We start from the raw sequence: 72,089 nt of genomic DNA, 5'->3' as shown, positions 1-72,089 counted from the left end.
CTAATATTATAATTTTTTTGTGACAATAATACAAATACGTGTAAAAAGTATCTTAATTTCACTCTTTTGTTCGTACTTTTTAGGTAAGAAATGCAGCTTAGATCCACTTGATGTTGCAGTCCACATTAATCATTGCCCGTGCATGGAAGGCTTGACATGTGTAGCAGAAGGCACTGATGTAAGGGTTTTAATTTCTAAAAGATAATTTATTGAAAGTTCTTCATATGTTTTTTCAATTTCACTTTTCTCAGTTAATAGTTGCTGCCATGGGCGTAACCAGGATTCCCGTTAGGGAGGGGAGGGGGCAACAAGACAATGTTTTTATTCCCCCTCCCCCTCCCAGTACGGGCCTCGGAAATTGAATTGCTTGGATTTATACTCCTCCTTTCCCCGTAAAAAAGACATTCTGTGCTATTTTCTGTCAGAAGAGGGCAGAAAAAGCGGTTACGTGGTTCTCTCTCAGAAATTTTTCGAAATTAAAATCCTAAAATTGAAATTTTAAATAACTTTGGTAAAATTTGGAATGGGCGTGAAAGTCGAAGGTTTTCCTCTAGGGAGGGGCAACTGCCCCTCCTTGCCCCCTCTCCTTCTGGCTACGTCAATGGTTGCTGCACTCTTTCAAATTTATGAATGGATGTTATGGTTCCTCATGAAACATTCTTCGGAGACTGTTGTAAAATATTAAATGATTTTAATACTATACTGCCACCTCGTTATTGTTTCAACTGGAGGACTTTGTGACCACGACATATTTAACGTACCCCACACTGTAAAAAAAATGTGTAAGCTTACCAGTATTGATCGCTGCAACGTTACACGAATTCCGAAATGTGTAGTATCATTGTTTTAAAAACTCAAGTTGTTGGAGGGACCTTGCACTCTGATTTCAGAAGAATTCAAAGCGCATGCGTGGAAGATCAGAATCGGCGTAGAGCAGGTAGGTAAACTCTTTTAGCGAAAGGAAGACCGGCTTTGGTGGCGGAGCGTCAAAACGCTCTTGCTTTGCGCCCTGTCTCGTCTGTGATATTCGCGTTGTGGGTTCGGACACAGGTTATTTCCTCTCTAAGTGCAATTACAATGTCTTGTTTGAAACTTTAAGGAAAAAAATGGTGTATATTGGAGGTGAAAAAGCCTGAACATGATAAATATTGAATAAGCAAATAAGTGAAAGCAAGATCTGTAAAAATAGGATTTTTTAAATACTGTTATAACGAAGTTTCAAGTGTATTGTTACCTACTAAATTATTTTCGCACTTTTAATTTAAAACGTACAGAAATAAATTATTACTTGATCATTTAATGTATCTACATTATTTAAATAATTGGATAGTTAACTTGAAGTATAAGTCTATTTAAAATTTAAAATGAGTATCCGCTCAAGAAAGTCAGGTGAAAGCTAAATTTTTGCTAATGTGTACCTTTGAAGCAATTTCTCTGCAAGCATACAGAAAATTCTGGGGTAACCTTACGCAGAAATGAGTGATGCGTTACGCTATAGTTACATTGCCATGGTGTAACCTTCCACTAGCGATGTTTAACTTCACATCAGTTATATGAGTAAGTTACTCCAGAGTACTGGAGGCAGCTCAGCTGCCCACCGATTTTATGTTTTACTAGTGGTGCCCGCACGGCTTTGCCCGTAGCAGAAAAATTAAAAGGTCATTTGGTTCGCTTGTATATTTACAAATAATGGATGACGAATTTCTCGCCAATTTGCTGTGTTCATTTGCTCGCCAATGTTACGGTTCCACGTTATGATAATTTCGCAATTTACTCCTCCACGATGTGATAATTTGCTCGGTAAAATTTTCTTAAAATTGGAAGGGAAAAATAACAAAATCGAATTTTCGAAAAATCGCTTCGAGGTGCACACCCCCATGCTATACAAACTAACTTTGTACCAAGTTTTATGAAAATCGGCTGAACGGTCTAGGCGCTATACGCGTCACAGACATCCAGACAGAGATCCAGATATACAGACATTCAGCTTTATTATTAGTAAAGAAGGTTACACAAAAATTTGTACATTTGCAGTCACCATTAATGACTCCGCAAAGTACCGAAGTGTCACGCCGAAGGTGGTGTACTTCTGGCAAATAGAGTTATGCACTAACTTTTTATTTTTTATTTTACAGGGAGTGTGTAAAAAAGTAAAAGTATAGTTATGGATCCTGGTGCGCTTCAACAAGAAGAACACTTCTATTGTAGCATACAAGAACATGGAGAAATAAATGTTGTTGAATCATGAAAAAGTTTCAATTTCCCTCAAATACACGGACAACAAATAGTAAAAGAAATCAATGTGAATAACATAAAACTTTCTTTTAATAAACACTGCGACTTAATAACTATCAATCACCGTTACATCAACTTAGAAGAAAATCTCTTCAACGTAAAAAAAATATCAGTTTTTTTTTTTTTTTTCCGGATTTTAAGTTTATATCAAACTTAACTTGAGTATAGGGGCACAATAATTTTTTTTAACTTTCCGACCGCACGGAAAATCAAATAAAGAATGAATGTATGATGTTTGTTTTTTTTTTTAATGGAAAGCTAAATAAATTGTCAAGTTGCTCATTCCATGTGTTTTGCAGTTCCCCTTTTGAATATATTTAAGTTCTCTAAGAAATTACAGTAGAACCTTTCAATATGGGACACTAAGGAGTCCTAAAGGGGAGTATAATTTCATAATAATAGTAAATTAATAACATTTAAGTGAATTAACAGCATTTAATATTAAATATTTGAAAATGTCTTATATACTGTAAACGCGGGCTACTTTTGGCCCACATTTTGGAACTTTTCTCTTTTTTTTTTCAATAGTTTTGTAACTATTCATATTTCCAAGTTGTGAAAACTTGTATTACACATCTAGAGTTATCTTAATTTAATTTTTTGAATAGTGATGACTTTATTTCCAAGTATTTTTACCCTTTATTACCTATTGTTTTTTATTTGGGGCCAATGTTACCCTTGCGTTTGGGTTAATTTGGCCCAAAGTGGTTTTGCCTATTTAAAACCATTGTAGAACTAACTAGAGTCAAAGAAAGGCGTATATTCATACGAAAAACCATTTATTTGAAATCTTTTCATTAGTTTTAGAGGTTGAATAACTTTACTAACCGAACACCATTCGCAAAACAAAGGATCCTAAATCGTCGGTCACTTCCAAAATTTGTTGTTGCGTTCCATACAATCAACGTTAGCTTCTTCTCGCACACCAACAGCTATCCCTGAAAAACCGAGACCATTCATTTTACAACAAAATTCCGTTAACTTTCCAACAAATTTAACAAAATTTGTAAGAAATAGATGCAACTAGGTCAACTTTTTCTAAACCTGCTACAACTTTCAGTTCTTTTTTTTTTTTTTTTATAATGAAATCCATGTAACTGACCCCTGATAAATTGAATATGCAAGCTCTCTCTTTATCCGTTGCCGAGAATTCCAGGTTTTTTTCTTGTGTTTTTTCCCGTTTAGAGTCTTACTTTTAGTTATTCTTTACTTTTTCAAATCTATCGGACGGATTTTTTTCAAGTTTTATTACTGGGCCAAAGTACGTCGTAATTTTTAAGTTAAGAGATATGTTGTCATTTTCGCATTTTAAAATAAAAACCTGAACACAAATGAGAAGTACAACTATACTACGACATAGGGTATTCAATAGTTCTCATACAGGGTGTCCTGAAAAAGACTGACTGTTTTCAAAAATTTATAACAGGAAAACGGTAAATGATAAAAAAAAAATTCTTGAAGAAAATTCATAAGATGGGCCGTAAGTTTTTTTTTTTATCCCTGAGCTCCAAATTTTTGTTGAAAATATTTCCAATAGATTGCGCTGCAGATAGTAAGCCCGTAATTTTTTTTAAAAGATAGAAAAATACTTCATATTTTTTCGAAAATAATGAACAAAATATTTTAAAACAATCGTCGGCTGAAATCCCATTTCGCAATCGGTAGAAAAATTGGTGGATTGCAATTTTTTTTTACTTACAGGATTACTATGTGCAGCGCCATCTATTGAAACATTTTTGAACTAAAATTTGGAACTCTGAGGGAAAAATTTAGCGCCCACCACATGAATTTTCTGCAAGAAATTGTTTTTTATCATTAACCGTTCTCCTGTTATAAATTTTTGAAAACAGTCAGTCTTTTTCAAGACACCCCGTAAATAGGTACTTAAAAAAACTCTTAGTAGACGTAGAAGTGCTTTCTGCATGGAAAAGTTTAAGAGGTTATTACGACACATTCTAGCACAAAGAACGAAGAACCACTATGTTGCTTCTTGAACAGAGCAATGGAACTGTTTGGTACACATTAAAGAGTGCTTGGGGAAGCTCTCTAGCTGTTTCGGTCAAAATATTTTGAAAAATTGCTTCCTGAAGTTTGAGAGAAAGTTGTATCTTTTTCTCCATTTGGGCCAAAGTAGCCCACGTTTACAGTATACTAAAACAAAAAATTCAGAATAAGAGGGAAAACGTCATATATCATCTCCCCTACACTTTTTGGCCTCTGAGTAGCACATGTTACGATCACTTAATCTAAAAAAAAAGTGAGCATTTACCACCAACTAAGCCTACACATTGTATTTAAGCTTAAATACATGAAAAGATTTGTTTTCTGTTTAAAAATGGAGGTTTTTTTTTAACTGCATTTTTACCAGAACTTTTGCTAGCAACTCCTATTGTAGAAGATAAGTCAGATTTGCTCAAAACAGCTTCATGTTTGTTACTGTGTCTTGGCTATAGCGTCTATTCTTAGCTCTACTATTCTTATTTAGATGGCTACTGGCTACAGCGAATTCTTAACATTTCTCAGTGAAGCATATTAAATCTACTACATTGAAACCCCGAGTGTTTCTAAATGTGTATGAATGTATTTCACTTGAACTTCTCGAGAACGCCAGAGAATTGGGGATCAAACTAGGTATTGATAGATTTGTCATTTTTCAGGCATCAATTTTAGGCAGGTTTCGTTTTCTTACACCTTAAATTAGCGGAGATGTTAATTAAAACGTTAATTTTCAACGACGTTTCTACCGTTCGGAGCAAAGTGGAAGTTGGCAGCCTCTCACCTTTGCATTAAAAATAAATGCAAAATTAAATTATCTTTTCCCCGTTGCTTAATTCAAGTTAAAGGTCAAGGCGCGCTTTTTTATACAATGATTATTTCATCTTTTCCTTTTAAAGAATTTAATATACGTTCCAAAACCATCAATCAAAATTCTTTTGCAAACTTAAGCTGACTGAAGCGGCAAGTACAGGGTAAGGGGAAGCCCCCGAAGTACACTATTGAAAGTGTATACCAATCCGCCGTACGTGACTATTCTAGCCATCTGGTGGCTAGTACACATATAATAACTCAACTAAAAGTTAGTATTCTCGTATAACTGAAGAAACCGTCCCTGTTTTCCAAGAAAAATAGATTTTAAAAATAATTTTTGTGAACTGTACGAATAATGGTCACACTACTTTTAATATATACTTTAATTCACATGTATATGAAAAGGGCTATAAAGCCCTGCTAAGAGCAAAAGTCGTATCTGCAGCTAAGTTCAAAATGAGAAATTGCCGTTTAAAGTTTTGCGGCTCCATGTATTTGATTCAGATGCAACTTTTTCAGATTTTTTAATAAAATATTTCTCATTAACAAACGATCATACAACATTGTATTTAGGTGAAATATGTCACAGAGAATCATTTGGTGATCTTAATTCAATTTTGATGAAAAGTGCAGATACCACTTTTGAGCCTAGCACAGCAGTATAAATACTAATGAGCTATCAATGCATCTATGTATGATGTATATAAAATCGATAAAAAGCTGAAATTCATAATATCTTTATTATTCCATGAAAAACTGGATGTATAGCCAAAGCTGGATCTTGCACCAATAGAAAATGATATCACTGGCCATAGAACACATATGTTAGTAAAAAGTACATTACAGAAAGCTTAATAATATTAAACACATTTTATATTTTAACATAAAATAGCAGCCAGAGTATGTATAAAATAGAATCCAATTGCTAAAATTGTTCTTAAGCATAACTTTTCGTTGTAATGATGAAAAGATTCGAAATATAGATGAACTTGATATGAACATGGTTACTATAAGATTACATGAGTAATACAAGCACACTTCTGCAGTTTACATATTTGTAGCAGACATTCTACATGCTTCATTGTGCTTGAACAAAATGCTCAATAAATACGAAAAAAGCAACTAACTCACTGGGAATAGATAAACACTTGTAGAATGTACAAAATTAGATCTCTCTGAGCTTTTTTTTTTTTTTTCCAACACTCAAGATTATAAATATTCAATAAGAAAACTTGTTAGAACAAGCAGGATATAATTTCATCATGTACCATAAACTGGGGTAACTTTGGACCTTTTTCCAGGTCAAGTCAATTAGTACTACCAGTAATGATTAAGTCAAGTCAGTGCTGCCTTGACTAGGTCCTTGAAACGAAGAAGTGATATTCACACTCATTTGTCAAATGCTATCAAATATAAACAATTGATTTTTGTTTGTGGGACCAATGTTACCAGAAAAGGATAAAGTTACCACAGTTGGTGGCACTATTTTGCAAGTGGTAAAAAGTTGGAAAAAAAAATGTAAGTATAACTCCCTAACAGAATTTGTGAAGGATTAATAATATAAAGAATATGTCTCATTGAATAACATACTCAAAACATACTCAAAGATAAACTTAGCAACCACTTTAAGCAATTACTGCAAGCATAGAACACTACTATACAATGCACCAAAACAATACAACATTTCATTCACTCTCTCTTTTTTTGATTTTTGAAGTCCCAGCCATTTAGTTTGACTACATACTTTTTTTCTTTTTTTTTTAAATCAATCAAGACTACATATAAGTATCAAGGAAAATATATATATACTAGAGGACCAACCAGATGTTGTTCTGTTCAAACTTCGAATATTGAAAAGTTAAAAAACTTCAAAAAAATATCAAGTGTTTGAACCATTAGGTTGAAAAAAATAAGTAAAAAGAAAATGTTTGAAGCTGCTTGGTGTCAGAATGCATACATTTATTACAACTTGATTTTTCTAAAGCCCACTGGACAGTTGTTTTATTAACTACTAGTGGTACCCACATGGCTTTGCCCGTAATAGAAAAATTAAAAGGTCTTTTGGTTCGCTTGTATATTTACAAATAATGTATGGTGAATTTTCTCGCCAATTGGCTTGTGCCCATGTTACGGTTCAATGCATTGATTATTTCATAATTTACTCGTCCATCTTATGATAATTTTGTTCTTAAAATTGGAATAAAAAAAAGAACCACATTGAATTTTCGAAAAATCGCCTCGAGATGCACAACCCCACGCTACAAACTAACTTTGTGCTAAATTTCATGAAAATCAGAACAGTCTAGGCGCTATGCGCGTCACAGAGATCCTGACAGACAGAGAGACTTTTAGCTTTATTATTAGTAAAGATTTTTTCTCCCGTACTTGATGGTTTGTTCCTTCAGCCATACTCAAAGGATAAGAAGCGTCCTCAGATATTAAGTGTAAAAAAACTAACTACTCATCTAGGAAAATCCTGCTGCAACATTCCCGTATGAAAAAGAGTAAAACAATCAAAAGGATATCGTTTAAAAAAAAGATAAAGGTAAAAACATTTCTCTGAATAAGCGAAAATCACTCCCTCCTCCCCCCCCCCCCCCGTGATGTAAAATATACACATTCTTTAATCAAAGTGATGAAACACTCTTTAAAAACGAAAAACAATTCTTTGCAATTCAAAATATTTCACTAAATAAATAAAAAATACAATAAATTATATTAACAGTAGCTTTAAAATGTAAACAAATGATCACGCAACTCTATTGTTTAAAGCCAAAGTCGTCAAGTCACCATGTTACTGTAATCCAGCGGATCAGTGAGCGAAGCTAACTCCGACCGATTAGTGGTCCGATCTTTCGAACAAAAACTTTTAAAACTTCAAATATTGCCTCATTTGTTCTTTCCACCAAAGATAAAGATCTTCCACTGCACTGATCTTTTGTGTACAGAACTACCCTGTTGTAATTTATCTGGACGAAAATAAAATTTGTTTCGTCTTTAAATTCCATCATCTTTTCCTTTAAGGATTATCAAACTAATCAGTTTATTATTAAAGAATTCTTGACATTGGTGCCAAAACTCAGATGGATTTGAGCCCAGAAACAAATGTTGCTGGGGACGGTACTTTCTGTTTAATTGGTTAGGAAAACCTAAAGCACTGATCCAGTCACATGGTTCAACTACGACAGACAGAACACACGTTTTGCATGAACTTTATTATGCCAGTACTCTACTTTAAAATATAACTCGGGACCTAAAATTGTTGCTTTTAAGAAATGAAGACTTCACTCTCTCTACGCTTTATCTATTCTCAACTGACATATCACAGTACGAAATTTCATTAAGAATGTTTCATTTCCCCCCCCCCCTTTTTTCATGACAGTACTAAATTTGTAACAACGCAGAAATTTTCTTGCACAGGTAAAGATAAATTTTAAAACTCGAACGCATTGGAACTTCTTAAATTTTGAAAATCTTCTCATATTTTTACATGCAACACACACGCACAGAGGGGGATACAAGGGGAGGGTCATAATCCCTGCCTAAACCATCAACAATATTGTCCGTCGAAAGTTCAAACAGTTTGTGAATAAAATGTAAACGATTTCAGTAATCTTTTCAATTCATTCATCATTTTAAAAGTAAATGTTACTTTTTATTGCTTATGAAATAAATTAATAACGTTTATGCTCTACTAATTGCGTTATTTCTGCCCGATTTGGTGCTTTTTAGTGACCCAAGCAGTTTCAGAAATTTTTCGCACCCAAAATCGTAGGATTACATGGAAGAGATGGGGGTTCATTCTTCAGCATGACCCCTGCTAAAATAGTAGTTTGTATCCACCCCTGCACACATATATATACAGCGAGCTCTTTCTATCTGAACACTCCCTAATGTGAATACCCAATATTCCGAACACATTTTGATGTTCCTGACGAAACTAAATAGACTTAACCCATATGTATATATATAGGCAGACCTCTCTCTACTCGGAACATCCTATAATATGAACACCCCAGTATTGTGAACTCTATTTTTAACCCTGTTTATTTATTACCTCTCTATATACTGAACATGTTCACAATCAGCAAACGGGAATTCCTATGAATCAAATTCTAAAACCTGAAATACCTTCTCAATTTTATCACAATTATTGAAGAACATTTAGAAGGTGAAGAAAGATTATTTTCACTGATATTGCTCCATTTCATAAAACCATTCAGCTGAACAATATGAGCTTGAAGTTTCTGCCACTGAACTACATATTTAAGAATCCAACCATTCAAGACCTTTAAAGTACGATTACCTACAAGCAATATGCAGTTGAGAATTACCCAGACACTTTTTCCCTTTAACAATCAGATGATAACATGTACCTTGCATGAGAATACACAACGCAAAACATATTAAACCTATTTCTTTTTTAGAGGTATTGTACTGATAACTGTAATGCAATATTTTATAGCTGTTTGTAACTTAAAACATTTTTAATTGAGATGGAAAAAAGGAAAGAAATGCAAGTTTACATCCTACTGAGTTTAATCAGACATTGTGCTAGCCACGAATCCAAAATTCAGCACCTTTATCTCAATAACTGGTATAACTATTTTGGCAAAGTGCTGAACATAGTCCATTAATGCAAGGGAATACACATGCATGCATTTCCAGTCTCCCTATATAATGAACCCCACATAATCTGAACAATTTTGTTCAGTCCCATGAGTGTTCAGAATAGAGAGAGTCAACTGTATAAACACAAATAGAGAGGGGGAAAGAGATGGAAAGTTTGTTTCATGGTGTAAATTTAAAAATGAATAGTGAAGTACGAAAACTGCTGAAGCATAGCTGACTATTTTTGATTTGTAACATAAAAATAATATTTATGTGTCTATTTCTGAAATTTAATGAAGGTTCAGATAAATTAGAAGAACAAGATAGTCAATTGAATGTATTTAGATACTCCCTGGTATTTCTCTGAAAGCTTTCCACACAGAGTGAATTTTTAGTACTTATTAAAAAAATAAGTAAGACATACTATACAACTTTGGATTTCATAAAAATGGATCTTTACCTTCACTTACATCTGTTATGTAGAAAAGGATATTTTGAAAATTTCAAAACTTGGTGGATTTACACAGTTTGAGGTGTGCTGAATGCATTTTGACTATTTTTAGAAACCTGTTGGTCTGTGTGTAAACGATTTTTTAATGACCATTTTAGATCAAAAAGTATTACATGAAATCAAACAAATTTCATACAAATATGTACTTCCATGTGAATTGGTGCCGAGTGTTGGGCACATATTAAGCACATTAAAAAGAAAAAAAAGACAGAAACATTTTACAAAGGAAAGAAGTAATTTTGAAATTAAAAAAAAAACAATCTATAGAAATACACCAAACAGCAAAAGAATTATCTTGACCAGTCTTTAAAAGACAATGGTTATATCTTTTTGTTTTTATAAACATTGACTTTTTGAACAATTTATTTTGTTAAAAAATATTTTCAGTTTGTAGGAACTACGAAATCTGTATGACATAATTGTCATACATCACAGTTGGAGCTAAAAAATAAAGGAGCATTATGAACCAGACATAATTGATTAATAAATAAAAGAAAAAATAGGATTGCTTCATAGAGAAAGTGATCCCTTAGCAAAAAGAAACAATTTTGCAAATTTAGGTGAATGTAGGCAGTGAGGATGGCAAGAAATTCTGGAAAATAGTTCATATTAGCACAGACAAGAGTACTTCTTGAGTTTAAAATAAAAAGTTAGGTATAAAGTGAATAATATTTAAATAAAAAGCATTCATTTACATTTCATTTTGTAGCAGTTTTTCGTCCGATGTATTTTTCTGCAAGGCGAATGTGATGAGGCACTACTAGAAGATTGAATGTTCCTTCTTGATCCAATCCCCCCCCCCCCCCACACACACACCCTATGCCTCTAAAATCAATTTGATGAATATGTTATGCATCTCAATACAATACACGCAACTTAAAAATTAAACTGATTATTTACATTACTTTAATTTTATTATTCACATAATAGCACTCTTTAAAATATTTGCATAAACAGTTTTTCGAATACAGGAAGACAATTAATGATTACAAATACAAATTTTACACATAAAATTGTCACTGAATATTTATTAATGTTATGTAATATTTTAAGGGTTTTGCATAAATACAACTCTATAGTAAGTATGGTCCCATAGCGATTTTATGCTACTAAATACAATAATTGTTAAATGATCAAGTCTGTTTCATCAGACAATCTGCAATGGTGACAGAATAATAAAGATATATAAAATATATTTCTGAAAAAACTACTTATGTTTTATTATACTTAGATCATGATTAAGTAATGGTAAGAAATGAAACAATTAGATAAACAAAATAATGGGGAATGAAATTTTAGAACATACCTTTATCACACATGGCTTAATTTTCTTAATAAGATCCAAACTCTTCATGAATTGCATTAAAACCGAAGATTTTTAATTCCAAACCAATATCTTACGAGTATTTCTGACTTTGCAAATGACAAACTTCACACTGTTCATAATTTATCATTCAAATGAATTTAATCTGAGAGTTGAATTAAATACTATAAAAAATTCTCAATTTAAAAAAACCACATTATCAAGTATTAATATAGATGAGTGGCATACCTATGGGGTCTAACGCCCCAGGCGAAGTTTGGGGATTGCCTCCCCCCCCCCCTTTCTGGCACCATTTCTTAGAAATTCAATAAAATTAGTAACATTACCAATTCATTGTGAAACATAAATAATCTACGTTCTTGCACTAAAGGCAGGGTACATTTTTCAGTCTTATTAATAAGAATGCAGTTCTGTTTTTTGTTCAAAAGAGCATTAATTTTCAAATTATTGTTTAAAAACACTAGAAGAATATGTACAACAAACATAATTTACACATTTTTCTAAAATAAAGAAAAAAGAACAAAACTTTAAAATAAAACTTAAAATATTACAAAGAATCTATTATAATTAAAAAACTGAAACAAGTACAAAAAGTAAAATTTTTGTCGATGCCCATTCTAGGAAGTATTTTACTCAAAAATCATAATATTTGTTCAGAATAATCTTGACCAATTGCTGCCCCATTGCTGTTTCATACCAAGCAAGAATCACTACCGCCAATCCCTAAGTACACCACTGGTAGAGATCAATTTGAATAAACATTTTTAAAACATATATACAACATAAAACACAAAAGCATTTCACTTTTAAGACACTAGCATAACAATAATAAGTTAATTATACTAAAAAAAACATCACCATTCATTGAAAAATATATTGCTGAACGATATGTATACAAAAAATAATACTTAAGTAAATATAAGATGAAGTTTAATCTTTAGTTTGCTAGGTGAATGTGGAATAAAATATATTTTCTATCATAACATATCAATTTTTTGCTTATTCATTAATTCACCATTAAAAAAATAGAAATTTAACAAAACAAAGGAATTTGTTATACAACCTGCAAGATATTAAAAGGCAAATAATTCACTTTAAGTTAATAAATTCACTTTATTCATTCATTTGTTTATTGAAAAGTCAATACAATAACAAATAATTTTACAAAAATACAGCAATTAAATAAACAAAAGATTATTATGATTAATTTGAAAAAAGTACATCTGACTATTATTGAACCATTACAAAATCTTTTAGTTATGTAAAATGCACTATAAATAATTAAACTTTAAAATAAATATCATTATACATTATTTTTAAAAAAGAACAAAAAAAAATAGTTCTTTTCTTAAGCTTCAGATTCTTTTTATAGTTAGCAAAACTATTAATTTTTACCAATTTCAAAACAAACTAAAAATTAGTATTTGTTATGATTTGCATTAAAGCATATTACTCTATGTACAATCACAGCTCTTTATTTGAATCACTTGTTAATTTGATCATATGCTTGTTTCAGATCAAAACACATAAAACAGTATAAATTGGATTTTTTACTTGAAATTTTTAAGTGGATCATACTATTAGAACTAATGCACTTAGATTCAACAGTAAATCTCCAGGTCCTTCCATTGAAGTATTACAGTTTAGCTTCCCTAAAACATGCATATGAAGAAAAAAATAAGGATAATGATTAATTGATATTTTTTTTTTTTTTTTTGCTCATTGAAGTTATAACAGGAATACATTTTATAAATTAACAATGTTCATATAATCATTTTATCAATAGCTAATACTATATTTTTGTATCTTACAGAAAATAAACCATGCTCTGGTTAAAAAATACTTTAAAATGATATCTTAACCCTTTTTTCTTTACTATAAATAAAATCATCTCTTATAAATTAAAATTTTAAAGAGAAAAATATTCAAGAGTTCATTGAGTTAAATCAGTATGACCCTGCATTGATAAAGAAAAAGTTATTCCTCTCATAGGCAAAACGTCATGACCATCTCACCAAAATATGGACTCTCTGAATAATTAAGCACATAAAAACATGAGTATGTCAAGAATTTCCTCAATTTAAAAAACATTTTATGCATAAAGGCAGTGCAGGGCACTTAGCTGCAAAAGTGCGGATGGTGCTAGTGAAGCTACCAGCCTATCACAGACTTGATTCTACTGAAACTACCATTGTGCAAACCCTTTTCTTCCATGTAGCTGGCAGATGATGACTAGAGCTCAAAATATGCATAATGAGAAGGCTATTTTTTCTTGATATTCTTGCATACCCAATCTAATCCTTCCTGCAGAATCAAGTTTTATAATTAAATATTATTCACTTTTCCATTTCAGCAATATTCTTTAAATAAATCAAATGAAGATTTTGAGACATATTTTTACAAAATGCAAATGCAACCTCACCTTTAAGGCTTCTCCAGTTAATGCAGAACAAGCCTGAATTTGCCACGAACGGTCTCTGATTGCTGGTAAATTTAGACCATCAGCTAATTCACTTGCAGGTGCAGCATTAAATAAATCTTGTTTGTTAGCAAATACTAACAATGGTACACCAGCTAATTTTTCTTCAGCTAATAATTCGGCCAGTTCCTAAAAGATCCTCATAACATTACTGATCAGGAATGTACAATTGCAAACTATTGAACACAATAAAAATCCTTATCAATTGATAATTTATTCACACTTTTATCACACTTTATGGTAGTGCTATCACTACCATACACCTCTACATCAGCTGTTTTGTTAGAAAAATACAAAAGGGACCATGTCAGAATATGCCTGTTAAAAATACTTGAATTTTCTAGCCCAGCATGACATAAAAAATGAGGCTTAGCATGTGCCAATCCTAAGCCATAGTTCAAGGTAAAGAAAAGAAAGAGTGAAATTTTTTACCAAAGTGGATACAAACAGTGCAAGATGTATTGCTAGGTGAAGAATACAGCTTTTCAATTGAAACGGGTCATACAGCTTCCACTAAATTTGGAGTTAATGGGAAAATTATACCTTGCTCATCTTCCCAGTATTTAAGCAGAATTTTTTCACTAACTACCGTAAAATTGCCTCAATTTAGCAACATAAAGCCACCATTTCAAAATGGAAAAAAAATCAAAACTTGCTTCAAAGAAACTATTTTAGTCTTTACGTTAGGCTAATAGTAGCATCATATCGCAAACATGACTTTTAAATAGAATTATTGGAACATCTCTCCCCCCCCCCCCCCATTTACACTTAAAAAAAATGCTTATACTGGGTTTTTTATAGCACACATTTTAGAAACTATGCTAATTAGAAATTGATAATTTGGCCTAAAATTTTTCAACTCAATATTGGTAAACAGTGGAGAGTATACACCAGATTATATAGGTAGGTTATGCTGTTATAGGTATGATGTTACAGGTAGAAAAGTTGTAAAAAATTTTAATGAAACGTGTGCAGTTGAAACTACTTTTTAAGTAAAACATTTTGAGTTTTCCCAAATCAACGTTATAAGATCTTTGAACAATACAGTCGAATCCCGACTTACGCGAGGGATGCGTTCCAAGATTCCTCGCGTAAGTAGGAATTTTGCATTGTGCAAAAGGGTATGTGTAATTTTTTTTATAAACATACCTAATTATTTTAGACACTTGTTAACACCACCTCAAACTGTTTTAAACCATTCCTTAACTATACATTACTGTTTCTTACATAAAAAGCTGAATTTTTATTTGGGTTTTTAAAAAGCTGTCTTAATCAACATAAAACACTGTTAGGATGCACAAAATCATTGATCAGCGGGAAAGCGAGACATAAAATAAACCAGTACAGTACGTAAAGTATGTAGTAATAATAAAATGATGTTCTATAATAGTACTGTGCAGTAGATCTAGTAATGATATTTGTAACTTTTAAAAAAATAAGATGTTGATGGATATATGCTGCGTAATCAAATCGTTAATCTAATACATTTTTAAATACAATTGCTTCGCTAGTTCTTTAATTACGTTTCCATTTATGGCACCATATCTCTTCCTGGTTTCTTTAATTCCTCAATACAAGAGCAGCTTTTATTTTCATATTTTTTGCATTTTGCTTAGACACTGCTCAGCGAACTTATACGGATTTCCTTTTCTAGACTTTTAATTGCACATATGGAAGACTCACTCATACCTAATTGTCGTGTTACGGTCGACGCATTTTTTTAGTTCTTCAAGCACATCGAGAACTTTTAGCGTACCTTAAATTGTCAGAAACTTGATCTTCTTCTTCTTCTTTCTGTCCTCAGAAACTTTAGATGGAACATTGCTCATTGGTATCATTATATTTCATGAACATTCGCATTTAGAATGAAAAAAAGTATAGTTAATGAGTAGTTATTTGTATATACACAAATAAAGCTATGTTCAGACTATTACAGTGTGGAATTTTCACTGCCAGTGATGCTAAAGGGATGAACATCCATTCACGGAAAAAATATTTTTAGTAGCCAATAACAAAGCCGATACTTTCCCACCGCGAATCCCTTCTGAAAATTGTCGTGTTGTGGACGAGGAATTCGCGTTAGGTCTAAAATTATTTACTGGTGAAAAAAATCACGTTATAGCCATTTCGCGTAAGTCGAATCGCGTTGTAGCGGGAGTCAACTGTATTAAGATTAGTAGAATGTTTTTTATTGTCAGTAATGTGAAAATTTAACAAATTTCTCACAGACCGTGTATTTTTTGCATGCCAGGAAACAATCACAGGAAGTGCTTTTAATCACTCTAAGTTTTATAGGCACGTCAGCTGATGCAAAGGAACATAGCAATGCAATAAAAGTTGTAAAACACAAGATCAAAAATTACATTGTTTAAACTAGAAAATGCAGCATTCTAGTACAGTTAGCAGAATACTTAATGCTAAGCAATCCACATCAAATCAAATAAATTGAAAATATGATGGCATTGCGCTCACTCCACTGTGCTTATTAAAGTAGAACAATTTCATCATACCAACAGAATAACGGAATATATAATTTAAAATAAGTTAATTTTTGCACTTAGGACTGGTGTAAATAAATAAAATACAAAAACCGTCTTGATTTTAACAAATGATATATTTGTATGTCACTTTATAATGGTTCTTAAACCACTTTGGAAAATGGAAAAGAAAAATAGGTTGGGGATCATGGCAGTTAATTAGTATAAATAGAATGAAATCTTCAAATTTAAAATCAAGTTTATAAATTGATTAAAGAAAACATATTGGTAGTTTTTCAAAAATAATTATCAATGTAAGCTAAAAAACATACAATTCATTTTCCATATTTATTTGTTTTCTTTCTTAACAAGAAATAGGATCATTTTGAAGTGAATTACCTGCATCAAATGGATCAGTTGAATATGCAATAAATTACGTAGTAAACTTTCTGAAAACATCACATAATACTTCTGCAGCATTTAAAACTCAATAAAACTAGATGTCTAGTATAATAAAACTTGAAACTTACAACACCTGTTTCTTCAAATCGTTTCCTATCGGCACTATCAATTACATATATCTAGAAAATAAAATTCAGGTATTAAAGAAGTGTAAAGTACTGCAGTATATAGGCATTATGTCTCCATTATAAAAAAAAAGAAGAAAATGTACGGCAACATGCATGGATTCCACATTTGTTACCAGGCTCTTTTGTCTAGCCATTCTACAAGATCGCTGCCAGTTTTGTCAAATCAGAAATAAAAATTAGTTTTAATCACTCTCTTTTCATACCCTCGCTCGAGTCCCATTGTAGTGTATCTTCGAGCTTCCTCGAGTGATACCCATGGCAACTCATTCTATAGGCCATGTTTACATATTGTGCCAGGGTCTTCTCTCTTTTCAGAAATTTGAATTTTACTTTTGTATCAAGGGTGGATCTAGCTACTCTATTGGGATACGGTTTTTATTGAAAAATGGGCACAAATTAGAAAGGAGAGGGAATCACAAATACAATATCTGGCACAAACAGAAGGTCTGGGACCTGTCCTGTGTAATCTTTAGAAACTGAAGTCTAAATGTAGTTTTTGGCTATCTTTGGTTTTATCAAGGGGAGACGCCACGCTCCACATCCAATACCTGGATCCAAAGGTGCCAATATGGGGGGCAAGGGGGGGACTCGAGCCCCCCGCTTTGCAACTAGAACTTCCTTGCTTTTAGTACTTTTTTCTTTGCAAAAATATAAAAACATTTCTTCTCCAGCAATTAATGAATAAGTTATTAAAAATGTCAAATTTTAATAACTGTAATCTGTATTGAAATCGGTTTCTATGGGGAAAATATCCTGCCAAACATTGGGAAAATATCTGAGAGCCTGATAAAAAAGCCTATCCATTCGTCAACAAAACATTAAAAATATAAAAAACATGTCCGGAAAACAGTCCAAAGACGTACCAGGTCGCCTGTTTCGCACGTGTAAAACTTATCCACTACAGTGATTCATAAAAAAAATGGTTTGTCACGGTTGTATCATACATTTACACAGTTAAACAGTTTCAAAAGAAGCGAAATGTTCATCGAAGGCTATACTTAAACAGATGTTTTCAACTAGATTTTTAGGGAAGTTGTGAAAAAGTAAGTTTTTGAGTATTGAAATTTCTTGCTTAAATGCAGAAATGATGTTGCAAATTCTTTTAATTCTGATAGCTTGCGAAACAATAATGCCAATAAAAACCTTTTTACTTAGGCAGGAGGAGAAATCTTGTAAACTGTTAATTGTGAAATTGAATTCACGTCTTTTATCATAGATTGTAGTGGAACAATTTGAGTCAATTTGTATGTTGATATCCAAGAAATTAAAGCTATTATGATTAGAATTGGTCTTTTTGAGCGTTAATGAACGATGATAAATAGTTTTGCTGAGTTCAGAAAAATTAGGAAAATTTATACACAAAAGGTCATCAATGTATCTGCAACAAAGAGGTGTAGAGGAAGGATTGTCAATTAAATATTTTCGTTCATAATATAAAAGAAAAAGGTTGGCTAATGTAGAGCTAAAATTAGCTCCCATTGCTATGCCATTAATTTGAAGAAAACATGAATTACCATTTTTGAAAAAATTATTAGAAATACAAAATTTAAAAAGACCAAGAAAAAACAATTCATTAAAATCAAGGGAATCCTTGACTGAATTAAAAAGTTCTGAATCAGAGGAAAAAAGTTCAACGAGTGGGATATTGGTGAAGAGGTTTTCAAAATCAAAAGTTTCTAAGTGGTTTATATCAAGCATATTAAGTAAATTGATGACTTCAACACTATTATTAACTATCCAGAACCAATTCATTTGTTGAAGTTTAAGTTGTTCAAGAATTTTTTTGAGAAATTGTTCAAGCTTTACACTCAGATTTTTTCCAATGGTGTTGGTGGCAGAGCAAATAAATCGAAATCCAACAGGTGTTTTATGAAATTTTGGAATTGCATATAAGTAAGGTAAGTTAACAGAATCGGGACGTGGCAATTTAAAAAGTTTGTAAGCAGCAGCAAATTTTTTGATGATGGAGGATTCATTAAGTTTGGAGGAAACATAAGTGGTGGTTTTTTCTAGTTCATTTTTCAAAATATTAGCATATAATTTTTTGCAGCAGATAGAGTAATTAGAACTTGCTGTTTAACTGTGTAAATGTATGAATAGCCTTCGATGAACATTTCGCTTCTTTTGAAACTGTTTAACTGTGTAAATGTATGATACAACCATGACAAACCATTTTTTTATGAATCACTGTAGTGGATAAGTTTTACACGTGCGAAACAGGCGACCTGGTACGTCTTTGGACTGTTTTCCGGACATGTTTTTTATATTTTTAATGTTTTGTTGACGAATGGATAGGCTTTTTTATCAGGCTGAACAACGGACAGGATATGGTTACGCGGGTTTCAAGGTAAGACAATTTTGTTATTGGCAGGTACTGTCCCGTGGAAGACTAATTATCGGAACTTGTTTTCCTAATTAGTCGAGGTGAAACCCCCTGCTTTTAGTTTTAGGTTTGAGCTCTAGTTTATTGTTTTTAGCTTAGCAAGTGGTGCGTTTGCCCATTGTTACTCTATATTACATGTACTGGAGCTTAAGCATTCTCTTCTAGTTTATAGTTAATATTTTGGTCTTTTGACCATAATTAATGAATCCTCCACGGCTGATGAGCTCTGGATTCACTCTTTTTCTATTCCTACTTAATAGCTGTTTGCATTTTTCCTTTTTATCATCATTTGGTATTTATAATTTGTTTAATATTTGTAATTCTGTTTGCTTAATTTTATATTTACTTGGCTTTTTAGTTTTGCTGCGTTGCGCATCTATGGGCTCTTGGTGTGGTCTTGTCAATATTTTTCACTTTTATTATTATTTTATATATATATATATATATATATATATATATATATATATATATATATATATATATATATATATATATATATATAAAGATAGATAGATAGATAAAAATGTTTAAAAACTTATGGTGGAAATGAATAACAGGTAATGGTTTTATTCTATTGCATAATTGTAAACTAGTGAAATTATGAGAATTTGTAAATAATGTCAAAGTAATAATTATTTTCCGATCAGACAAAAACACTAAAACAAATAGCATTTGATGCATAAGTTATTAGGTTTAACTACATTGCTTGGTAGGGTAACACCCCCAGTAATTGGCAGGTCACCAGTGATTGGCACTTCCAACAAAAATGTCCTAAAATAAGATTCATATCCAATCTTTTAAAAGTGGAAAGCTATGTACCAACTGAATGTACATTTACTTAAACATTATAACTTCCAATTCATGTTACTAAATGGTAGCAGTGCATAGGAAAGAAAAAATTGTGGCTTGTTTCAAATCAGCCATTTTTGTTGCAAAAGCTTCTTCTCTGGCTTAAGGGAAACATGCACATCAATCCATTAAAATCTGACTTAAAATATGTTTTAAATTTTGGGTGTTAAAAGTTTTGTTTAGTTGAAAGATGTTACTTTGAGTGGGTAGAAGTAAATTTTTGTCTCTTTTCGGGTTTTTGAAAAAATGATGGATGCCATTTAGTGGTGCTTCAGTTTTGCTAGTCCCCAGTAATTGGCACATGCCTTTATAGTCCCTAATGTGTTGTGCAATGTGTCACTACTTTGATTTCTGATACTTTTGCAGCAACAATATTATATGGGTTCGACTATTGATTTGAATCCTGCAGAATCTAATGTTAAAATTTTTTAAAGAAACAATAAAAATTACATATGTTTGGTCATCACAGTCAGATACAGCATCTGTAGAGAACTAGCTGTTCCATGTGAAAACAGCTATAATACATGAAATTAAAACTGCATGCCGACTGATGAAACATATGATCTTGATACCTTTTTCCATGTAACATTCCAAATTTTTATTCCTCCAAAATACGCTTTTAATGCCAATATGTGTGATTTAACATTAATTTATGTAAAATTACCTACTTTAAATTAACATTATTTATGTTTCTTATAATGGTGAAATTCGTATGTAATCTAAAAATAAAAAATAAAGTGATTTTCCAGTTCTATTAACGTGTGCCAATCACTGGACCCCAAGGTGTCATACATTGGGGTATCAGGTGCCAATTACTGGTGATTTTGGTAACTTTTTATGCATATATTTTGATAAAAATATCTAATCAAATATTTTTGCTTTTAGTGAACTAAATAGTTGTGCACTCTTCGATACAAAAATATTTACAAGTAAATTTCTTTTTTAAGAAATGAAAACAGAGGTAAGTTTAAGGACAAATTCTTAAAGTGCCAATTACTGGGGTTGTTACCCTATACAGTCAGAATGCAACTTGAAATAAAATTTAAAGCATGACATACACATAATTCACATCTAGAGATGCTGTTGACAGTATTATGATCCTTTTAAAATAGGAAATCTTAAAATCTTTTACACAAATTAAATGAAAAACAAACTTTAAAGTTCATTTAAAAACTCATTATTAATGCTATGTAACCTGTTTAAAACATAAGTACAGTTGTATTCGGTTAATACAAAATGTCAAAAATCCACGAATTTGTTTGTATTAGCCATTATTCATAACAACAACGAATATGAAAAATGGGGAAGAAAAAATGCATATCCATAATTTACTATGTATTTATTTGTTATATAACATAGGGGAAGGTTGCTGTCAATGAACCGGTTCCATGACTGGAGTTCTAAGATATTTTCCCCACCAGAGTTTTTTCAGGCATGAAATCAGTTTTAGTGTCTTCTTTTGTCTCAAAACAGTCCAAGGCAGAATCATCAAGGAGCTTGAATCAAAACATCATATTGTTAAACATCCAAATAAGATTTCTACTGTTCACTTACTAATGCTTGAAATTTACATTTTGTTTTTATATGCTTTGAATATTACTGAACAACTAAATGAGAACATTGACTTGAAAGAGTGCATTTTCAAGTACAATTCCCCATATTTCAAGTTTCATCAAGAATCGTCACAGCAGTGACAACTATGAGAACATTCAAAATGACACAGTTGTTATTATTGAACCGCTAGGTGTTTCTATGAATGAATCAGCTAACAAAGTGGTTCATTCAAGGAATTTTATAAATATTATTTAAGTTTCAGCTCAATTATCTTTAATAGTTGATCAATCTTTTTACATAAGCATGATAATGAAGAAAAAATATTTTTAAAATAAGTTTTGGAAACTCCCCTCAGTTATTATATTTTCAATTAAAAACTTGTGTAGTCGATTTAGTATTTGATGTAGTAAATTTTAATACAATTTAAAGTTCATTTTTTTGAAAAATACCAAAATAAGTGAAATAAAACCAGTGGATAACTGAGGGCATGCAACGTGCTATAGCAAAATCCTTGTCATCAAGTAAAATCTTGGTGGATCAAAATTTTTGAACTTGGATGAAACAGGACTGCCATTTGTTTAAAAGAGGCCCCATGAAATTTTAGCTAAGAAGAGCAAGTCATCTGTTAGAAAATATCAAGTGGTGAGCGTGGTGTGGTGAAAACAGCTGCGTTGTGTGAGTCCTGAGGGATTTTTATGCTTCTACAGTGATAAAAAATAATTTTTTTTAAAAAATTCTCTTTTCGAATTATTTACTATTATTTGTAGTGTCTATCTCCTGTGATAATTTTTACATTTTACGGTTTGATTTTTTTATTTAGAATGTGGTCCATCGATGGAAACTCAATGGTCCATCCATAGCAGCTGAATCCCATGAATGAACCAGATGCTGAAATATTTATTTTTAACTCTTACTCTTTGTTGAATACAGTTAACATAAAAGCGAAAAATCTTTATTAAAGGAGAAATATACTGAGTAATTATTCCTATCGTCAATATAAAGTTTGAGTCTGAACTACTTCCTAAAAAAGGTCAAAAGTGTTAAGTGGTTCATTGACGGCAACCTTCCCTAATGCATTGCTAGTCATTTATGTGTCTAATGTTTCATAAGCTAATAGTGCTTTTCTTTTTATGCCACCTACTATTGCTTTGTAAAGGATTACCAGAAAAAGCTGCATTTAATCAATAAGAAACATAGATTGTCAGGATAAATACTACAAATTTTTTTCTTATATGGACCAGGAAAAATAAGCTAAGTTACAACATAAAATAACCTGCCTCATTGATGTTCAAGCGCAGGCATGCACAACCTTTTAGAGACAGTGGGACACTAAATCGAGAACTGGGTAAGCTAGGGCCACTGGGGGGGGGAGGAGATCAGATCATAATTCAAGTCATAAAAATGCACACTGAATTTTTCTATGTATTTGTAGCTTGATATAACTTTACAATATCTTAGTTATCTTCTGCTCTCGTGTAGAGATAATGTAAGAAAGTAAGTCTTTAAGATTTGGCACACAAATATGCCTAATGTGAGACAGTTTAGATTGCATCTTTTGAAACTTATTTTTTTCATTTTGGATTTGTAAACAGTAGTAGCAAGGAGGAAAAATGGAATAAAAGTTTCCATCCTTTCTTTCTAGTTTTGGACTTCAAACTAATGCAGAAAAAGTTAGTTTGCAGGTGCATTGTAGTGCCAAATACAGCTGGCACAAGCAACTATTTAAAGAGGCTTATTTTCAGCCAACATGTATGTAGAAGGGCCAGTCCAGTCTCTCACTGCCTATTTCTGTGAAATTCAATCTCAGCATTTGAATTTGAAAGTGTTTACTAATATATTATTTTTGTGAAAATAATCAACATTCTAGTTGGAAAAGCAAATATCTAAAGTAATTGATTATTTCAGAAAGGGGGTAAGTCCTATGGAAATCCATTGGACTTACTACCTTTCTAAAATAAACGATTTAAGTATGTTCTTAGTTATATGGATAAGGTTAAAAAAAAAAAAAAAACTTATAAATAGAAAGATGGAAAAAAAATAATAGTAATAATAATCAGCAAAGGAACAAAGAAATGTTCTATGGCAGAAAATTTCATTGACAAATTTCAAGCATAGCTATAGATCTCAATTTCAAACTTGGTTTTTTTTCTGGGGGGGGGGCGCTAAGAAACCATAAGAAGCAAAAATATATCCCAGTATTCTAGCTCAGTAAGTTTTATACTCTGTACATTTTAGGAAATAATCAGAAAATTAATGAACCAAGCATATGTTGAAAGATCACACAAAAGATCTGTACAATCACTTTGAATGCACCAAACTTATTTAAGCTTATTTTCCACATGCAAACAAGTAAATAAATGTCATATTCATACAATGTTTGTATTAATCGGTACAGCATTCTACTTTATAAGTGAATTTTGTTTTAAGCTGAGCAATAATTTCCATATTTGTGAAGGTACAATTTTTATTACATTATTTTTGTGAATCTACCAATTTTGCTTGTTCAACTTTTTGGGGAGGTGATACCATAAAATCGGCCAGTAGATAAACTTAAAAATTGAATGATAAATAGAAAATATTGCATAAATTAGTTTTAAAAAATCTCCCCACCCCCCTTTTTTTGAAGAGTTTGCCAGGGTCGATTCAACAAGGGTCCGTGTTCCACAGGTTGTGCATCCCTGTTCTAACGGAAGAAAAAATGTGGGACAGGCTTTTTTATTGTGTTAAATTGTATTAGCCATAACTGAAGAACTTATTCCAAGAAGGAGTGGAGTGGGGGAAAGGGACAGGTGGTAATACCCAAATGAAAAGATAGACTATTTTATTCTTAAGTAGACAGCAACAGTATAAGTTTCAACCCTTTGATTCTCAGAACAGCAATAGGGGGAGAAATGCCTTGGTTCCAACAATAGCCCAGCCCAATGCAGTCCATAGCACCTCCCACCCCCTTGATAGCTAACAAGCTTGAACTCTCGACAACGAGAAAGGAATACGTAAGGGTGCTTGCTGCATAGACTGCAGTCATTGCCAGTTACAATTTTCAGTGCCATGTGGAAAAGGTAGAATAGCTGTCACCATTTGATAACTAAAAGATTAGGACTCAAAGGATGAGTGGGCTTTCTGTAATGACACAAAGCATCAGAAAAAAAAACGTATTCAATCAGTAAATTTTCCTTTAAAAGGGTTGTCGTAACCGAAACTTTGTGTTTGTTCTACGTAATATCCGTGACATTTTTGATGCAGTTCAATAGTAAATCAAACTTAGTTAACAAAACGTTCGTTTTAGCTGTGATTTTGTGTTAACTGTGGCCGTATTAACAGAGTTCAACTGCATTTAAGATAATTTGATATGGTAAACAGCCAAAATCAAAGCTTAGTAAACCAATACAGCATATTTGTACCACTAAGAGCATAAGAGTACATGACCAAGTCCACACATAAATTAGCTAGTTACATTAAAATTATCAAACAAAGTAGAAATGAATATACAAAAACTAATATTACCAAGACATCTGTATTTTCAAAGTAATTACGCCAATATGGACGGATTTTTCGTTGGCCACCAATATCCCACACATTTAATTTGAAGCCTTCAGACTGGACACTTTTTATATTAAAGCCCTAAAGAAATGAAAGTTGTAAAACAAATCAACACAGATGGCATTTACTTCATACTTGTAATGGTCAACACCTATGGTCAATAGAACTGAACAATTTACATAATTATTTAATTAAAGAAGTTATTTTACCTTTACACATAATGTTAGAGGAACCGAAATTTCTGCTATTTAAAATATAATAATTTTCGTTGAACATTTCGAAAATTAAAGCTTATTTTAGGCTTTTGTACACAGTTCTGAACCCCTGTAGAAAAGATGTTAAAATGAAATAAACAACGCCTTACTGTAAAACCAAACTCTTCATTTTTATTTTCTGCCGACAACACATACAATACCAGATGTTAAGTTTATTCATATACATTTTCAAACTGTGTGTACATTCACTAGTTACATATAAGTTGAATATGATATCCTCCATACTTTATTTAAAGTGCTTATGTTTTAAAATCAAATAGGAAGCTGAAATATGTAGAAAATAAATGAAATAATTGCAAAAAAAACCCAGAAAAATCGATCATTTTTGATGATTTTGTTGCAATTTAAAGCGGCAAATTATCACCAACACCCCCCACCCCCAATCTACCTCCTGGTTACAATGTTCACGTTTTAGTACTTTTCACTTCTTTAGACCATCGAAAGAAATAAAATTTAAAGGCTGGATAATCATTTTTCATCAATCCAATTCCTAAAAATATAATCGAAAAGTGATAAAAATAGGTGGGGGAATTCTCCCGGAAATGGTGGGTAATGGGAAAAAACGGAGTCATATTCGGATTCAGGAGGTCATTTTACATAAGAATCAGGAGGAATCATGTCAGGGCTGATTTTCATGCAGACAGTGCCATTAGTTCTTGTAAAAGAAAATTAAAAGCATGCTCATGTAATTTAAAAACCAAATATTTAATAAAATATTTTATCAAATGAAAAAGCCAGCAAATTAAAACATTTTTCTATAAATTTATTAGGTAAAATGTTTTTTTTTTTTTTTTTAATATTCTATTTCATACTAAAAATTACAATTTTAAGTTCAAAACTCAAAGACATGTATAAATTCCACAGTTAAATTGTTGCAGGGGGAGCACAGCCGTAGCCATGAAAAATATGTTTCAGCTTCCAAATCCCTGATTTTGAGCTTTCCAAATCTCGAGACGAACTTGAATTACTACTTCAACAGGGTCATAGATACTTTGAAAGCAACTGTTACTTGTACTAGGGTGAAAAGTTCTGAGAAGGCCTTCATAAGTGATTGATACATTGAATAGGACCTGTCTATATGGGCCTACAGGAGGGCAATTCCATCACAACAGACTAATGGTCACAGAAGGGCAGTGTTGCAATGGGGGGGGGAGGAGTTTGGGGGAACTCACCTTGAGGTTTTGGGTGATTTCTCAAGAGGGAAAAGGGGTTTGTAATCAATTTCCATCATGTTTGCTTATTTTTTACAATAAAAAACAAAATATATCAGAAGGCAGCATTACCTCCATCTACATCACTGCAGGTGGGAAAATGCTTTGAAAAAGCTTTAAATATTCATTTAAATAGAAATTATTCATTGCATTTGATGGCCAAAATGAGGCAAAGGAAGTGTTTTTCTGAAAAATATTTAATACGATTAATTCTAAGCTACAAAACCTTACCGTAACTGATTAAGACAAATTAACATTGTTTTAACATACCTTTTAATTTATGCCTGTATACAAAATAACTGATATATCTTTTTGAAAATAATGTATTTCATGCTAAAGACAGAAATAATTCTCCTTTAAAATTTGTCAGAGATATAAAGTTAAATCCTGCTAAAATAAAATTTGTGATCCCTTAGTTCTAGTTTGCACTGTCGCTAAAAAAACAAAATGCTTGAGTTGCAGACTAACATTTATTCCATAACAGACAAGTAATAAATTATTAGCTTAGTTGAAATATTTCTTTTTTTTTAAGTTCAAGTCACTATGACAAAATAAAACAGACATAGCTTATGTACTATGAAGCAGCACTCCCCTCCGGGGACGGGGAGGCAGGGAGTCAATAGCTCTCCCCACCCAGCTACTAGGGCTTTGAATACTAATGTTTTTACATATAAGTGAATGTGTTTTTTGCTTTGCAAAATACCGATGCTTCCAATGTATTTTTTTTCTCAATTTTTTTTTTTAAGTGAACATTGTTTCGGACATAGGGTTCATATAGGAGTGGGTCCTACACTCTTGATTTATGCTGTAATAAGTTAAAGCATTGTAAAACAAGTCCTAAGAAGCAGAGATCGGTTTTGTTGATTTTTAAAATATTTAAGGGGGGAAGACCCCCTACGAGTCTCGCAACCTTATCCAAATGTTTATGCTTTTGAGCTTTGCACCTCTCTAGCCCTTCAGAAGAGTGTTAATGGATAATATAATGCTCCTTTTCAAATCAAATAAAAATAATGGCTATGAAACGGTCAAAAACTAAAAAAATGGGGGGGGGGGCCATTTCCAAAAAAGAAGGACATATAGAGGGAAAACTGCAGTCATATTTGCATTCAAGAGGTTTTTTTACATTCAAATCAGCAAGAATTATGTCAGAAGCATTTTGATTTTTTTTTGCCGAGCAGTGTTGTTAAAGTTTAAAAAAATGGGAAGGGGGCAAGCTTAACGGCAAAAATTAAAAAGGGAACAACACCATCCATTCTTGACTATACTACTGTCTAAAACTAATTTAAAGCAAATTTATAGAATTTACTTGATTAAAATTATAATTTCTTCAATTTCATTTCATTCTTCCCCGGAAATGACGGTTACGGAGGGGGTGGTCACCCCCACCGCCCGCCTAGTAAATCCGCCACTGGGCATAGATATAAAATGTTTGGAAACCACTGTTTTACAGTCCATTGACAATCCTTTATGGTTCTCAAAAGTGAACATTTGTACTTTATGCACAGGTCCGGATTAGTGTACTCGTAGACCCCACTGTGCAACATGGGGAAAAGAGCCTCATGTCTTAAAGGGACCCAAGGGCCCAAGAAATTGACAGAAAAAATTGAAAAAACTAGACTTATGAATGTTGCAAATATACACTGCTGGCTTCTGGGAAGGGGCCCAACAGGGTATCTGCTACATTTTGAGTTTTGAAATCCATGACTTTCCCTGACTTCTCCGATTGTAACCTTCCATGACTCAGGGGATGCAATTTTCCCAGAAGAAACATTGATTTTTCACAAGAGTATCTAAATTTTCACTTTGTGAAAATCAAATTACAAACATCTGATCTTTGCTTTGGACATATGTTTATAAAAAATTCAAATTAAAGTAAATTGTAACTAGCTAAGCTACTATTATAGCTAAAAAACAATTTATGCAATAATGTCTAGTGATACATATGAAATAATTGAGTTTCAACTTAATCATTTTGCTACCAAGGACACATTTATAAATCTATAATTTCTGGAAATATTTTTTGGATTTCAATAAATCATACAAAATTTTTATATAGGTAAGAATTTAGATGAAAACAAATTTATTACTTTTTTTTTTCCTCAGAAAAATCTGATGCGACACACAATAATTTTTCAATCACTAAAAATACCGAAAAAAGTTTTAGTTGTAAAATGATTTTTCAAAATGAAAAAAGCTTCAAATATGCAGATTCTTTTTTCTTTCACATTTTTAAAATAAATATTTTTATTTTATAAACAAATAATGAATTTAAAACTTATTATTTTTTAAAGCCAGTAGTTTTCTTAAAAAATCTGTGACTAGCAATAATTTAGTAAATATTAAAATTATGCTTTACAAGAAATAAAATAAACAAATAACCAGAAAAAATTAAAAATATAAAATTAAATTTCTTAATAAGTAACTTATCAGACATTACCATAAAACTACCGCCAAACTTTTAGGATAGGCTACAAATCAGAGTTGGGTTTAGGACAGGACAGGACAGGTGGTTTTTACCGTCCAAAACTAAAAGTGTCCGAAACAGTCTTAAACTGTCCAAAACTATGCTGAAGCTAAAGTGCTGTAATCTAATCAATTCGTATATACTGCAATGTTTGTAATGCATAAATACTGACATTATTGAGGCTTAATTATATATATATATATATATATATATATATATATATATATATATATATATATATATATATATATATATATATATAAAAATGAGTATTTGGTAATATTTTTCTCCAGTATTTGTTATTAAAAAAATATTTTATTTAAAAAATTGGCAATAACTATTACTAAAAACTTCCTTATATGTAACAGTTGGTAGAATTATGAGACACTTATATTATACACTTATATTATTATTATTAAACACTTATATTATAAAACTTGCGCTATTCTTGTTTTAGTTCATATTTTTAATATAGATACAAAATGAAATGTTTTATGAAGAATTTAATTTCTACGTAACTAGATTAAAATCTGCTGCATAAATAATTATACTTGATATATATATTTATGATATGCTGCATAAATAATTATACTTGATATATATATATATTTATATATATATTTATACTTGAATGTTCACATTAAATAAATATTAAATAGTCAAAAAATAATAATTTTTACACATTTTGTTCTATTTTTGATTGTTTTCTACAAAATATGGTTTCTCAAAAAATAGTTTTGGACACTTTCGGACTTAAGGGTTTTGAACAGAATGGTAAAAAACCTTGCCAACTCTGCTTTCATTTGCACACATGCATAAACATAGGGAAATTTGGTTTTTATTATCAAAATAATAATAATAATAATAATACTAAACTAATGCATACAAATTGAAATTTTAATCAAGAATTCAACTTTTATGTGACTAGATTAAAATCAGCTGAATAAAAAAATTGAATGTTCTCCATTGAATAAATGTTCAATATAAAACATTACTTTGATACATTTTATTTTGTTTTTTGATGTTTTCTCACAGAATACAATTTTTCTAAAAATACTGTTTCGGACAGGACGGTAAAAACCAGGGTTTTTACTGTAGTGTCCAAAACCTTGCCAACCCTGCTACAAATATTGAAAAAAATCCCAATTGAAAACTCCCTGATTTCTGTATTTTATCAAAGTCCTAAATGTCCTTAATTCTTTAGAACAATTTTACTTTCTAAAATGTTCATTAAGACACAGCTGAAAATTAATGATAATTTTTATGAGTCTCTTGAATCGACTTGGATGCAAATGACTTAAAATTTTTGAGTCGAATGAGAGCGGAAAAATTAGAAATATACTCCCAAAATAAGTCGCCAATTACACAGTTAGACAAAAAATAAGGAGCTTAAAAATAATGCTAAGGACAAAATTATAAACGTCCAAATGGTAAAATAACATCATAAAGAAAAACAGCGAGTATTATAGCAGCGGATTTCGAAATGTGAGAAAAATTGGGACTGACGGATAAAAGCGTAAAAAATGGCTAAGATGCGTAAATTTTGCACCTAATTTGTAGAATTTTATAAATATGTATGTTCTTGAACCCAAAATCCATGACCAGATGTCAATTTCCACACCTTTAAGCATTTTTTAATGAAAATTATGACCTTCCATGATCATTTTCTATCATAGTCGAAATCCATGACTTTCCCCGACTTTCCATATGTGCGGAGACCGTGGCCCTACAGATTTTGTTGCAGGGGGGTCCAAATCTGGAAGCAAAATAAAGCAATTTTCCGTGTATAAAACCGATAATTTTTGGAGCCTTTTTTTGAAGTCAAATTAGAGGGTTCAGCTTATACAAAATCTGCTAATTTTGCAAAGAAAAAAAATCTGCAGTTTTGTGATGCTCCTGAAAGCGAGAATAAATAATTGCTGCTGACAAATAAATGTAATGCTTGTTGTTTGTTTCTTGGAAAGAAATTCGCAGCTGAAAATAAGTTTGGTTTTAAATAATTTTGTTTGTTTTATCACAGCTAATTAGCAGCGGTGTTTTGTAAACTTTTCTGAAAAGGCGTTGGTAAGCACTTTTCTCCCCCCCCTCCTCATGATTTAATAAACAACAATAATAATAATAATATATATCAGAGAAATGAACTTAGAACTGCAAATAGCCAGTAAGGTTGGGGAAAAAATATGATCGCTTCAGATAGGGTACCAGCTTGTCAATATTTGCGTTTTTACAGTGCTGTGTTTAACTGTTATTTTGGAAGAAAGTTATATGGGTTTGATTTTTTGATGCAAAAAGGATGATTAACTTTAAATAAAGGCTTTTACTTACGGTATTTTTTTTTCTTTAGAATCTACATTTTGAAAAATGCAATCTTTTAATATCTGATATGAGAATCATATTTTCTTCTTTCTTTCAAGCTAACTTCGCTTTATTAGGATGCAAATAAATGTAAAGTCTCTTCATTTTTGTTAGAACGCTCATTTCAAGTTTTTAAAGTAAAATTCCATTTTTTTATGAGGCAAAAATTAAAATGCCGAATCGATGTTTTTTTTTTTTTTTTTGCTTCAATTGTGTCCACATATATTAATGATATGTCTATCATAGGAGTCTAAAATGCAATTTTATAATTAATTTTTAAAAAATATTTCTTTTACAAGCCGTTTTTATACTTTTGATGCCTTCACTTTGAGAATTGGGATCTCTTTGCATCCGCTATGGGAATCCGATTTTTCGAATTTTTGATGCTTAGTATGCTTTATTAAGAGGTAAACAAATAAAATCTCTTTTTATTTTTTGTTAAAATCACAGAATTTATAAGTTTTAAATGAAACTCTGCTTTTGAAGAGTGTCTTGGGTCAAAAAGTTAAATGCTGAACCCTTGTCTGATTTTTTTTTTTTTCCAATTATTTTAAATGCTGTACAGAAATATTTCTAGTATAATTTAACCTAATGTAGAATGGTAGATAAATATTGATACTTGAGAGAGCGATGCCGCCCCCTCCCCTCCAAATACTAGAAAAACACCCCAGAATGATATTCTCAACATAGAAGAGGAAAACACTCAACTTTAAGTTTAAATGATGCAGTTTGTGCTATCTCTAATGTCTATTTTATTTATTTATTTTGCGAAATCATTCGACTTCTCACAAAATTAATTCATTTTTTCACAAAATTATTTGATTTTTCACAAAAAACGGATCCTGAGAAAAATCCTGGACAGACCCCTATATAGATAATTAAATTAGCATGTATTCTAATTATGCACACAAGATGTGTTGTCTGAAGAAAATTAACTATAGTTTGTGACAATAAATTAAGCTTCACACACACACAATAATCCTTACTCAATTATTTTTTTAAAATTCAGATCCAAAAGACTGCAATAAATTAACGAACCTGAGTTGGCGTAATGTGCGTGACATCCTCAGATGCTAATTTTTTTAGAATAGTAGTTTTTCCAGCATTATCAAGCCCCAATAATAAAATTCTCAGCTCACGATCTGGGGCAGATTTTAATTTCCTCAGGAGTGAAAGTAGACCCTATAAAAAAGATTCACGAAGTAACTAGAAAATATTCACTTTACTCTTAAATCCAAAACAAAAATGCTGCAAACATTTTCACTTATTTTACAAAGGTCATAACGAAAGAAATCGGAATATAGTATGCTTTAATAAATGATTATTAAATCTGATGTTTCAAGATTAGTAACTGACAGAAAAGGAATAAATTCCATAAAAAATTGTTAGGAAAATATAGCTAAGGATTACCATCGCTTTTTATCGAAAGCTGAAACTGCAAAAGAGGAAAATCAGAAAAAAAGGACTTTCGTGCGATTATACAGTTGTTTACAACAACCAAACGATTGTCCGTGATCGTGCAGAGAGACAATCTGCTTTGACAATGCGTCTAGCTCACCTACTGCTCTTAACATCTACTTTTTCTAACGACTACTGCGCATGTTGCTGCGCATTCCATGAACTTAATTTATGTGACGTCATTATGAGTATTTCAGCAGGTTAACATTCACGTAGAAGAGGAGTTCTGATTTTTTTTTAACGCCTATTAACCGACGTTTTTTTGCTGCTTGTAAAAGAATTCTTTTCATTTATTAAAGGCATACTTTTTAACTTTTTTCCTTAGAATTACTACGGTGCCACATCCAAAAAGTTTTGGAAAAACATGATTCTTTTCACTTGTCGCTTGTCTCAGTTCTTATACAATCGTAAAATTTGCATAAAACCTACACATGTTCAGATCGTATACATTTGTCAGCGCCGGATCTTGTTGTTTTCTTTGAGGGGAGGGGGGAGCATAGACAAGTTTTGCACTTGGTTCTCCAGGGGCGCCCCTCCCCCTAAATTTTGCGAAGACACCCAAAAGCAAGAGCCCCCGTCTAAAAATAAGAAAAATACCCCTCAACCCCCCTCCTAAAAATTACAATGGCGCAACCTGCGCCATGCCCCCCCCCCCCCGCCCCCAAGGTTTTTTTTTTTTTTTTTTTTTTGAGATGTTAGCTTAAGAAGAGTTTCAGGCGTTCGGGAGCCCATCTCTGGAAAGTTTTTTGAAATTAAGGTCTTAAATACAATCTGGTAATAATCTTTTGTTACATTATAGGAAGGACTGCAACTCAATGGTTCTCCTCCAGTACAGGGGCGGATACAGAAAAATCTTTTGGAGTGGGCACGGAAAATTGAATAGCCCCGCCCCCACACACACATTCGATGTTTCATAACCTAGTTTTCATGACTTTATTTATTTATTTATTTCATTTATTTATTTATTATTTTTTTTTAAGGATTCCTTTAGGTCAATGAATCTATTTCTAAGTACATGAATATTATGCTGCCTTAATTCGGAACTCCAGCGCTCGAATACGCTACCTTGCGGTGATTTACAAAACTGTCTATGAAACTAAAATATTGCCACGTTGCGTTCCACGTGTGCTTGTTCGGTCTAGGAAGATTGGGCGCCGACTATTGGGCGCCGGGAACTTTGGGCGCCGAGCATTTTGGGCGCCGGGAGCTTTGGGCGCCGAGCATTTTGGGCGCCGGGAACTTTGACCGCCGAGCATTTTGGGCGCCAGGAACTTTGGCCGCCGAGCATTTTTGGCGCCGGGAACTTTGGGCGCCGAGCATTTTGGGCGCCAGGAACTTTGGCCGCCGAGCATTTTTGGCGCCGGGAACTTTGGGCGCCGAGCACTTTGGGCGCCGGGAACTTTGGCCGCCGAGCATTTTGGGCGCCGGGAACTTTGGGCGCCGAGCACTTTGGGCGCCGAGCATATTGTGCCCAGTATTCCCGGGGCCTAAAATGCTCGGCGCCCAATGTTTCCAGCGTCCAAAATGCTCGGCGCCCAATGTTCCCGGCGGCGAATTTTGAAACGCTCTCCATGCTTACGTTACGGTAGCTACCGGTTAGTTAACCACGTGACAGCTAATGATCACGTGCTCCAATCAACTGCTTAGAATGGTAATCGGTTGATCATTGAACGCTGGGGTTAGTAACCGGTCGACCGGTGAGGTTCGTCGAACGCAAGGAATGCTTGCATTCGCCGAGCTCAACTGGTAGCTACCGGTTAATCGATCACGTGACATCTAATGATCACGTGCTTCATATTAATACGGTAACCGGTTGATGATAGAACGCAGCGGTTAGCACACGGTTATTCAGTGGTCGACCGGTTAGGATCGCCGAACAAAACCAATTACAGTACATTGGCGAAATGAGAAATAAAAACGAGCGCGTTCTATTAAGCAACATGGTAACCTGGATACATTAAAGCAACCCCGAGTAAAATGTAAACAGAGCCGCCCCTTTAAATTGTGAGGTAGAAATTGCAATGCGAAATATTGCTGTTTAAAGTTTTAGTTCGTTTTAATTTCACGATTTACTGTTTTTTGTGTTGTGAAATATTTCCGTTTTCGTAGGGTTTCTTCTGAATCTTAATTTACGTCTGTATTGTTGTTATGTTTGGAAAATTCTACTTGCTGTAAACATTCGCAATAAACTCACATTGAATGAGACGCAGAACAGATTTTAACATGGTAGATAATACATGCTGTTTCAAAATGAGTTTCTTTGACTGTTGATTTTTTTTTATATACTTGAGAATAGTAACTGAAATACAATCTGAGTGCGCTTCTCTTATGTTGTTGATGTTTTAATTTATTGGTTTTCTCTGAACAATATGTTGAAGATTTTGGTTATTTCATAAAGTTTTTTAACAATAAAAATGTCGTGAGAAAATTTGTAAAAAATACTACCATTTAATGATCTAAGAAATACATTTTATCTCAGGAAAGAATATAATCCTTTTCATTTAATTTAATTTCACCTTCATCTGTCTCAGTTTTTAGTTTTATAAAAAAAAAAAGGGGGGGGGGGAAAGGATGGGTGGGAAGATGTTGAGTCACTGCTCCTATGCTCTGTGGGGCTCGTGAGAATTTGAGCGACCAGTGTCAGCCTTTGCACACTCCCCCCCCCCCCATTTCTTAGAAAAAATTAAAATTACACGTTTGGCTACCACCAACTACTCGCAATCACTAGTCATTGGCCCCAGGAACTGTAAGCTTTTCCATTTCGATTGTTTTATGCTCCGAGCTTGTGTCACTCCTTAACTGTACTAAATCATAATAGTCTAATAGGTGTGAGTTCATTTGTATGCTAAAGATAATAATATATTCAGAGCTCTAAAAATTTTTTTTTTTTTTTTTTTTTTTTTTGAACTTGTTAATTTTGCCTGAATGAACTGATAATTGATAACAATTTGTAGATTGCACCAAAATCTTAATTATATTAAAATGTTCCCTATCAAAGACGTTTACAGCAAATATTGTATAATTGACTTTGAATTCATAGCACCTGTGATAGTTAAGTTAGAGGGGGGAGGGGAGCCAAAGTGAGTGCCCTTGGCTAGTGCATTCTTATTCTTGCACCCTTTGAACTTGTTCGCTTCCGTTTTTTTCCCTTACATTCATGGCATGCAAAAAATCCGGAAAACTTGCAGAAGGGGTTGCTATTCATATTGTATTGTAATTAACTCTGAATTCGGAGCACTTGAGAAGTGATTGGTAGTTTGGGGAAAGGGTTCCAAACATAACAACAATACAGACGTAAATTAAGATTCAGAAGAAACCCTACGAAAACGGAAATATTTCACAACACAAAAAACAGTAAATCGTGAAATTTAAACGAACTAAAACTTTAAACAGCAATATTTCGCATTGCAATTTCTACCTCACAATTTAAAGGGGCGGCTCTGTTTACATTTTACTCGGGGTTGCTTTAATGTATCCATGTCACCATGCTGTTTAATAGAACGCGCTCGTTTTTATTTCTCATTTCGCCAATGTACTGTAATTGGTTTTGTTCGGCGATCCTAACCGGTCGACCACTGAGTAACCGGTTGCTAACCGCTGCGTGATCATTAGATGTCACGCGATCGATTAACCGGTAGCTACCAGTTGAGCTCGGCGAACGCAAGCATTCCTTGCGTTCGACGAACCTCACCCGTCGACCAGTTACTAACCCCAGCGTTCTATGATCAACCGGTTACCGTTCAAAGCAGTTGATTGGAGCACGTGATCATTAGCTGTCACGTGGTTAACTAACCGGTAGCTATCGTAACGCAAGCATTGAGAGCGTTTCAAAATTTGCCGCCGGGAACATTGGGCGCCGAGCATTTTAGGCCCCGGGAATACTGGGCACAATATGCTCGGCGCCCAAAGTTCCCGGCGCCCAAAGTTCCCGGCGCCCAAAATGCTCGGCGCCCAAAGTTCCCGGCGCCCAAAATGCTCGGCGCCCAAAGTTCCCGGCGCCCAATATGCGGCGCCCAATCTTCCCATTTCGGTGTTCGGTCACGAAACACAGGCAGTTTGTTCTGAGTATTTATTAACGCAATCGATGAGTCTTAGTTTGCTTTCAGCTACAGAAATTAATTCGTCCCTTAGTAGTATTCTCGAGCTTCTCAAAATAATGTTAGTTTTCCTTATTTCCTTCTAAAATATGAGTTGATTGAAAATGGTGAAAGCGAAAACTGGATTAACAAACTTGGATAACGTTATACAAGGTAAAAAATTTTATTGTTTTGTATGAATTTGTAAGAATATGAGTTTTTTTTTTTTAATCTTAAATTAATTTAACTAACCATCTTTTAGAGCAGCATTTAGTTGAAATGGACGGTATGCGAAATATTTTCTTGAATATATTATCGTAGAACAAAATGAAAAATGTTTCACCGAGAAAGAATTTACTTTATTCCTTTTATTCTCAGCTGAAAGGTTTCGCCAAATTTGTTTACGGTTATAGTTTTAGTATTGTGCGAGCAAAGTAGCCTTGGCGAGATTTCGCGTTTTTAGTTAAACCATTTTTAATTTTTTTCATGAGTGGAATAAAATGGTAGTAAGATTACAGAATTCGATAAGTAAAAAGAAATAATGGTCAATCAACTGAAAAGAAAACTACCACCATATATCCGTAAGAATTCTGCAGATGATTTGCATAACTTGACATAATTAAATCGTAACTCAGAAATTAGAAAAATCGAAACAGAAAAATTTTAAATTAACCGATTCGGGAATTCGAGAGAAATAACTCAGCAACAAATGCAAACAATAAGCGCTAGCCAAGCAAGGCAAAGAAGTATCATCTTCTTTCGATAATAATTTGTAATGTCATATATTGAATTTTCTAGCATTAATTGTTGTTCTTGTCAGGCCACAATTATTATTTAGTTTTATCAAGAATTGATAAATATCGAATTCAACATCGTGAGAATAGCTGCTTAGAACTACGAACTACGTAGTTTGCATTAATCTTTGACGTTTAGTAATGCTTCTTGAATTCTCATTTCTTTCTACGTGGGCCAGAATATCCACAAGACTTTGAAAATTAATTTAAAAAGAATAAAGCGAAAAATATCATACATACGAACAAAAATCACAACACTTTTAGCATTTTCTTCGTTACCACATGCGTTTGTTTTAGTTTTTAAGTCGGCCATTAGACAGTGACTGCAGTGCCCCCTATAGTTCGTTGGAGTTGCGAATACACATTGAATGCGGATGCAAATGTTTATAACACGAGGGTAAGGTTTTATCAAACTCATACCTCATTTGAGTTTTTATAAATTAATTTATATTTTAACTATACAATATTATTTGATTATTAAAATCATAACTTCATACCATATTACTTTTATTGAAGAATTCAGAAACTATTTATGTGTGAATTTCAAAGCAGTTGCTGATTTGTTTTTAAAGCCATGGTACACTTGAGATAACATGTTGATACTCCATGCCGTTTCTATTAACCCATAACGGGGAAGGTGAGAAAGTAGGACGTTAGAGGGGGCGTGAGAAACCGCTCTATTTAGATTTTTTCAAAAATCGTGTAATTAAAATACATTGCTGTAATTTCCCTTAGATGTTCTTTGAACTTTTATTAGCATGGGGGAAAAATATTTTTGAATTTTGAATCGAAATACCTTTTCCGAGGAAATTTTGCTAGTCTTAGTCTTAAGATTTTTCGAGAAAATCATATGCTGCAGTAAAGAACTATCTAATCGTAATAAAAACGAATTTATTATTTGTTAATGATTTCATTTTAGTTCTTTAATATATACAGAACCTTTTAAACCAGAATTTGGTTATATCACGTTACGGGAAATTTTTGACAGCCCTTTAATTGTTAGTATTTCGCATCGTTTTTCGAGGAATAATTCAGCTTTCATCGTCCCTAGAACATCATTGCGTAAAGTTTGTAAACATTTCAAACAACATACCACATTCTCAACCTCATCTAGAATATTTTGCATATCTGTTCCACAGAACGCGGATAAGATTAAATGAAACTATATCCGCAGTTTCTTAAGAGTCATGTCTACTACGGCCGAAAATTGTAACACTGAAGGGCAGGTGCAGTCTCATAGACCGCATCTAAGAATGCAATGAAATTTAAACCAAACGCACTTGCCCCTAAAGATACTGATAAGCAAGGGGGGGGGGGCGGGGGGGGGGGGGGTGTTCAAGGTCACAAAACAAAAAGCCATTGGGAAAAAACCATTCAATCGGATTTAAAATGAAATAAGGGTGATCGGATGAATTTTTGAGCAGTCTATGCGACAGCACCTCCCCTGTTAAGGGTTAATAATCATGGTTTTTCCAAGACACTACCATATTATTTCTTTCATTTTGCATTTTTGATAAGCTATGAAAGAAATCTACTATTTCGCAAATGGTTTCTGGATCAAAATGACTCTTTTAAGTGCGCCTATACATTTTTTGAAAAAATTTTGATTATTGATTCCATCAAAGAAGAATTAGTAAACAAATCGCAACAATACGTCCCCTTGAATTCGAAACCAGCGAGTTAAATGTATTCTGCCACTCTAGGCTTCTGACTCCAGTATTACTTCGTTAGTAAACAAAAATGCTTTTATTCAAAATATGCTGTGTGTGTTTTATGTTCTTTTTAATTAACTACAAAAATATAAAAAATACAAATGAAAAGTCAATTAAAAAATAATAAATAAAATGGTTAAATTAATTCTTCCTTTTTGGAGGCACGCCATCTCCCCCCCCCCCCCAAAAAAAAAAATCTGCTAATGTCCAGTAAAATTTCTAACTTGCATCTCTAAAAACGCTCCTTTAGATGATCTTTTGTTACGAAAAAGGTTTGGGGGCCTTCCTCTGAAATGTGTCGAAATTGAAGTTTTAAAAGTGCGATTGTATAAGTTATCTTGGTGATGAAAAACGAGGAAGGTGGCTCAGGTTCTTTTCCCCTGCTGTTTTTCGGAATTTCAGTTTTAAAAACCCAATTTTCAACAATCTTTGGTAATGTTAGGGACAATGAAATTTTTGAGACTCTCCCTCAAAATAATTGACATTAAACCGATTATATACATCTAAAACAAAGCTATGATTTTTGAGTCATACTAGAAGCGATTTTTTTTAAATTTAAAACAAAACTGAAGAGAAATTTTTAGGAACTGCATTTTTTATCACATTGCGGACCGATAAGGGAGACATCCCAGTTTTAGAAACAATCAGTACACGAACCCATTGGGGATACGAGTATTTTCCCAATCGGTATGCAGAAATCTCAGTTGAAAATGCGCGGCGGCTTGCACTCAAATGCAGTTTAGTTGGTCGACAAAGTGTTAACATGTCATGTGAATTCCTCAATAAAGAAAACAAAGTGTGTCTTTGTCCTCATGATAAGAATTATCAAAAAGCGAGTTGTAATTGTGAAAACAACGTGAAATTTAAACAATTTGAGGTTTGCAGTGGGAAAAATCATCTTTAGACATAAAGAAAAAAGTTAAGTTTCTCGTTTCTGGCACAAGAGAAAAGGAAACTGAGAATATTGTAATTTATGTAAGAGGGAGTGAAAATGGGCAGATTCCCCGATTTTATTTATATATCATGATACTTGAGACGTTTTTTTTCCCCCCTCAAAGGGGAAATCTTCTCTGATAAATTTAAGAAAAGGACTCATGCCAAAAAAATCTGTTATTTACATGTTATTTCGGCATGTAGTATTTGTATTGCAATAAACTGATTGTCTTACATAAAATATCATTATGTTTGATGTGGTAATTTTTAAGGCTAATCTTGAAAAATATTTACTAAAAATTTTTAATAAAAAAAGGTTTGTACCAATAATCACAAAAAGCTGAAAAATGACACTTTGAAACAAAGTAAAAATCATCTGTTTATTTTATTGTCAAATAAGAATGGTATAGATGGATACAGATTTAGTACAATACTTAAACTACACCTAAATTAAAAGTAAATGCATTAGTAGATACAAGGAGCACTGGTTTGGTTATAAATAATATATTTTAAAAAAAATATATGTCTAAACATTTATTACTGAGGCGAGGCTAATAATTTTAAACCGCAATAGAACTTATCATATATGCTCAAATTTGCAAATGAATCCAACATTTGATTCTGAAATAGTATGAATGACAAATATTAAAGAGAAAAATTAACTACTCCATAAAACTGAAATCTGTAAGACGGGATTAATCTTCTACAAAACATATACTAAATTAATCAGAACGTTTTCCAAGAAAAACAATCTGTTATGTCGAATGACATTTAAGTGTCAGGCAAAAGAAGCTAGAATATATATGATATTCATAATTGGTGTAACACCTAAATAACTTTGAATCCATTCTTTCAAGCACTAAATTTTTATTGGGTAGCACCAGGTACTCACTGGCCCGATGCGCCCACAAATCTGAACACATTTTTATTTATTTTTAATTTTTAAAAAATTTATTTTCTTAATTTTTTGGTGAAAATTTCCTTATTTTATTTTATTTTTATGCTCAAAAACCTGTGCAACTTTACTTTGCTTTTTTTTTTTCTTTAAAATCGTAAGCGTGTGTACATCGTTTTTTTTTTTTCACTTTTTTTATTATTTTCTGCACTTATTTTTGCTCTTTGGAGGCCAAGATTGGCACCCTCCTGCGGGATCTAGTCCGCCCCTGGGTAGCACATGCTCTTTTCTTCCCCTTTTTCATAACTATTCATCTATTTTCTTACATAAGAGTTGTGTTGAAGCTGTCATCGATTTTTTAAGGGAATTAAGTATTAATTAAAAATATTAAATAAAAATAATTAGCTGAAATAAAATTGTTTGATAAGTAGCCCTCGATAATTATGTGTGGAGGATGTGTGTTTAAAAGTCAAGATCCTCTACAGACTATACTGTGACACAGATGTTTATTTCACAACTTTTTCAGCACTGAACACCTGGCGCTGTCTATATGGGCTCAAATAAGGGGGGCGGGGGGGGGGGGGCAAGCACCTCTCTAGACATTAGAAGTTTAAGTTTTGAAGATACAGTTTGTGCATAAATATCAAAATATTTGAACAAGAACCTTTTATCAATAATGGTTATTAAACATTTCTTTGCTTAAAATTTATTTTAATGCACTTTTATTCAGCACCAAATTTACTTTCAGAATCGTAACAATGTATTCCAAACAACAAATTTGTCTTCTAATGAAAATTCCCCTTTGCACTGGGGCCGGAAGGAGGCCACTAATTATTGTAAAATGTGTCTAAAATTACGACAACATCAGTCGCTTAAAATCCTTTAATTGGAAGGATACAGACTATCTTCTCTAAAATTATTCATTATAATGACAACCAGAGGTGCAGCGAATGGGGCGGGGGGGGGGAGGGGTCCCAGAAGCCTTAGTTTTTAACATTAATGCCCATCTTAATAAATACAGTAGTTTATATATATGAAAGAACTGTTTTCATGCAAAAAGAAAAAAAACTTCCGGAAGGAAGTTTTGACTGCAGACAACAGATAACAAAAATTCTCATTGAAGAAAGATAAGAAGGAAGTTAGTAGGTAGAAAATTAAAACAAAAAAGATCCTTCAAATCAAAGCCTTAAAACCAGTTTTTTAGCCCCCTTTAAAATTAAAATATGAGCGTCCATAGCCATCTTCCAGAAGACTGTCTCAGAACAGTGACCCCACATTTGCATATAGAATAGGAGAAAAGAAGAAAAACTACTAGGCAATTTGATGACAGTTGAATAACATGTTTTCTATAAATACATATGCATATGTATTCATGAAAAAATTTTGTAGTAACAGTAACATTTATACATGTTTATGTTTTGAAGAAACATTTTACTGAATTCCTTATTCAATTGATTACATTTTATCAATTGTAATTAATTGTTCAGTTTATTCAATTACAATTCACTAAGTTTTCAATTAATTACGATTTATTTACAAATATTTAAACTTACTTTATAGTTAAACCAAAATTTTACCGTCAAATAGAATGTAAGCAAGATAATTTTTTAAACAGTGCTCATAGAGTAGAATATTTCAGATTGCTTTTACAAACTATCTTTGAATTCACATGAATTGCTTTTACCAAGCATTTCACATAAAGTCTAAGATTGGTAAAATTTGATAAATTTGTGATTGGTGAAAAGAAAAAAAAAAAAGAAACATATGCTAAAAGCATTAAAAGTAGCAAACCTATTTTTTTTATGAATATTTAGTTTAATATTTTCTTGCAGAAGATATAACTTGACTGAAACTATTTTAGTCCAGTATATACTCAATTTCTTTTTCAAAAAATGGTGAGCAATAAATACTAGAACAAAATTAAAAGCTTAATTTTAAAATGTGGAAGGAAAAATACAAATTTAAGAATAAATGCATGCAATGTAAAAATGGCACAAGTGTTTTTTTAATTGATCCTAATTCATACAAATATACTTTTTTAGGATCAAGTATTTTTTATGGCAAAAAAAGCCCTTTTTTTTTCAAAACGATACACATAAATCATGCAAACACAGTTTCTGTATGAACACAATATATACATGAGCAAATAAGAAAATAAAATATTAAATTTTAAAACTTGGTGAAAACAATATGAGATACTCCATGGGTCTTGAATGAGTATTTATGTCCACATGTGCATTTTTAACCACACAGAATGAAATCCAAATCTCATTAACTTCAATAAAAAAACCTTCATTCACCAAAATTCGACTCGTGTAAGAGCTCTACATCCCTTCAATGATCAGCAAGAAGCTTTTGTTGGGGTCAGATATTGTTGCTGGTAGACTGATTCCTTTTTTAGTCAAAGATATTGCAGAAAGCTTCTAATGCCTCTCTCCCCCTCCCAGTCATTTTGATTCTTAACAATAATTATTTTAAGATAATTTCTGTTGAAAAATTTTGTTAGTTTACTTGCAGGTGTGATAAAAGGTGGATATTTTTTTTTTTATAGAATACAAAGTTTCAAATTAGTTATTTTTATGAATTAATTGCCTGTAGAATTTGTGCAATGAATGTTGTATGCAACATGGAAATTAGATAATGAAATAATAAAAACTGACAATAAATTTTTTACTAGTGTATTATGAACGTTAAAATGAAACACAATTAAAAGAGCACAGAAAACTCTGAACATCTGATAATATTTAAACTGATTTATTGGTTAAAAAAATTTGCCAAAAAGCTATTTACTAAGTTTTAAATAATAATGTATGAGAGACAGTAAAGGGCACAGCTAACACATTTTCTCTAGTGTCAGGTTAACTTTACATGCAGTTACTGGAAGCTTAATATTTACACTCAGACATATGTTCAAATCAACACATCGGCAGTATCCATTTTATATACACATTTCATGCTTTTTTTTTTTAATATTTCCATCCCTAAAAAATAATTAAAATAAATAAACCTAATGAACTACTATCAAAATGGCACTTGATTACATTTGATATCACACTTTTGCTTTTGTTTTCCTTTATAAGGGCTTTATGATTTTTTCCTTATTTTTAACAGAATTTAAAAGAAGTTTCAAGCAAGGGAAAAAAATAAATTTATCATAAAAAAATTATTGTACCTTAGCATAACATAGAAAACAAAAAAAAGTGCATATTTCATTAACAAAAATAGTTCTGATTAACAACAAGAACAAACAATTTGTTTAACAACACTCAAGTAATTTACTATGTACAGTTTTAGAAAAATATATTATTTTACTTATATACACATTAACACCAATAATTTTTCAATTTCTTCATTGTTGCATGTTAATGCACAGAATTGAAGCATAGAACCTTCAAAATTCTATGCTTTACAAAATAAATCATGTTGAAGAATAATTTCAAGGTAATATCTTGCAACAATCATGTAAATATATTCTGATCAGATAAAGTTCACACAATTCAGCAGCAATGTTTTATTGCACATTTCAGAGTCAGACACTCAAATTACAAACTTTTATTGTGCTGTTTCAGACGTTAAGCTCCTCCCCCCCCCCCCCACTCATATTCTTCTTAAAATGGTACATTTAAAATATTGAATGTAATAACATTTCAAGGATAGATTTGCTTAGATTTTAGGTTTGAAAAGTTTAGTTATATAAAATAATTTAAGGTTTTAAAGGAACATAAATTCTCAAAATATGGAAAAAAAAAATTTCAAAAATATTTTTTATTTTAAAGCAAAGTAGAATTCAACCAATTAAGGTGTCTTTATTGATTAGTATTGTTATTCAATATTTTATTTAGTTCATATAACATATAAACATCAATTTTTACCATGCCTACAATAAATATTTCATGCGCAAAAGAAATTGCCAATTCAGGCAAAAGATTTTAAGCTAAGATATTCGACATATAATATATATTTGTCTTAACAAGCTGCAAAATTTATATACAACAACCACCATGGTAGATGCAAAAAAGAACTAGAATGCAATAATAATACTGAATGTTTTTTTCAGTTCTTATTTTAATGTTCAGATCATACCTCTCATCCAAAACCTAACCATGTCTACTGTGTTTCTAAGAAATCAGAACAGGATTGAGGACAAAGGTTTCAAAATAGGAACAGCTTCCTTTACGATGGCTCATCAAGACATCTATTAACATGATTTTCTGCTGCTTGAAGAGATGTAAATCCATTATTACACACGGGACAACGAATTACATTACTTTCAGCATGTTCTGAAGTAAACTGAAAGAAAATATATTGCATTGGTTACAAATGCATATTTCAAACGGCACATTTAGTTAGAATAATGAAATATTTAAACACAGGATGATCAAAGGATTTAAACTAAAAGGCAAGATTTTAAAGAGAAAATAGATTCATATAAATTGAAAATATTGTATCGGTTACAGTTATAGTATGAACTTAGATTTTTAAAAAATAACAAAAAGTACAAACGTTTTCTAAAAAATTTAGTAAATAAAGTACACAAGGGCGCCCATATGCAACATTTTAAGGGGGGGGGGGGCTCAAAAAGGTTCCCCGTGGTTTAGCAGAATATTTTCCCCATGGAAACCGATTTCTGTACAGATTAGAGACATTAAAATTTGAAAATTTTAATAATTGATTCATTTATGATTGGAAAAGAAATTTGTACATTTTTGCAAAGAAAAAAGCACTAAAAGCAAGGAAGTTCTCATTTCTAAGGGGGGCTTGAGCCTCCCTTGCCCCCCTATATGAGCGCCCTTGGAAGTACAGCTTACAATAATTTAAATGTTTAATAAAAACACATTTTACATCAATAAGGATAAGAAAAATGTCGAAAATGAAATACATTTAGATCCGTGTTGTCTATTAGGGATTCAACTTGCTAATATTAACAAAAACTTTATCTTCTATCCTAAAGTCTATACCTTTAAGAATATGAGGGAAATAATCCTACATTTGTCTTTTGGAACTGAATATGATCCAACTTCAGATTTCCTCATCTTCTATTTCACATTTTCTAAACAACATAATTACACAATATTTTAGTGATAAAGACGGTATTGTCTGTTCAGTCTACTTTTCATTTGAACAAATAAATCATCAATTTCAAATCTGCAACTTCGTGAGTTTCTGTCTAACTTCAGTTTCACCAGCTATCTAACTTATGTTTGAGACTCAAATCCAACAGAAATGCACTAGCTTAGAATTCAAGTTCCCAAAATGTGTTGTAGTGAATTAAGGTGTGCTGATACAGAGAACTGGTTTTAAGTACAGAAGCATAACTTTTTTGAGCAGTCTCAAATGGCTGTAAAAAATTGCATATTAAGTGAGTTTTTATATGATTTGCTAAGAGAAAAAAAAAGATAAATAAATCTTTTCAAGTCGACTTTCTTTACTTGAGAAATTTTTTCAATATCACTAGAAAATTTTTTATCCCAGATTTTTCCAGTCAATGAAATTTCCCTGACTTTTCCAAGTCAACAAGGTGGGAAGACAACCTGATTATATTGAATAAAAGCATAAATAACAATAAATAAATGAACATAAAACAATTACTTTTTTTCCTGGCTTCCATCTAATTTTGGCTTTTCCCTCACCATTGGTTAAAGGTTTTGCACTGAAAGAGGACAAAGCATAAAATGAGCCTTAAATAAAAATACAGAATAATAAAAATGTTTAAAACAATATTAATATAATACAGGGGTGTCAGGGCACAGACTACGCTACTGAAATTTTTAGAAGGGGGGGGGGGGGGTCATGGGGTGTTTCTTATTTTTTGGGAGATGGAAGATTTTGAATATTGGCTTGCTGTCAGACACCTTAAAGAAGGTGTCTATAACAGAAGTTTTTTTTTTTTCGGGGGGGGGGGGGCATCCATAATTCTGTACAATTATAGAAAAACAATTCCAAACTACAAATCTTCCTGTTTGCCTAAGGGTTACAGCCCCCATGGAAAATCAATATGTTGCTGTAGTTGCCAAGCAAATTGACGAATGCCTTCCACATGTGGGACACCTATGGTTGCAAGGGCTATTAATAAAACAATATCTGCCAACACTAATTTCAGAAGGTTACACCTGAATAGATGGCATGTTCAGGGGCAGGCACCAAAATTTTGAGTTCCTTTACTCATTTAATCTAAAACGGCATGATTAAAAAGGTGCCACTTGAATATGAGTTGGACTGTATCTGATTGAGGTAACATGTTAACAGATGAGTTCAGATTTGCCCTGTAACCAAGACTGCAGAGTCAGAGAAAAAAATGACACACTACAAGAATTTCAGAGCGTTGGACTCTAACTCCTTTACCCTAAAATCATTCCAACTCTGACAGAGTTGCAGACTTTGAGGGAAAATGACTGACTCTGCTTCTTGGAAATTTAAACCTTCAACTTCCGACTCAAAATCAGTCCCACTCTGACTCCACAGCCTTGCCTGTAACCTGATGAAAAGTGCACGAAGCTCTCACAGGAAGAATGCACCCCTAATTGTACCTAGAACATTTAGCTTTGTGCAATGGAAGCAGTATGGTCTGGGCATGGATTTTATTGGGATATCCCACCAACTTGCACATCTATAGACGAGGTTCTGTGATGGCTCAATAATATTGTACTTAAGTCCTAGACCCCGTCGTTAAAGCTGCCATCAATATCCATCAGGAGAGTGAGGGATTTTGCATATAGAGTGGCCGGTTCACTCCCCTGACCTTAATCAAATAAAAAAATTTTGGGATGCTATCAGTAATGCTGTGAGTCAGGGCCATAACCAGAAAATAATTTCAGGGAGGGTTTAAAAACTCTCATGCCGAGCTTTGCGCTATTTGTGCTGATGTTAAAGTTGTCGGGCTATCTATTATGAAAGCGTTTTGGGGAATTAATATACATATGAAAGACATTTGAGTTTTGGAACAATATTTTTCGGAAATTTTCAAATATAAACCAACATTTAACTTTTAAACAGAACTTTTTTTTTTTTTTGGGGGGGGGGGGTGAACCCTTAAAATCCTCCCCCTATATACGGCCCTGCTGTTTGTATCTCTTTTCCACCTCCTTACATCCTTCCCACTCTCGGGTTTGGAAACTGCTCTACATGAAGGATGGTGATTACTGAACTATGTGGGGGTTGACCACCTCCTAACAGGCATGAGTACATGCCGTACACATTGTTTGCAGATGAGGGGTGCTCACAGACCATATCAAGATCTTTTTCTCTTTTTTTTTTTAAACCTAAAACCTTTTGTTAATGAAGCCAAAAGGGTGTCAGCTTATAACTTGTAAAAAATTGATATTGCTTTCATCAATTTTGTCTCGTAAATAAACAAATTTGCTATTTTGCTGCAGCATTTCTTGTCAATCAAATCAGTATTTGAGTATTTTAAGGAAATGTGCCAAAGGTTTGGAAGTGAGTGTAGTAGAAAGAAAAAAAAAAATTGTAAATTGAAGTTGTAAAAAGGAATAAACATACCAATTGCTGCAATGTTCAGTAGCAGTTTGCAGTCTTTTTAACTGCTCAGAAAGTTTCTCCACTTCTTGATGTGCTGACACTTTTGCAAGAACTTCATTTTGTAAATCACCTTTGTAAACTTCAACCTATGAAATAGTACAATATTCTTACATAATCTTTTTGGTATATTCCTGAAATACGTGTTTAAAAAGGTTATTTTTACTGCAAAATATGCTCAGATTGAAAAGGAATTAATATTTGAGTGCAGCACAAGTTTATAACTTGTATGTCAGGAAATTTTTACAGCGCTTAATTAGTAGAATTCAAGTTAAATAACCGTTCAAAAGAAAGTCTACAGTCACATATCAGAAAGAGTTTCTTTAAACAGTATCAGAAACTTTTATATTTGGTTTTATGTCCTCATTCATAAAAACATGTCCAATTGTTCAGGATTACCCAGTGTCTCATGATGCGTGCAGTGAGACCTGCCCTAACTTTCTAAAGCTCAAAACTCCTATTTTAATAAGTCCATGCCCATTCGTACATTATTTCTTTGCAATTACTTAGATTTAATGCTTTAAAACTTTTTTTCTTTGATCTTTGTTTACATTTTGTAGCCTGCATCAAATGCCATGTAAATTGACAGTTTTGTTTTTCATAGTATTTCATAAACTCTTTTTCATGGCCAAAAATATTGTTTTCCAGCACTGCTTTCCTTAACATTGATAAATAAAAAGAAAGAAGCTTAGCCTGTATACTGTCTGTCTTTCACGAGAAAAGCTCAAGCCGTCAAGTCTGAGCCCGTCTACTGCCATAGGAACGAACTTCATTCATTTTCTGCAAGGGTTAGCAGGAAGGCTTTTTGGCACCATTTTGCCCCTCCTCTGCTCGCCTTTATGCTGTCGTACAGGTTTTTCCAACATTAAGCTTCCCTTGGAAAAATGAGATGCACCTCGTTGCTATAACAGTAGACAGGCGGAGACATTTTGGCGGTGGCTTTTCTCATGATGGTCGGACAGTAGATCGGTAGGAAAATTTGCAAAATTTGAAAATTGCTGTTAGTATAACAGATTACTATATATTTTGCAATTTTTTGAGTCGGGGTCTAAAATTCTGAAAGGTTGCAGTCCCAAGCATTCCTGATTTGGAGCCTTATACTCTGTGCATCAGATCATAGAAAAGAAATTCCGCAGGACTGAGACAAAAATAGGGTAGATGTATTATGTGGTAGATTTGTGTTGGTACATGGATATACATTGTCAACATTACTGAGGGTGCATAGTACCAGATCCTTCACATGAAAATTTTTATCTAAATTTAGCAGAGATTTTTGGAAAAAAGATCTAAATGCTTTTCTGATTAAACTGAAGCAATTTAAACAGCAAGTTAAACAATGTTATCTGCAAGAGACAAAAAAAAAAGATATACAGGGTGTCCGAAAAATCCTTGACACATTAAAAAAATTCATAGAAAACCAAGAAATTGTCGTATGAATTTGTGGTTTGCACCACAATACTTCACAGGTAAAAGTAACTCTTAAATTGTTTTTGTTGACATGGGAAAACGCAAAAAGGAATGAAAATTACTAAACGAAGAATTAGAAGCATAGCATATACTGACACCCTGGCTGCAAAATGCCTTTTTTCTCCCCCCCCCCCTTTTCTTTTTTTTCTTTTTTTTTGATGTCATAAAAACTCTTGAATCTGTGAAGTATTATGGTGCAAACCACAAATTCATATGACAATTTGTTGGTTTACTATGAATTTTTTTAATGTGTCGAGGACTTTTTGGACACCCCTGTTTCAAGCATTTCATCAGCTATAAACAGATTTTTTTTTTGTCTCAATAAGACTACAGTCCAACCTGCTTAACGGAATAGCCATTTTGGAACGAAAATATATTCTAATAAGCAGGATATTCCATTAACCGGGAATAAAATAACACATTACATTGGTTTGGTAAATTAAAAAGTTATTGCATTAAGGTGATATTCTTTTAACCGATATTCTAATAAGCGGGATCAACTGTATCAACTTTTTCAGCAAGCTCTCACCCCTCAAACCAAATAAAAAACATTTCAGCTAGTAGAAACTATTTCAGTTTTGGCAGAAATTTGCTTTTTAGTATTATTTATGTCACAAAATGTGGAGTATTGATTTATATGGATAGCTACTCATAAAGATTGCTGAACTACAACAACTACTACTACAGAATTAAAAATTTTACCAAAGGAAATACTACCAACCTGTGCTTTCAAAATTGGTATCATTTCTGAATCTTCTTTCACTGTTTTCAGTTCAGAGCTTAACTGAAAAATCTTCTCTGCTTTTTCTTCCAATACTTGTTCTTTATCAACCAGCTGAGCAGTAAGCTTATCAATTTGCTCAAGATAACATTTGACTTCGTGGTTTTTATATTCATCGATGTTCTGAATCTGAAAATAAAATTGAGGTCAATTATCACAGAACCACTGACATGTAACAGATAGTGTAAATAATTCAAACTTACCCTTTCTTTCTCATCTTTTGATTGTATCTCAAGAAGCTTTTTGATTCTTTCATAATCAGCTTGAAGTTTATCATAACTTCTTTGCAACTCATTGCATTGTAACCTGAATTTTAAAGAGATTGAAGAAACAATTTAAATGATTTACAACAAATACAAGTAAGTTGAGGAAATAAAAAAAAAAATCAAGCCTAATAAAAGAGTCAAGATTAACTTGTACATATTAGATTAACACATACACAAATATATACAGTCGAACGCATCCCTCGCGTAAGACAGGACTGTATTAACATATACATATATACACACTCATGTATGTGTGTGTTTGTATGTGCAAGTGTGTGTGTGAGAAAACAGAAATAATGTTGAATTAAAACCAGAAAATTTGAGAAACCAATGAAGTTTTAGCAATAAATTAAAATAGTTGATTGAGACTGATCTCAGCAGCAGTGGAAGTAGTCTCAAGTGCAATCAGCGTAGGCGGATTTACGGGGGTGCCAAGGGGTGCGCCGCACCCCCAAAACTTTTGGTTGGGTTTTGAAAAAAATTAGTATATTTCACTCAGAAACGCAGTTGAGGGGAAAAAATCATAGCTGCTATACTAGTAAATTTACTTGAATCCAGTGTATCACCACACGTCACTAGTGCCAGAAAAACATAACTGTGCTCAGATTAAGAATTAATTTTATCCATTTGGAAAAAAAAAACAATAAATAATTTCATGCAAATAAAGAAACTTCGCAAGCAATTTATTGTTCAGTGCTGTGTTATTGTATAGAATAATTGCATGTTCTGTAATTGGGTATTTATTCGTAAATCAATACCAATTCTTCTATTTTTAACAACAATGGCTAATAAAGTCAAAAAAAAAAAAAAAACTATTGCAAGAAACTTTATCAATAAAATCTACACGGAGATCAACCGAAAACCAACATTTTTAAAGTAAATTTTCAATAAATTTTGAAGGAGGACTCTTGGACATTTTGCTGCAGTGGTGCATCCAGGGGGGGGGGGAGCACAAAACTGGTGACCCTCCCCACAAAATGCTGAGTAGATGTTTTTTTAAATAATATTCTTTATTATTGAAGAGAAGAAAAGATCTGATTTTGGGAAAACGCAGTTATTTTACGAAAAAAAAGGAATGTTGGGAAAAAATCTTAATTTTTTTCAAAAAGAAATATTGACATTTAAATTCTTCAACAGCTTCAGATTATTAGTGGCGAATTGTGTGCCTCCTCCTCCCTCCTCGCACAATACTCTTTCTTTCATATCCCCCCTCCTTTTTTTCTTTTTTCATTTTTCTATTTCGTTTTTATTTTTTCTATTAAACCTCAAAATTTTTCTTCTCCAAAGCCCTTTCTCTAGCCAAAGTTATTACAGAGTACCTCTATGAATCTCATTCCTAACCCAAACTATAAATATGAACTATAATCACATTTATAAGACTAAAATTTCTAAAAATAGCCTTGGTGCCACACGTACCATTCTTGCCCTAAAATATCACCAAGAACTGTAAAACTACGTTTTCAAAACTACTATATTAAATTTTTTCTTAGGCGTGAATCCCATTCCAAACCAGTAGCTGGATTCACCCATTGCTTCTAATATCGACTTTCGTTTAAGACTTTTTCTGCAGTTTGAAATGTTAAGAATTGCCCATCCCCTAATCTTACTAAATATGGTTTACATCGCGTTTTTTAGACTTAAAAGTGTGTCCCGCCCTAAAATTAATTTCTGATTTCGCCACTGCCTTGCTATTCCGGGAATACCCCCCCCCCCCCTCCCCAGATCCCTGTTATTACTGCACCCCCAAATATTTCGGCCTAAATCCGCCTATGGCAATCAGCCCCCCCCCCAACGGGAGGTCACAGTGACCTCCCAAAAAAATCCTTATTTGGCAAATTTTATCTGATTGTTCGGCAACATTATCATCATGCGGCAAATTTTTGAGTTCTATTCGACAAATTGAGAATTTCCGCCCTCCCAAGAATTCGAGTTTGAGGCACCTCTGATTATAATGTACTACATCGACACAGCCACCCCTAAATGAAGTAATAAGCTTACACACTGGAAAATCCAAATACAGACAAAGAGAAGAGGCAGCCAAATTAATTTACCGAGATTAACAGTAGTACCCAAATAAAGCCACCTTGGAAATGAAGCTCTAAGCTAAATATACTGATGAAAATTTAGTCAAGTATAACTGCAAAAATTGAGACTACTTTTTAAAATGCTGACCGCTCAGTGAGCATAGCAACAGTGAATAATACTGCTTGTAATTTTCTTACTTCCGAAGCTTTTTCTCAACTCCCATCAGGACTCCAAAACATGTTCATGAAACATCAACTGTTTACAGGATTAGTGCCGAAGTGACAGACTACAAAAAATTAAAAAGTGTGCTGCCCACATTTAATATGGAATGTGTTTTGAAAGGTGGTGAATTTTAGAAGAAAAAAAAATTTTTGAATACACTAGATTTAACAGCATATTTTACAACATAACTGAAATCTCAACAATAGCTGGTAATGTAGTAATGTGAAACAAAATTTAAAAAATTAAAAAACAATTCTTAAAAGCCCAAAATAATAATTTTGTTGAGAAATTATACTTTAAAACTGAATAAAATGTCCAGAATAGAGTCTTGAACACGTTACAAATCTCTTTACCTCTCTGTCTTGCACTCTTCCTGGTACAGTTTTACTGTTTCTTGAAGACTATCAACTTCCTTTTGTAGCTTTTGAATGATAATATGATCACTTTCCTTAAGGTTCTCTATGTCTTTCTGATAACGTTCAATTTCCTTCTCCAATTTTTGGCACCTACATGGCAAAAATGTGTATTAATTACAAAGACAAAGTAATTTACAATAAAATCAAGACAATAAAATTTCTCAATTTAATTATCAATTAATTATTATTAATTACATTTTTCATATGACAAAAAAAAGTAAGTTCTTTGTCCAAAAATGCAATGGGGAAATGGATCTCTCTAACTTTTAGCATTACATAGTGGTGTGCTTCATTCTCCAACTCATACTTACAATTCTTTCAAAAAACCACTTATAAAAGATCAATAATTACATTTTCACAACTTCTGACTAAATTCTGGTGTGTTACTATGATTGTTGGGCTCATCACATTTTATAATACAGACTTAAGACCTGTCTTGACAATGACTTACGACTGTTAAGAAAATGGCCCACAAATAAATGTTCTTTTTTTGGCTTGCATTTTTCTGACTACAGGTATTGGTAAAAAGTGTGGACAGTGTTGCCAGATTGGGGGAAATTTCCCCATTTTGGGGAAATCATGTGCTATCTGGGGAAATTTTGGGGAAACAGGTTTTGAGGGGAATTTTTTTTTTCTCGGGGAAAACCCGGGGAAAAAAGTATCAGGAAAAAAAGATTTTTTTTCTTATTTGAATTCAAGTATCTGGTAGTAACATCGTTTGTATTAAACAGCGTTGGTTTAGCTTTTCTTAACTTTATGGAATTCGCATTTCACATTATGTGGAATATTATGTTACGGAATTCACATTAATATTCTGCGCAAGTAACTACATAATTGATAAGTGAAACGGGCAAAAATAAGTGAGTATGATAAAGAATGTTCTTTGATAAATGCATAAAGTTTATAGTTTAAATGTACAGAAGCAATGTAGTAAATGCAAGCAGAAAAAAAAAATCGGCTATGGCCATACAGTCAAATTTAATACGAGTAAAAGTTTTTTCTTGATGCAGGCGCTTGTATATGAGGACAAAAAAAAAAGTGAAAATGGGGGGGGGGGATGTTGGGGAATTTTGAAGAAAATTTGGTAATTTGGGGGGGGGGAGGAATTTTCAAGAGAAAAAATTATCATGGGAAGTCTATTAATTTTATTTTAAAAAAATGTGGAAAAATAATTTTTGAATTTGGGGAATTTCGATAGAAAATATCGCTTCTTGGGGAAAAGTTGGAAGGAAAGTGGGGAAATCTGGCTTTGACCATCTGGCAACACTGAGTGTGGATAGCATACACCACACAAAACATTAGCCCTCATTTCACATCACACAAAATTAATACTGTTGCAAACAATAGATTTTTCCCCCCTAAAATAATAAAATGCTTTAAACTGATGTAATGTCTTATTTTATACGCAATGATTCCATAATTAATAATTTAATGACTGAATATTAGGCAAAACTTTCTTGCTAGGACGGCTTGAAGTAGTAGGGGCTGAGATTTTTCAATCCTTCTATTACAGTCCAGATGCCTTTCACAGCAACAATGCTTTTTCGTTCTGTTTGTACAAGTGTTTGAACTATTTTACAAATTACTTGTACAATGTCAGAAGAATCTATTGAGTATGATGCAAAGAAACTTTCAGTCTAGTATTGTTTTTCCAACTCATTCATTCAAGATCAGCTATTTTTGCCTGAAGTTATAACATCAGAGGGTTCTTTCAGTATCTAATAATCGAAATATTCTCGTGTCATCTTGAAAGTGTTGTTTCAAAACAGCCTGAAAGTTTGAAATAAACATTTTCAAAAGAATGAAAACTGATCTAAATAATTAAGAATTGGATATGAATAATTTTAATACGTGTTCATTAGAATGGTCTTTTTTTTTTTTTTTTTTTTTTTTTGCAATTTCAATTTTGTTGAAATTGCTTCTCTTCTGGAACAGTAGTAGCAAATTTTTATTTTTTAAATTTTTTGAATTAGTATTTTTCATTTCATTCACTCAAATGAGAATTGTAATTTTTCACATTTTCCAAATAGTTGGACCCCTGTACTATATCACTACAAAAGATAATATTTCAAGATTTAAAAGATCAGATTTTTAAATTAGCTAAGCACATAATGCTTAAACTCTTTAATTCAAAACTGACAGCTACAACTATTATAATTCTGAATTAACAAAGCAACAACAATGAAGACAGTGTAAAAGTATAAAAACCTTACAACTTTTAGATGTCATTCAAAGTTATCAATATGTATTTTAATTATAGATCTTATGAAAAAAAAAAGTTAGGAATCCATTTAAAAATCCCTTTATTAAATTTTCACTTCCATTCAAAGATTATAAAACAGGAAATTTTTTAAGTTTTACAAATATTTAAACTTTGTATGAGGACTGAATGTGATAAAATCAATTTTCAATACCAAAAATGGTAAAATAAATTGTGTGTGATTTGCATATCTACCACAGATAACAAGCTTTTTAACTAACAAATTGATTTCTTTTTAGGCCAAAACATGCGTATGCAATTTATTTACCAATTTCTGTACATTATTAAGTTCTTCTGTCACATTCAAAAAGCACTTAATTGAAAATTTTTAAACAGATGTTAAGAAGTAAAAGAAGTAGAAGAGTTTTAAAACCTTGCATCATTTCCATGAGCTTTTGGTTCACTCTCAAGTAACTCTGAAGAAGTTTTTACACTTGTTGCTGTAGGTACATCCAGCTGTGTAGACAGTGAGTCTATATGCCTTTTTAATGACTCAATCTAAAAAATAAGTTGAAAAGAACTGTTACATCAAGTCATAATTGAAGTCATTAAATTCATCAACATTAAATACATATTTAAAAAACAGATTATTCTTTGTAGTGATTCATTCTTCATGAAACATTAGAATCTTAATAAACACTTGCAATCTTGAAAACTTGCTAACGATGACCTTATTCAATTATATTGTGATTATTGATAATCAATCTTCATAAGAAGGGGTTTATTTATATCAACTGAACAGGGTCGTCATTAAAATCTATAGACCTCAAGGCAAATATGCCCCTGTCACAGGCTCTACCACAGTATGTCACCGATTCTCATGCTTTTTACTGCAATACACTTCAAATAAGTTGAAATTTTGGAGCGCAGAATGCTACAAGTTCTAACACAAAACTAGACCTCATAGTCTCACTAGCACAAAAAGTGTATAAAAAATGGGAAGACTGATCGGAGTTCTGTAGTAGATAAAGCATTGAGAATAAATCAAAAAGTGATTCAAGTATTACATCAACCATCATCTAAAAACTTTAGGAAATGGGAACACTTGAAAAAATTACAACCAGCAAATTTTTCATTAAACTTAAAACTTCTGTGGCTGTTGAACACTCTCATTGACCAGAAGCTAATGAATCTCACTTTAAATATTATCATTACTTTTGCAGGTTGCAGTGATTGTTAAAGAAGTCTAGAGCTCTTTTAACTTGCATTAAAGAATTGAAAGAGCTTTCTGTATTCCACACTGAGGGAAGGAAGACTTATCTTCAAGTTTCAGCTTTAAAAAAAACGTTAATTTCAATACATATAAAAACATGATTTGATGCATTAAGGTTTTTAATTCAGTAATAGGGACAACGGGCAGGGAAGGGTTTTTAAGGTTGAAAACCCTTGATTTTGAGTATTTTGACAAACCTAGTGTGTTAAAATACACTCTATAACAAAAAAATTGACACACCAAGAAGAAGTTGTCTAACTAAAACAAAACTTTACACAAGTAAGAACACTGACATGAGAAGCTGAAGGTAGCTAATCTAATCATCCTGACGGATAGTGTGGTACTAACCTGTCTTATTTTTTTATATATAAAGTGTATACGCAAGCTTTCACCACAACTCCTCCCATGAAAAAACAACTAGTTGTACCATAAAATTAAGTATTTCATTATTAAAAATGTCAATAACAACAAAACTTCATTTATTACTTTTGACTGTAGTAGCCTTTAAAAATGAGCTAATAATTTTTTGAACATGCAGAGTTTTATCAAATTTCATGTACAGAATAGGAGATGGTCTGGCTAAATAACTCCAGCTATGATGTAGGACAGGGACTGCTACACTTATAGACATTAATAGCAATATTGTATGGGTTTGCACTACTTATGCCCGTAATCTGGATGATACATTACTTACTCCCAAATATGACAAAACTTTTAAGCTCTTTTCAAGACATAACTAACATCACACTGAATTAAATAAAAGAATTTGAACAGTGAAACCAACATTTTCTTACTTCCCTCTACTTATTCTAGTCGTTTATTAAAAAGTTGAATGTCATATAACTTAAATGCATGGATTCCAATAGTATAGTTATTAGCAAGACTACATACCTCATTGTCTTTAAGCTTCAATTCTTTCATAAGCTTAAAAATTTCATCTTGAGCTTCAGTTAGGTGCAGTAAAGATTCTTTCATGGCATTTTCCTAGTTATGAGATTAAAAAAAATCAATTTATAAAACAAAATCGATAAGTATTCAATTATTTGAACAGAAATTACTAAAAAGTGGGGCAACTGACTCCCATCTACCTGAATCACCGCTGTCTGATCTAATACAAGATAAGAAATGTTAGAATCAACCATTTCTAAAAGCTGTTGTAAAAGGTGGAACAGAGAAATTTTCCATGCAAACTGTCTAACAAAAAAAAAAAAAAAAGTAAAAACAGAGGAAAGAACATGTCAAAAGGCTAAAAGACAAAAGTAGGACTTTGTCTCAAAGTAAAAACCGTATTTAATTCTTTTTAGTCATAAAACGGTCGGCATTTGTATAGTTCATTAAGAAACAGAAAGAATTTTTGCATTAAGAATTTTCTTGCACCTTAAAATCTGTTTTTAATCTGGGAGAGGGGGTAGTCCGGCTTTTTTGTCATCATGCCTGCACTTCCACCATATTATGCCTGATATTAGAGTCTACAGTACATATTTTGGGATTGTATCAAGAGTGTTGCTAAACATGTAATACATCAGGTTGTTGCGCCGTCTGCCTTGTCTAGAGGTCAGAGGAGTCTGACTGCGATGAGGAGGTCCCAGGTTCAAATCCTGACTCGGGTATAGATGTTCTCTCTTCTTTTGTCCTTCCTTTGTGTGAATGTGTGTGTGCTGTGAATGGTTGTCTACCCTATAAACGGGTATTTATGGCATGTGTGAACTGCGGAAGTCGGGACTTCACACCAAATTACAGTACAGTTGGAAAAGTGAAGCAGAACACCCCAAATTGCCAGCCTAGCTGTCACACGATAACAACAACATCAGGTTAAAGCAGAAGCAGCATTGTATTTTAGAAAGAAAGTTATTTACCATTTATATGCAACATTCATGAAAACAAGGAACCATTAAACTGGCTCTCTTTGGAGGGTGTACTCCATAACATCTGAGGGGTATGCCGTCCCCCTTGAGGTAGATGGGTACCATTGGCTTAATAAGAACAGTAATATTTCATCTTAATATAACCCAGAAACCAAATTGCAAGGGTGCAGACATCAATTATTGACAAACGACAAAGTCACTAAAATAGAAAAGCAGCTAAATGCTTGAATAGGTTTTGGACAATTATTACTTCATCAGAAAATCAAGAAAATAAAGTGCAAATATGCAAACATTTTAATTAAATGTAAGTTCTCATATTTTGTTTTTCCAACTAAAATATTTTTTGTTAGCAGAAATATGAGGCATGAATTCCATGCCAGAATATCAGATCAAGTGATATTTTATGTATCAGCCTACACTCTAAAATATTTGTACTAAGAAACATTATTTGTAAAAATTATTAATGAAACTGATGCACTTTGTCCCGATTTGAACAGATGTTTCATATGCACTTCCCCTTTTCCCATACTTCAGAATGAATTTTTGTAGTTAAAATTTTTGTAGAAAAAAATGCAGCAAGACAGTGTTACAGAAATTGCAACTTGAATAGATGCTGTATAATTCAGAAATTTAATTCTTAAGTCATAAAGTTTGTATGATAAAACACACTCACATAAAGTCGATCAGTAATTAACCTGGACTCAATCAAGAAAATTTCACTGAAACATGCACAAATGCAAAATGAAATAAATATTTTCAGTTAAAAAATCTCTATTTAAATCAATCCTAAAAATTAACTACAGTTGCTTCAAAAAAGGTGTCTGCAAAAGAAAAGTTTTGAGCATAAATACCACCAAGACTAGCTTACTTTTTACTTGATTTTCCTTGAAATAGTTGAAGTCTTTATTAACAAAATTAAAGATTTTATCAGCAACATCCTAATATTTTCACACAAAAACATACACATTGCACAATATTATCAAAAAAAAATTTATTTCATAACAAATACCTTAATTTTTCTTTGCTGCACAATTTCATAGCCTGTCTCTTCATCTGTTTGAATAATGGTGTCAAACTAATAACAACAACAAAAATTTTACACAAATGCAAACTATGCATCTTAATTAATGCAACTCGCATTAAATGACGAGTTATTAACATTGAAATGCAAGTAATTTGTACAGTGAAACCCAAACGAGCATGATATTTACTTTCATGACTTCATAAAATATTTTGAAAAGCTATTGGGTATGACAAGTAATCTTTTTATTCATATAAAATCATAAAATTTTAAACAGTTTTACTGAGAAATCAAAAAAGTTTTTATGAGCTGCTACATATATTTAACAATTGATTGAAAAACAGTAAATTATTCAAAATTCCTTAGCTCTTACTAAATTTGTTTCTGACAAATTAAAGTTTTTGAAATCAGGGTTTGCAGCTCAGTTTTGAAAGTCTTTTATTTCCTTTAAACATTTTTGTAAACATCCCCTTGCACTTCTATGCTCACTAGTCAATAACTCACTGTTTCTAAAAGTTACAGTTTTGCATAAATTTCAGTTGATCTTTTTCGATTTTTCATTCATATTAAATATTAGTAAAATATCACTAATGATTTGTAAGGTTTTAAGTTACATCATAATGCACGAAAAAAAATATCTATGAATTAAGAAATGAGTAAATTTGAAGTTTGAAAAAAGGCACTGTTGAAAATATTATAATTATAATATTAAAATTTTAAAACTAAATTGGTTTTGATGTACATAAGATGAAAATGAAAAACAATCTAAATGAATTCATTTAAATATATTTGGTACAAAAGATTTATTAGGTTATATATAATTTAAAGAATAAATACATGATAGAATAGATAAAAAAAAATTTGATAGATCGTATGGGTAGACAGTCGCCGAAGGCGGCAATCTCGGGGTAAAAAGGTACATGGCAAGAAAAAGGTAGCTGGAGATAGAAAAAGACAATATTTTATTTAAATTCCTATTGAAAATGATAGAAATGGATTGATTAATACCGCTGCCAAATTGCAGCATTTCCGAGAAACGTAACCTCCACGTAAAACAAGGGTCTACTATATTGTTTTTAAAGAAATATATGAGGCGTCAAGTGTGGGACAAAGTGATCATTTTCCGTGGAATGGCCCAGCTGAGTTCTGAGCCAATTATCATTCATCAGTTTAGTAATTGCACTTATATTAAACTTCATAAAAATAAAATTACTCCTATATTTTCTGGAGATTTTTAAAAAAAATATATGTATGATGGATTAAATTATTTAAACAAAATAGAAACTTACATCGGAATCTAAAGTTGATAATTTCAACTGCAATGTATTGTTTAAAGCAGTCAACTCTCTCTTCTCAGCTTCCAATAATTTGCTGTTTGACTGCAAATTTTCCAAGTAATTAGACACTTCCAAAACGTTTTGTTCCAGTTGTCTATGAAGTTGTTTTTCCGACTTCAGTTCCTGACATAATTCTTTTTTCTCGACCATTAGTTTATCAATATTCTCTTCTAATTTATGTGAAAGAGCTTGCAAGTCTGTACACTGCAAATTGAAGAAACGCATCAACATAAAAACTAACAAAGTAAAGTAAAATAACAGAGATGACAAACATGTGATTTCAAATAAAAAGGAGATGACAAATCATAAAATTCCTAACCATAACTGCTATTTTTCATATGCTAAAAACTTTCCGAATTCAATTTTTACTTATACCAAGGATTTAGCTTTATAATTTGCCATGCAATTTGCACAAACGGATGAACTAGACACTAGGCAAACTTCATTATTACGACATAACTTCGGACTCTCTATAAAATGTCGTCGTAAACGGAGCAACGTCAACCAAAACAGCTAGAAAATATGTAATTAAACAATGACTTTTAGTACAATTATGGTTTCAATAACTTAATAATAGTTTAACAGTCTTAATGAGTTTTAATTTAACTTAATTTGATTTTTTTATTTCACAAGAGTCAAGTGAACTCATAAGAGAAACAGACTTTCTTTCTTCACCCTAAAATACTTTTCAATAAGCGTTCATTTACTTCTTGAATAACAAATGAAACAATTCTACTTTTATGAAGATGATTTTCAATTAAGAACTCCACACTTTTGAACACAATTTGACTTGATCCTGATAGACATAAAAATAATTACCTTTGAACATGTTTCTCTTTCTGCAGTTTCATTACTCTTTTCCTCAAGATTATGAATCTTTTCCAATAACTCAGAGTTTTCCTTTTTAAGCACGCAATTAGATTCTACAGCCTTCTTTAAAGCTTCTTGCTGCTGAGACTTTGACAGAGTCATCTGCTCATGCCATGCAGATATAGTACTTAACTGTTCTTCCATCATTATATTATTTCGTTTTAAAGCTTCTGTAAGAGAAAAATAAACAAACTTTCTTATAAATAATACAAAGTATGCAATACTAATGTTAAATATTTTCAGTTCATATTACAGTTTAATACCTGAACATAACTTTATTTGAAACCTGTAACACAAAGAGAGTTGTTATATTATTCCTTACATTTGCCTTTCTTTTTTTTTTCATTTGATACTTTTTTGCAATGCGAAATTTACTGCTAGTTTGTTGCATAATATTATTTTCATTTTATTACATAATATTTTCTTCCTTGGGTTCTTAATGATTTTTTTTTTTCTTTTAAAATATCTTTTGAGAATTTTACATAACTTTAGTATACAAAACAATTATCTGTCAGATGAAATATTTATGAGCTTTTTTTTTTTTTTTTTTTTTTTGAGACTTAAAAAAAAACAGGGCTTTGTAAAGAAATAGTTGTACATCTGGATGAACTATGGTAATTATTGAAACTTCTTTTATGGGAAGTACGTTTTACAAGGAAGACGATATTCTTTTGTTGAATTCAGTTTACATAATGAGTGTTCTGGAACTATGAAGAATATAATTGATCATAACATTGATTTGAATTAAAAATAGTCTGGTTCTTTAAAATGTTAAGTGGTTCAAGAACCCAGTCTGTGCATTACCGAATATAATCTACATCTCTGTGATCCATCAAGAAATAGTTTTGTATCATTAATGGACTACACTGTCAAGTAAATCCCTTACTTTGTTGAAATAATTAAAGCTAAGTTTCATAATTTAAATGACCGAAAATATGTAATATTTTAAAAGTAAGATGGTAAGCAAAATTCCAATATTTTGTATGGTCATGGTTGGTAAAAATTACTTAAAAATTTTCTGGAACTAAGAAGAATATAATTGATCATAACATTGCTTTGAATTAAAAATAGTCTGGCATGCATCTTAGGTTTGCTATAAAATACAACGCGAAAATTGCATAAAAAGGATTATTTCAATCTCTGTTTAGGGGTTTTCTACTCTTATAAGTGATGGGAGGATTTGAAAAATTAAATTGATTAATTAATAAATAAAAACGTCGGAGTCGGACGTTTCAAAATCCAGGAGTCGGAGTCTGCCATTTTTCTTCCGACTCCGCAGCCTTGGGTGCACCATCGTCCTATTGGGAGGGGGTGGGTACCCTTGCTAATTCTACAGTTAAGCAAGTTCTAGTGATATTGTCTGTGAGCTATGCTTTTCAAATTAATATGCTTAACCTATTTTTTATCATAATAAGTACGATTCACTATTCCGTTCAAATTATCAAATAATTTTATCGATTATTTTTATTTGGATACCCATTACAGTAATTTTACGACAAAAACCTATAAAACATTATCTTGACAGAATATACAGACTCTTCAGTGAAAAGTAGAGCAAGTTTTTCTATTAAAAGTCAAATGAAATCACTCCCACATTTTTGTACATTTCACCAGGCTTTCCTAAGTTTAAGGAACACTTTGATGGCCAATGTTTCCGGAGCAACGACGAAGCCAAAAAATGCTGAAACACTTTCTCAACGGGTTGGCGGTGGACTTCTGTCACACTCAATACAGAAGTTAGGGCACCGTCGACAATAATGCACAGAAAAAGATGGCTGTTATGTATAAAAATAGAGAAATGTTTTTCCTTTTTTAACAATGTAAATTTCAATGAGAATAGACAGTAGAAGTTCTTCTGCCCTTATATAGAAGTTTGGTAAGACCCCATTTGGAGTATGCTGTTCAGTTTTGGTCTCCTTAAGAAAGACAATGTATTGGAAAGGGTTCAAAGGTGGGCTACAAGGCTAATAAATGGACTTTCCCACTTAGATTATGATTCCAGGCTTAGAAGGCTAAAAATGTACAGTCTTGAGCAAAGAAGAGACCGAGGGGACATGATTCAGCTGTTTAAATTTATTAAAACGAAAGATGTTACGGGGCTAAAGTTTAGCACTGAAAACAGGACAAGGGGTCATTGTTTTAAGCTATTTAAATCTCAGGCTAACATGGATATTAGGAAAAATTATTATTTTAGCAGGGTAGTGGAACCTTGGAACAGCTTACCGGAAGAGGTGGTAATGAGCAAAGGAGTAGACAGTTTTAAGAGGGCCATTGATCTTCACTGGGGATTGTAAATTGACTAGGACCAGTCTAGCTGGGCCCAGAGCCTGTTGCTGGTCGTCACTTTTGTATTTGTATATTTGTAAAATTCATGAGAACCATACTTTTAGATCGACCCTTGTATACCCCCCTAAAAAAATTTGTAATGATGGGCATTGTATACAACCAGAAGCAAATTGAGTATCTGCATACATTGTCTTAGCAAGGTTTTACAGATATTTAAACAGGCATAAGATCTATTAGTAATAGTCACACAGCACAAATTTTTATGACTTACTAATAAGCAAAAAGATTACATGTTAAAACTAATATTCAATTAAAAAGAGTAATTTTTTATAGCACAATTTAAAATAATTTTTGGGTACAATTCTATGGCAAAAGCTTTCAAATCTGTTGGTTGTATTGAACCGTTTCAGGCATTTCTAAAAAATTAACAACTCCACAAATATTTAAAAAAAAAAAATCTAAAAAGGAAACAAAAAGAAGGAAAAACGAATACTTGCCTTTCATTGATGCATTTTCTTCCAGTAACTCAAGTATTCGTTTCTGAATCTCCTCGATACTCAAATCAGGTGTGGCTGCTGACAAAATTGTAGATATGTCTGACACACCAGATTGTCCTTGCTTGAAATTAGAACCAACGCATTCACCAGAAACAAAAGAATGGTCTGGCATGAAACTATACTCGTTTTCATCCAAAGAACCATTTTCTGTATGGAGTACTTCAAAAGATGCCATCTCTTCTGGAGAATTTCTGCAAAATGTGAAAAGAATAGAAATCAATACAGTGTGTTTCAAAAACATACATTTAAGGAAGGAAATGAATAGGTACATGCATAGAACAAGGAAAATATACATATAGCAATTTCCTTAAGTTCAATTTGTCAACTCTGCAAATCAAAGCACAAAGACCAACATTTTGCCACTGGAATTGGAACCAATCCTTTAGTTAATCCAGTGCTTCTCAACCTTTTTTACTTTATGGCACACTTGATAGATAGATTCTTGCGGCACACTGAACCGAATTTTATGTGTCAATATGGACAATGTTTTCATATTTCGCTAATCAAAGCATGGAAGGGAAAAAAAACAGAATTTCCATATGGATTTAAAATTGATTTCAAGTTCATCAGGAATTTTAGTGATTATTATGACCAGCAAGTCCCAAACTTTCACTTGACACGACTGAGAAAGTTATGCCTGTCTTGAGGGAAAGTGGCGCTTTTTATTCAGCTCTATGATGAGAAGAGATACAGGAAGTTTCTAAATCGAGGATCTAGCCACAATATTTTGTTGTTCTTGAAAAGTGTCAATGCTAAGAAAATGGTAACAGTAACAGCTCATGAATAACATGATCAGAAATTTTTAGGAATGCTCTTTTTAATAACAGCCAATATATGTCCAAAGGCGCTTAATCCCAGGTTTAAGGAGCGGTCGCTCCTGAGATCAATAACATTTTCTTACGAAGAAAGCTCCTTGCTGATGCGTGAACAGATCACGAATCCAGTCATATTGTTCCTTGTCAGCCAACTTGAAGTAGTGTTTATACTTTGCTGTGAATCATGGCCAAATGCTCTACCCCCATTTTAAGCTTTTCTTTCAATGTGTATAGTTAGTTGGGACAAACCCAACCTGGCAGCATCGTAATGCTGTAATTTGAATCTGCGTTGCCTACATAATGCTGCCAGACTAGGTCTGCCCCTACTATAGTTGGTTTAAACATATCCAGTGGACAACGATCAAATTCCTCTCTGCACTGCTGAATTTTTGGTTTGAATCTGTTTATTTGTGCATGCACTTAAATAAAATACTCACAATGTCCATGAGTTCTTCAACTCAGCTCGTTAAGATTAAAAAATATCCGCCGCGTACACTTGTTTTCTCAGAAAATGTTTGTCTTGTAACAAACTGGTATGTTTCATTTCATCGTGAAACATCAGAAATTTGTATCTCGTCCCTGAACTCAAAAATTCTTGGCTGGACCTTGCTTTCCAAAAACCAGGGAACCACCGAATGAAGAAGCAGGGAGTGATGTGATCTGCCCTCACATCTTCCAAAATTACAATGAAAATATGAGAATTAAGTGGTTTTAATTGCATGAAGTTGGCGGTTCTTACTGCCTCAACCATGGCTAACTTCAGCTCATATGTCATATTGTTTGCCAGGAGAGTTTAACAATGGAGGAAACCGATTTGAATACCTGGATTTTGAATTTTCGCATTCAACATGAACATTTCGATATTTCCCATCTTTGCAACTGATCCATCACTGTATGCGCGTGTGCAGTTGTAACACTGAATCCCATAGCTTTTTATATATTCAGCTGTAGCACAGAATATTTCATTCTCCATTGCATGACGGGAAATGAGTTCTTTGCAGAAAATGAAATGCTTTTGAATGCCGTCCTCATCAGCAAGCATAGTGTACCATTTATATCAGTTGATTCATCAACTTGAAAATAAATTTAAAAAAAAACAGCTATGAGAAGTTTATCAACCATTGTTTTTAATATCCCCTGTCCTGTCATTAATTAGTCGCTTGATAACATTGTCTGAAATTAGCAATTTCATTCATTGCATCGGAACCTATGGTTCCCCTACGATTTCTTTACATGTTGGTAAATTAATGTTCACACTGTTGATATTAATTTAATAAAACTAGCAACAATGACGTCGTTTCCGAAATTTTAAAAGAGTTTTTTTTCTGTAAAAGCATGCTTAAAAACATAGGATTTGACCATTTTTTAAATAATTTGACAAAGATTAATATTTTTAAAAAATTATTTTAATCAGTGCGCAGATTCAATTTCATTTTTTATGCTTCTGCGCACAACATCACAAGTGATGAAATGCTATTCACTGATGCCATTAGCGCAATATTTAATTTGCTTCTTAATTATCATATTGTGGAAACGCGGTAGACAACAAGCGTAAGCATTCAGCGTGCCGGTGGAGTAGGGGGCTAAAGTTCATCATTTGTAACGTCATATGAAAAATCGGACAATTAAAAAAATTAATAAAAAACTAACCATTCTGAAAATAAGATTTTACTCGCTCCATGTATTTTTTTTTCCTATTGTATAAACTTCAGTGACTAAAAGTAGTACTTCTGACTAATGGAAACAACCCCATTGACGAAATTAGAAATATTATATGTGATTTCCTGCACAGGTAAAATAGGTATTCTTCCTTATTTTACAACTCCAAAAATACCACGGCACACCAGTGTGCCAAGGCCTACCGGTTGAGAAGCACTGAATTAATCCACTGTGATACAGCCGACTGCTTCCATAATCCGTGCTGATGCCCATTTGCAACTTTAACCCTGTACAGATGGGATCTGATCACCAAGCAAAGAAGTCAAGGAGTGTTAGAAGGTGTGGATTTGTTACATCAGTTGCTGTTTTCCATATTTTCACTGGTTCAACTGACGTACCTTTTCATATGTTTTACCACCCAGTTTTCTGAAAACGTTGACTATTCTTTTTTCTAAGAAGAGCACTTCTTCAAACATTTGTGAAAGAAAGAAATACATTAGGGTTTTAAGGAAATTGATTGTTATCTTTGGAGCATCCTATACACAATTTTTTCTTGAAAAATAGTATTTGTTAAGTAGTTTGAAGTTTAGAATAGTTTGCATGATGGCTAAAAGCTTCTAATACTTTCAAGCATTGAACATTTCAAACACTCAACATGGTAGGAGAAAAAGCTCTATAGAAATGTGGAATTTTTTTTAAATATTTTTCTTTGAAACAGATGAAAATACTTGTTGCTTACAAATTTTTTTTAAAAGTTTTTTTTTTTCAATTTTAAAATGTTCAAAATCATTCTAGTTTATTTTTATTTTTCTTTGACGTAACCTTTAAAATGTTTTGGCATCTGCTTTTGGTTTATGATTTTTTTATTATAGTTTAACTTTTATTTATAGTGCAGAATACAGAGCAAAATGAGTAATAATACAGATATAATTTGCACAGTAGAAGACAGTTATAATGCACACCTTGGGAGGAGAGTTTTGGCATTAGACAGCTTTAGGCGTCATATCGATAATTTCACTAATTTTGAAACTAATATTCAAAATATATCTATGTATTTGCACTTCAGAATAAGCTTCACTAGCGATGAGTATTCAAGGATTAATTATACAATGTAATATATGTATGTACTGTCATTCACAAGCAAAGGAAAGTGAATTATCCTACACTTTTGCTAGCTTTATGGTTAGAACAAAAACTGCATTTTCAAGAGCAATCTGGCACTTTTTCTTTTTCTATGAATACTAATTTTCAATTAAAAAGCTTTGAATTAAGACAGAAAGATGAAAAACTGATTCAAAATTTTCTACAAGCATATTCATGTTGATTAAAAAAGGCAAAACACAGTGCTTTTATAAACTGAAAAATTTATTGTTTACATCTGAAAGTGGTGCAGTTTATAGAGAAGGGGTCACTATACAGGCCAGCGTTATAAAGGCATTCGAATGTAATATAAATGTTATGTCATGTTGATATAAATGTTAAAAACACATTAATTCCTCTAATTGTCAAGTTGTAAAATGCATAATAATAAAAGGCAATCTGATACGTCTTGATAAAATGTTGACGCCACATTCAGGAATGGGTTTATAAATTTTGCCCCCCACCCCCCAATGCAAAAAATCAGCAACGGCCCCTAACTGCCAACCAGATTTCTATGCCACTAAAGGCCGCAGGCCTTTCAGTGATGCATAGGTGATGTCTCATATATTTATATGAATGTATTTTATTAGGTTTTTAGTGATTTACTTTGTATTAATCCCGGTAGAGTTTCCGGGGGGTAGAGTCTCCCCCCTCCCAATTCCGTTTTTCTTTTTGTAAATTCTGTATTGAATTACTATTCGCGACAAACAGTATAGTCAATTCAAAACATCACAAATGGGGTCCAATTTTTAATTACCTTACATGACAAATGCATTTATTTCATTATAGTAGCGTCAGTATTTCAAATAGTAAACAAATTCCAACTTAAATGTTTTGAAACATAGAAGTATAAAAATGTAATTTAAATTATGCCAGGTGAAAAGGGAAGGAGGAAACTAGTCTCAAAAATACATTTTTGGCAATAAGAGGAAACACTTCATCTTTTTATTGATAGAAATTACTCACTTGTCACTCATGAAAAAAAAAATGTGATTCACAGGACAGATATAACGTTGAATTGCAGAGTTTTACAACTATTTTTCAGAGCTCGCTTCATTTATTGTGGAAACTGAAACTGAACAAGACGATTGCACTTGTTTATGAAATTATTAACGCAGTTACAGTTTATACCCAGGGAAATGGATGAGCTGAGGAAACAGGAAACGGAACCACTAGAGATCGCAAGCGTTTCTAACCAGTAGAGTCTTTATATGGGACTAAACGTGTAGGGACATATAGTCCCTTATAGGATCGTAATGATGGGGGTCTACACATTCCCTACACGTTTTCATATAGGGACTCTAACGTTTCCGAACGCTTGCGGTAGCATCGGTGCACCGATCCCTGTTTCCGAACGGGCCCAAACAAAACTGTTAAGCGCTGATATGTTTGTTTGTATGTATATATCAATTCGCAACTCCAACGAACTATAGGGGGCACTGCAGTCACTGTCTAATGGCGGAATTAAAAACTAAAACAAACGCATGTGGTAACAAAGAAAATGCTAAAAGTGTTGTGATTTTTGTTGTTATGTATGATTTTTTCGCTTTATTCATTTGAAAAGATTTTTCAAAGTCTTTTGGTTATTCTGACCCATATAGAAAGAGATTAGAAACCAAAAAGTATTACGAAAGTAAACAATTAATGCAGAACACACAGTAAGTTGTTCTGAAGCAGCCATTTTCACGATGTTGAATTCGGAATTCATAAATTTTTGGTTCGCTTCGAACGGCATTTTCATTTTGTACCGTTTTTTTCTATACATTAGTACATATTAAGTTCAGTTTCGTGACATTTCCGGCATTTGTTGACATTTTTGCCACATAGTGCACATACGTGGCAGACTGTCAAGAGTAACGTTTAACACTAGATAATTTATTTCTATGACTATATGATTGGATATCTAAAGAAATCATGCATTTAATTCATTCGTCATGGAAATGATTTACCTGATATGCGAAATCTTGTCAAGATACATTATTCTTTCACACAATTTTAAAACCATAACCCTATAAACAGATTTTTGGCGAACTTTTATTTTTTATTGTTCAAATTCTTAACGTTCTTTCTGGATTTTTCAATCTGTTCTGTGATAAATATTTTCAAGAAAATTTATTTGCATACTGTCTATTTCAGTAGGATACTGTAGTAACAAAGGTTATTTAAATCATTTATGTGGAATTAGGTTAAGGAAAAGTGTCCAGTCAATGTTGTTAAGTTCGTTTTTTTTTTCATCGAATTGAAAAACTGATATCTATTCAAATTCACTCAGAACGGAATAAATAAAATGTGTACTCACAGTTTATATATGGTGATAGTTTTCTTTTCAGTTGATTGACCATTACTTCTTTTTACTTATCGAATTCTGTAATCTTACTATCATTTTATTCCACTCATGATAAAAATTAAAAATGGTTTAACTAAAAACGCGAAATTTCGCCAAGGCTACTTTGCTCGCACAATTCCAAAACTATAACCCTAAACAAATTTTGCGAAACCTTTCAGCTGAGAATAAAAGGAATAAAGTAAATTCTTTCTCGGTTAAACATTTTTCATTTTGTTCTACGATAATAAATTCAAGAAAATATTTTGCATACTGTCCATTCCAACTAAATGCTGCTGTAAAATATGATTAGTTAAATTAATTTAAGATTAAAAAAAACTCATATTCTTACAAATTCATACAAAACAATAAAAAATTTTACCTGGTATAACGTGTTATCCAATTTTGTTAATCCAGAGTTTTCTTGTTTACGCTTCCA

General features: G+C 32.4%; 3 protein-coding genes across 3 annotated transcripts in view; 1 reads left to right on the top strand and 2 right to left on the bottom strand.

The window, feature by feature from the left end:
• The window catches only part of LOC129224785 (U33-theraphotoxin-Cg1c-like), a 12,274-nt gene extending 10,022 nt beyond the window's left edge, over positions 1–2,252 (top strand). Inside the window, exons 3-4 of the mRNA XM_054859337.1 lie at positions 84–178; positions 2,136–2,252. Coding sequence (XP_054715312.1) covers positions 84–178; positions 2,136–2,162 — 122 coding nt within the window. The 3' untranslated portion in view covers positions 2,163–2,252. The remainder of the gene's footprint in view (positions 1–83; positions 179–2,135) is intronic.
• Positions 2,253–13,272: 11,020 nt separating this feature from the next.
• LOC129224774 (ADP-ribosylation factor-like protein 3) lies at positions 13,273–33,247 on the bottom strand. Its single transcript, XM_054859325.1, has 6 exons — positions 33,137–33,247; positions 32,765–32,908; positions 25,386–25,502; positions 17,036–17,086; positions 13,972–14,157; positions 13,273–13,853 (listed from the first exon to the last, which is right to left on the bottom strand). Exons 1-6 carry the CDS (start codon positions 33,137–33,139, stop codon positions 13,812–13,814), a joined length of 543 nt encoding a protein of 180 aa, XP_054715300.1. The 5' UTR covers positions 33,140–33,247; the 3' UTR covers positions 13,273–13,811.
• Positions 33,248–42,572: 9,325 nt separating this feature from the next.
• Positions 42,573–70,411, bottom strand: LOC129224765 (optineurin-like). Its single transcript, XM_054859315.1, has 13 exons — positions 70,294–70,411; positions 65,654–65,904; positions 62,820–63,040; positions 61,953–62,204; positions 60,652–60,717; positions 58,669–58,761; positions 56,938–57,062; positions 54,242–54,394; positions 51,579–51,681; positions 51,316–51,504; positions 49,092–49,216; positions 47,184–47,244; positions 42,573–45,884 (listed from the first exon to the last, which is right to left on the bottom strand). Exons 1-13 carry the CDS (start codon positions 70,302–70,304, stop codon positions 45,768–45,770), a joined length of 1,767 nt encoding a protein of 588 aa, XP_054715290.1. The 5' UTR covers positions 70,305–70,411; the 3' UTR covers positions 42,573–45,767.
• Positions 70,412–72,089: the final 1,678 nt, after the last annotated feature.

Source organism: Uloborus diversus, chromosome 1, assembly GCF_026930045.1.
Source record: "Uloborus diversus isolate 005 chromosome 1, Udiv.v.3.1, whole genome shotgun sequence".
In the NCBI taxonomy this organism is placed as follows: domain Eukaryota; kingdom Metazoa; phylum Arthropoda; class Arachnida; order Araneae; family Uloboridae; genus Uloborus; species Uloborus diversus.
Note: the sequence above shows the minus strand (reverse complement) of the source record. Positions and strands in the feature narration are given on the sequence as shown.

Coding starts and splice junctions, on each gene's coding strand:
- LOC129224765 (XM_054859315.1), bottom strand. Junction 58,762..60,651: donor TGCAGCAAAGAAAAATTAAG/GTATTTGTTATG, acceptor TCTCATAACTAG/GAAAATGCCATGAAAGAATC. Junction 57,063..58,668: donor TGAAGCTTAAAGACAATGAG/GTATGTAGTCTT, acceptor CTTATTTTTTAG/ATTGAGTCATTAAAAAGGCA.
- LOC129224774 (XM_054859325.1), bottom strand. Junction 25,503..32,764: donor CGCACATTACGCCAACTCAG/GTTCGTTAATTT, acceptor TCATTTCTTTAG/GGCTTTAATATAAAAAGTGT. Junction 13,854..13,971: donor TAACTGGAGAAGCCTTAAAG/GTGAGGTTGCAT, acceptor TTGATTCTGCAG/GAAGGATTAGATTGGGTATG.